The sequence below is a fragment of the Hypomesus nipponensis genome, chromosome 14 (assembly GCF_054491055.1).
Source record: "Hypomesus nipponensis isolate SF chromosome 14, ASM5449105v1, whole genome shotgun sequence".
Taxonomy (NCBI): Eukaryota; Metazoa; Chordata; class Actinopteri; order Osmeriformes; family Osmeridae; genus Hypomesus; species Hypomesus nipponensis.
In genome coordinates, this window is record NC_140374.1 from 13946442 (window position 1) to 14018530 (window position 72089).

Here is a 72089-nt window from a genome sequence, read left to right on the forward strand (position 1 = left end):
CTTGTCCCGGTCCCTTTGCAAGAAATGAAAACAATAAAATAAAACAATAATTAGGACCATGTGTAACTGATAAACTGAACACCAGAATGCTTAATAAACCAGCAGTCTACCAGTGTGAAAGTGGTAGGCCCTATATGTGTGAAAAAAACAGCACCCCTTAGGATGGCAAACCTAGCATTGAGACCAACTTTGAAATAATTACCAGTGTTTATTCTTCAGTCTGTGTGTGTTTCTCTCAGTGCTTTGCTGTCGGTGTGTTGTGCATGTGGTGACAAAGCAACTGAAAGGTTGTGTGGGGTTTGTCCATGCCGCGGAACGCTGGGCACCGCCATGCTCGTTGTGACTGAGTGCATTTCCGTCTCCACCGGCGACGCTCGCTCGCCATCTGGAAGGAGATGTGGCGTCCATTAATCACCTCCCTCTGGAGGGACTTCATTAAACCCTACACTAAGGTGCGCTTCACTAATCCAATGCTTCTTCTTTCCCTCTCTCCGTCTCTCTCTCTCTTTCGTCTGTGTTCGCTTTCGCTGCCTTTCTCTCGTCTGTCGTTCACTTTAGATTTTTCATTCTTTTCCCTTTTTCACTCCCATGGTTACTCCCAACCTCCCCCCCCCCCCCCCCTCATGTCTTTCTTTTACTCTGTCTCTCACTGCCTCTCCTTTCTGTCTCCCTTCTAAATAATCTCTCAAAATCATTCATTTTTACTTTCCTGTCTCACTCTTCTCTACTCAGGAGAGAGGGCCGTTTGAAAGAAAAAACCTCTCCTTGAACATCATATGAACACGTGCAGCATTCTCAAGATCCCATCAGCTGAATTTTAAAATGATCCCTGGAGTCCATCATTTTCGTAGGGTCAAAACAATGACCTGACTGCTTCATGTAAATGTCAATGTTGTTGCTTAAAGCGCCTGTCTAGAAAACTGTAAGTGAATAAACTGTCTGGTTTCTCTGGATGTTTCTGTCAATGTTCAGGCAGTGTGTCCACTCACCACAGTGTGGCAGTCTGACTACATGAACAAAGTGAGAGGCTGTCGCAGTTACTCTGGGAGAGAGGGTAAAATAAGATATGGATTTAGAGTGTGGGGTAGATCGAGGATGTGGGGTAGATTGATAGTGTGGGGTACATTGAGAAGATAGGGTAGATTAAGGGTGTGGGGTAGATTGATAGTGTAGGGTAGATTGAGAAGATAGGGTAGATTAAGGGTGAGGGGTAGATTGATAGTGTAGGGTAGATTGAGAAGATAGGGTAGATTAAGGGTGTGGGGTAGATTGATAGTGTAGGGTAGATTGAAAATATAAAGTAGATTAAGGGTGTGGGGTAGATTGATAGTGTAGGGTAGATTGAAAATATAAAGTAGATTAAGAGTGTGTGGTATATTTTAGGTGTGGGATAGATTAGGAATGGGGGTAGATTGAGAGTGTGAGATATGAGCATGAGACTGAGAGATACAAGGTGATCACGTCTAGTTAGTCCAGTTTTGGATGAATCCTCTGTTAAAGCATTCAAGCGTAATCTCGGTAGTGACACTACAGCCTCTACCAGTTCAACAAATACTGTTGTTCAGTTTCAGTTGACAGGGTAACAAGTTAACACCTTCGTTAGCAGTGGTGATTGGAGTACCCATATAGAATGTATAGAATATTTCCAACCATCTGCCCGGCACCCTGTTTAACTGGACTTTGTGTCCTTGTGACAGGTTTCCATGACAACACAGTGTATCTTTATTGATACAGCGATGCTCAGTCTGACAGTTACATCTAGGGTACAGAGCTCCTATCTATGATGTAGATGTATACATGGAAACACACACAGACACAAAACGCTCCTAATGTGATACTAATCTTCATGTTGTTGACACGTGCACATGCGTACAAGCATGATCTAATAGTTGAAAATGACATGTCCAATGATTACAGAAGCAGCCCTACAGCACACAGTGTTCTCACACAGCCTTGGAGGATGTGGGTGGCTAAGAGGTCTTATTTAAAACAGCACTTACATTGGAGACCACAAAGAAGCCATCAATCACTTTCGATATTTGAGGGAGGCTCCATCAGTCCCCACCCCCCCACCCCCCCACCCCCACACACACACACACACACTCTTGCACACACTCTTGCACACATTTTATCTGCCTTCCCAGGCCCTTTGGCTGTGGCCATTTAAAGTACCGGACTGCTGGGAAAGCACTTAAGACTGGCAAAAAAATAAATAAACACTGTATATCATATCAGATGAAGTGGGAATTATCCCTTGCTCCTCTTCTCTGCCTGCCTCCCTCTTTTCCTCACAGGCACACAGGTGGGAGTTTACAGTCTCAGGCCCCTGCTGTCCACTGTGGTCCTAAAGCCAGGCTGGGCAGTGTGGTCTGTTTACCGTGTGAATGGCTTTGGCTGTGTTTCCAACCTGGCCTGCTGTTTCCGGGGAGGACTGGAGAGCTCAAGAGCTTCTGGGAGGCGGCCTGTTATGCACGTGTGAGTTGCTCTGTTTCCACGAGTCGAATGGTTTAGTCACGAGGGGCCCTTGAATTTGGACAACTGTGTGTATCTTACTGTACATAAAGTCGACAGTGTGCACTGAACTGAATTGGGACATGCATGTATTGTACTGTGCAATTCCAAGATCCAATGTGTGCCCAAGAACAAGATATTTACCGAGTTCATTTAGCCACATTGTGACCCAGTGCGTGTTTGTGTTGGTGTGCGCGTGTGGGAGCGTGTGCACATTTTAACTTTCCTCTCTCTCCTCTGTGATAGATCTCCGGCCCCTTGCGCCACTTTAGAGACCCATATAGTGAACTGTCCTCAAACGTTCGCAAGATAAATGGACGGCAAACCCCCGCAGGTGTAATGTTCCTACAGTACGCCCCCTCACCTCCTCCCCCCTGCCCCCCCCCCCCCCCCAAATAGCTGAGCTAATGTGGGTGTACAGTCGGCCTGGCGGAGTGGCTGAATTTACGACCCAAGGGGGTGCGCCAAACCAGCCTCCGAGCACTCAGGTGATTACTGGAGTGCTAGGCAAGCAAGGCCTCCCACCTGGTTGGATATGAGCAGAGAAAGGAGGAGGGAGGTGAAGGAGGTGGGGTGGCGAGGGGAGGATTGGGGTGGCAAGGGGAGGGGTGAAAGGAGGGATTAAGGGAGGGAAGGAGGGAGGAAAAGTGATTCTGTTTGATTTATACTTCTCTCTTTGAGGTAGAAGTTGTAAATAAATAAAAAAAGAAAGTAAAAATAAGTTAGGCCATCTGCGTTGAAGGTTGTGTGGTTCTCTCTCTCTCCCCCCATCTTTCTCTCCCAGGAATAACCTGAATTCTGTGTGCCTACACAGACCCAATAGAAACCTGTCATTTGGCCTGTTTATTTTTGGCCATAACTGCCATAGCTGCAGGTGTACACTATCTCTGATATCCCGGGAAGTCTTGCGGACTTCGCTGCAACCGAGTACCCTCGCTAGCGTTGTACTATTAGTTGGGTGGGCTGTTTAGCTGGAGGTGACACATGTGTGACCCAGACGTCGTGGACAGTGAAAGTGGCTCTAAATGACAATGAGTGGCTTACTAATGACTGAATCTGAGTGTCTCCTCCACTTGGCTGCCAGATCTGTCTAAGCCATTAGGCAGCCGTCAACACAATACCCCATTGTCCAATTGTCCTCCATGAGTCACTACCAGCCTCCAGCCAGCCAGCCAGCCGACCGTCCTGCCCTCCCTCCTGAGCAACAGGCCCTCAACAGTCTCCATTAGACTCTGGAACGCTCTATCGTACCTCATCAAGGCCCCATCTGCCACTCACAATACACCACTGGAGTCCGCAGAGGCCCCGGAGATAATGATAACAGTTACTCCGTTACCCACAAAGCAGCAGCAGCCTCCTTTTCCTGGACCCCCTCCCTTACCCTCTCACTGGATGATGGAGATAACTGGACCACAGCCTTTGCTCTGTCGTACACCAGCCTCATCCATTCAGGGCGACAGATAGAGACAAAATGGCAGCCGGCTGGCAGTGTCCGGCGTTTCAAAACAGAGGCAGTTGGCACGTCGGCCATTATTGTCTTTCATAATTAGCGGGTGTTTTATAATTAGCCGTCGAGCTAATGAACCTGATGGGGCTGCTGCTTTTTGGGAGAGGGGCGGGACGGCGTGTGTATTGGGGGAGGAGTGGGGGTGGTCTCCTTGCATTCTGTTGTGGTAGGCAGCAGAGGCCTGATCCCTGTCTCCTGTGGGTTTGGACTAAATGGCAGGTTAGTCAGGTCACTTAAATGTGGCCGGCTAACGTCCCCCGGCACCAGCCAGACATGTGATTCGGAGCGCCATTTGGCCACGCTCCTAGAACATTTCAGTGACACTGCCACCAGGGTTGAACAGGGGGGGAGGAGGGGACAGCTGGCGCCGGTGACAGATCCTAGAGGGATGTGTGTGTGTTCCGTCGCCCCCCCCCCCCCCCCACACCCCCGTCCTCTCCCCTACCTTTTGGGAGATTCTCCACGGCATCTGGAGCTAATCCCAAAGTCTCCTAGCGTCGGTTTTGGCTGACACCGCTTGACCACCTCCGCCACGCTCCAACTGCTTTGCATACGGTGGCGAAACACTCTCGCTTCTTCTTAATCACCATTACCCTCCGTTTACGAGAGCGGACGCACCCTCCCCCCTTACTGCCTCTGCAGGAGACTTTTTCGGTTCCTGGATTATTTCTTTTTCGTTGAAGCCTCCCCGCGTTCGTCGAAATCACACTTGGGGCTGATTTATCTGAGTTGCCACAATTGCTCTGGCTTCCAAAAATACCTTTCAGATGTGTTTTTCTATTCTGGTACAATTGTTACAGAGCATAGTAGCGATACGAGCGAATCTGTAGAATGAGCAGCTTGTTGTCACGGGCGGCCTGTTTCATTTTCTCCATAGCGTTGACCAGTGTAACCAATGGAGGAACCATCTCACACAATCTCAGAAGAGGAAAACTGACTGACTACATTATAATACCTATCTCATCCCAGTTAGCTACAACCAGTATCCTACTCCACCAAACCACACTCAAGGTGCATCAAGACAACAAAGAATCCAGACCAGACATGTCCCCTAGGGTGGTTTGCAGCAACGCGCAGCTCAACATCCGGTATGACCTGAAATTGAATTTGTTCATCTAGCGTAATCCCAAAACCAATCTCGACGGTGGACATTCTGCAGGGACGGTGCACCGGGTCACGAATCCGCACAGATCTGTCTAAGCTGAGATCAGAAGCCCAGCTGGACGGCCTCGTGTTGGGAAGATGAAAGATGATCGGAGGGGAAAGGTGTCTGGACCGGAGGGGGTGGAGGAAGGTTCAACCTGCCTACCTGAGAGAGAGAGAGAGAGAGAGAGAGAGAGAGAGAGAGAGAGAGAGAGAGAGAGAGAGAGAGAGAGAGAGAGAGAGAGAGAGAGAGAGAGAGAGAGAGAGAGAGAGAGAGAGAGAGAGAGAGAGAGAGAGAGAGAGAGGTGGAGAGAGAGAGAGAGAGAGAGAGAGAGAGAGAGAGAGAGAGAGAGAGAGAGAGAGAGAGAGAGAGAGAGAGAGAGAGAGAGAGAGAGAGAGGTGGAGAGAGAGAGGTGGAGAGAGAGAGAGAGAGTTAAGGGTTAATAGCACGAGGTTGGGACAGTGCTTTAATATCCTTATGAAGAGGGGGGGAGATATGATGGAAGTTGGGCATGGAATAGAGTTTCTAAAGCAAACAGAAGAGGGAGAAGTAGCCTCTGACCGGCGACACACTGTATCAGGTATCATCTCACCAAAAAAACGACAGGGTGAGCAGGTCTCTGATTTAAGATGGAGATGACAACATGCTATTTTGGTAGCTTGCAGAATGCAGTCAAACAGAGGCAAAAAAGCTATTTAGCACTAGATTTGGAATCTTGACAAGGAATCTTGTTTGGGGTTTTCCCTCCCCTGCCAGTCCAGTGTGACAGGACACGAACTAAAAGTCCCTCTCGTCTCAGTCCTGATCTCATCTTGTGATGTCACACTAACTGAGCCTCCCACCACACAGAAAATCCACACTTGTGGTAATATTTACCCCCGCTCTTCTCAAGTAGTGAGGGAATAGTTTCTCCCCCAGGCTGAGGGCAAACAGAAAGCTGTTTGTATTCTCAGCTAGGCCTGCACCAGCAGGACCAAGTACATTACGCTGGCCATGTACAAACTAGCATTCATGCCCCAGGATGTAATTCAGGATTTGAATGGAAATGAGTTCCGGGGTCTTTAAAGTGTGTGTGCCCCAAATATAAATGTGTACATGTAGGAGAGATGAAATAGTATGTGTGTATGCATGTGATTGTGTCTGCATGTATTATCCCTGACCAATGCATTGATATTGGTGAGCACACACAGGCAAAGTGAGAAGCCCTCTGCTGAACTCCCTCGAGTTTCTCAGCATTCTGTGAGGCTTGCGAAAGACCTAAAGTGAAAATCTGTTCCATTGAGACACTATTCACAGGGGGCAGTCAACACCTTTCACGGCAGTCAGTGTCGACCTTGTCGTGTTCTCCCAGAGAGGCCAGGAGGGGCTCACACAATGCCCCAGTAGGAGCCCTCCTTTGTGGGCTTATCACAAGCGGTAATGGGGTTCTCTGTAGTGTCCAATGACTCTGTTCTCAAAGACACCATTGAATTCTGGTTTATTGCCCATGAGATGTCTGTGAGGGTCTTGCCGAACATCTTTTTGTTCACTTATTTCCATAATAACATTGGTGTTGAGTTTTAGAGGAAAACTGAATGTTGAATGCAGGGCGTTATATAGCACCTGTTGCGGTGTCCAGGCGCTATATAACGCCTTCTGTAGTCCGATAATCTTCGTTTTGTGTTGTGCTTCTTTATGCTAAGATATGGAAGCGTCTATGCTTCATCTTTCTGTCCAATGAACAACCAGTCTAAGATGGCCCATCCGAGTGCAGGTTATGCAGGCATTGTGTTTCCTCTTTTAAAACATTTTTATATATCTCGCTCACTCACTGGCTCTTTCCATTTACTGTCACCCTGCCATTTTTCTGGCCTATTGTCGAATGTCCTCCTTTGTAAGGCAGCTGCATTAATGCTAGATAAACACATTATTTTTGAAGTGGCCAAACTAACACCTACAGTTGAAATGTCAACACGTAGCCATAGTAAACAGATACATCTACATGTGGGGAGGAAGTGCCTGAGACCGTCCCTGGAGGGCCAGAGCTGAGATTGGCTGGTGAGTTGAGACCCAAACAGGAAGCGGCAAGTGACAAGGAATACATTACCGGCATGTTTGACATCCCGCAACACCTCGGGGTGAGATTCAGTTTCTATATTGGTTTTTGCATCCAGTGACGTGTAAATAGCAAATCCATCCCTACTGGAAATTAACTTTGACTTGGTTGATTGGATGCCGTTATGTAGTCCCACTTGAAGACCTCATAGATTTGAGGTTCTTGATGAGTTCCAACAAATTGGAAAATATGAAATATTTCTAGATCTACAGTATTGCCTTTATAAATAAACAAATAATTATTATGTTAAGATAGACATCCATGTTTGAGGTCATTTGAAAGAAGCTCTTAAACTTTAAGATTCTGGCCCAGCTCTCAGATTTCACCTGACTCTACTTAAAGCTGTATAACAATTACAGCAATAACAATTCAAATAAAAACGTGGCTATGGGCCTAACTGGTAGTTCCGACACTAGGACTATGTGGCAGTCATTTCTTCGGCGTAAATAAGCTTACCAGCTTGCCGTCGCACTTCAAAAGCAACAGGTGAACGTGGGTGGATACGTTTGGACACACGGTTCACCCGGGTTTTTACGGGTGTTTGTGTTACTCGATCTATGCTAAAGAGGTGTCCTCAAACACAGCTGTGCCCCTTGCGAGGCGCTGTGTGAGCCACGCTGAGTCACCGCGTGTTATTCCTTTAATCATGTGACATCTCAAAAGAGGGCAGTCGCAACGAGCAGGGAACACAGGAGGTTGAAGCCAGGAGATACCCTTACAGACTGTTAACTGAGTCAGCTCCCAGTGGACGATCTCCAGATAAATCTTGTATCCAGTCAATTAGGCCCACGGTGAGACATGGGTTCGCGATGGAGGAAGAGTACGTATGGTTAATGGCGTCATTTACAGGCAAATGTTGCCATCTGCATGGAACAATGAGTAGCAGTTTGTTGAACCCCGTGTGTCACCTCTCAACTGCATGCCTGCCGCAGTGTGTGTGTGTACACATAAGCATCCGTGTTAAATAAAAAGCATTAGAAAAGGATTATCATTTGAAGCATCATTAGCAACACAATATGAGCTGTCTTTCATCTGTGCAGCGTTTCATTCATGGTCTCCCCTGTTTTCAATAGAGAAGACAAACATCAACCTTCCATGATGGCTGACAGAGATCCTGAAAACGACAAAATGGATTTCCGTTTTTTTTACAAGGGTCTGGTACACTACATCCATATCGTGAGGAGAGGCGTCAGAGAGAGACACTGCAGTGATGCTCAAAAACATGTCAGGGTGGGCGATTGTATCACAGAAGATTGACCTTTCTTAGGGAGCAGTTGGCAAAGCAGGGGACCAAACAGCATTCTCATTCTGTGATAAATGTCTTCTGTGTGGTCTCGGCCTAGTGATATGAGCTGACGGTTGTGACGAGAGAAGGGTGATAACGTGATGAGGGATGGAGAGAGATAGAGGGGGGGGGGGGGGGTTGGATAGAGAATGTGAGAGGGGAGGGCATGAAAAAGAGGAGGGGATTGATGAAAAAAACTAAAAGTGAATGCAGGAAGAGACAATCTCAGATAAAAGAGAACAGGGATGGTGAGAAATATGCGATGCCATGGAGGGAGAGTGCGGCGGAGAGAGAAGGGGTGGGAGGAGGGAAAGGGATAAAGGAGGGTAGGCAGGGGGAGATGGAGGAGGTTCCTGACTGAGTTGAAAGGCACAAGTCTGGCATTTTCTCTGCTTCTCCCCCGTCAAGACTGGCAGGGAAGCCAATTGCTCCCATTTTATCTACCCAAACTGCATGTAGCACTAAACAGGGCCTGGCTGGCTATATCTCTGCTCTCTCACCAGGGGCTCTGTCTCCACTTAGCCTTTCAAGATGTCTACAACAAGATTCTTCATGATATCTCACTGTTCCCGTTTGCTCCAATCGTGTCTCTGTATTGTTATGAGATCCTTTTAATGTGGCCCAGCATGATGCTTCGTGAGAAATCCAGAGGTTTTGTGGGTCACTGTGTAAACAAATATTTTGCAGTTGGGGCTGAAATAAACTAGGACAAGGCACATTAACCCAAACTTGTTTACTTTCTTTGTATTGACGGGGTTCAATCTAACTGAGGTTCGGAGAAGACCACAACATCAACTCGAAGTGGCTACGGCCCACCTGATAACATCCACCAATGACATTGTCTCACCCACCAGATTCCATCTACCATCAGATTCAATTTCCATTACACCCAACACCTGTCAACACAGGTCAGTCGATAACCATGCATTTCAGCACGACCACGATCCTACCTATCAATTGTACTCTTGGCCCTGTGAGGTAGGGTACTCTTCTAGTCTGTGTGTGTATGTGTGTGTGTGTGTGTGTGTGTGTGTGGGGGGGGGGGGGTGTATGAAAAATATCAACAAAGATGTGTGAATAATAAGTATTCAGTCCAGGCTCAGTAGGAAAGAGAGAGAACACTGTTTGGTGTCAAGCCCCAGTCACACAATTAAACCTTTTCAGGAGTGTCACAAAAAAGCAGCAAGTCTTCCTGCTTTCTACAGAGGTGAACTGCAGTTTTTTGAGGTCAACTTGAAACAGGAAAAGGTGATGGACAACCATTTGGATCTGTGTGTAAAGTTTTTCAAGGGCTGCCTTGAGAGAGTTTATGGTGTCTAGACTGTTTGTTTCGTGATGCTCATGCCAACAGCTGACCATACACTTTTACTCTCTCTCTCTTTTACAGACACATGGACAATGCACTCCCTGTGTCTCAGTGTAGGTGGCAGTAGAACTATTTGAATAGCCAATCTGTAGATTTAATTTACCTGGTTACGAAACGGACTCATTTCTTTTTTGAAATATAAGTTCCCTATTATTCCCTATTCTCTTGTAGTTATTTAGACATGGCAATATCCATATGAAATGTAACTATTTTATGTATTTTTGCATCAAGGCTTTTTGTGGTTGTAATGACCTTGAGGAGTCAACTGTGTGTGCATGTTTGAAACCTTGATGTCACAGAGATATAACTTCCCGTACACTCAAATAAATAACTACAGAAGTATGCTGAGAAGAATGTTTGTGTGCTTGTGTGTGTCTGGGTTTGAGGGTGTGGGTTGTGTGTAAAGGTGGAAAAATGGACCTCACTTTGCAGATGCGACAGTGAGCAGGAGATGGGACCTAGCTTCATTGTCATGCTGGTCCAGATAGTGCAGTAATGTATGGCCAATATCATAACAGTGAGCAAAGACACTCGCTCGGGGAGAAGGGAAAGCAAGAGAGAGAGAGAGAGAGCGAGAGTGTGAGAGCCAGCAAAAGAGAGAGAGAACAAAAAATATCTCCCGATCACGCCAGAGGCAGGGACATAAAAGCGCTGGTGTAGCTTTATTTTTCTCCCCGCTGTCATTTTTATGTAATGAGGCTATTAAACTGGGTGGCATCTCGTTTGTCTGCACTCCCGCAAATGTGTGTTCGTCAACAAAATGGTTCACGCGCCGCCATTTTGTGTCATTGAAGGTCCTTTAAGATAGCTTTATGTCTGTGTATCTGTATTGATAATAGAGCCGTGAGCCTCAGAGACAGATAGGCCGCAAGCTTATCCACTATCAACTCTGTGCTCATATCAGGGTGGGTCCTTGTGTCCTGCCGTTTTATGGCGCTGCTGTTGCCAGCAGACTACACCCTGAGGGATAGCTTTCATGTGAAAATCCAGGTACATTTAATATAGCACAAGAAACAGATACTGAACAGATCACTGAGTGAAGGTACTGTAGATGGACATGGAAAACGACAGCATTGGTCAGCACATTGCTCGGAAGTTCTGTTCAGGCCTGTTCTTTCTTTCATTTTAAAGCTGTGGCAATACTTGCAACTGCCTGTCAAACAAGTACAAGAATATCTGGTCTGGATGTATCTTTTGTCAAAATCTGAAACAATGTGTCGTACAAAATGGCAGCAAATGACCCTGGTATACTTGTCCATGGTTTACTTTGACGACGCCATCTTCTTCAATTTAGTATACTGGGCATTTAGCACCAGCACAAGGAAGCAGGTACGTCCTTGACTCGCGTTAAACAGAGTTGGTATTTCACTGCATCCCGGTGTTGTGTACCAAAGCTCAATTTAATTTCCCAATCCCATGACGAGTCAGGTCCATGGACCTGGTCACCTCTAAGGCCTTGAGGTCCTGATCCCTCATGGTGAAATTCCCTTACATAGAAGGACTTCACAGACATGGATGAAGGGGCTACTTACTCTGTGAAGGCGACTCAATGGAAAAACAGCTCATTCTATTACCAGGAGGTTCATGTTCTGACCCCTGTGACTGCTCCCGCCCCCCGAGCCCTGAGCCCAACACTTTATTAGGTTTACCGGGGCAGCAATATTCTAATGTCTCACGTCCATTTTGTCTGAGTGAATGGGAGCAGATTGACCTTTTACGCTGACCTTGTCAGGTGGCTGAACGTCAGCGACGTCCTGTATCAATGACACGACGGCCAGTCTGTGTGGAGTTAAAAACATTATCTCCACTCACACAACTGCATTTCTTAGCAATTGGGGAATTTGTGAGCAGAGTAAGGCATTGCTGTATTATTTCCCAGCGAGGTTTGTGTGTGTGGCAGTAGATCTTTATAGTAGTGGCATTTGCATTTGCTGATGCTCTCGCTTCACAGCAAATTCAGCTTTTATTGAAAAGAGATTATATTGCGCGTTGTTGTGTAATGTGTGCGGGTCATTTAAGCCACACCATTATTCTGTGGTGTCGTTTGGGCTTTGACCAGAAAATACAGCCATTTGGGATGACCTGTGATTAGATGATTAATATCTTTCTCCAACCAAAAAGAGCTGAAATTAATGTTTGGTGAACAGACATTGTTTTCAAACCATTTATCTTTTGTATGGTCAATATTTAACCTAACAAGCTGAGACCTTGACTCAAAGCAAGGTCACACTTCATCAAACCACAAAGGGACAGCCTGATCAATAAGACTCCTTAACATTGGTTTTGTGGTTTTAAATCCTCTTTATTCATACCAAGACATTTCCACTTTCATACAGTATACTGACCTCTGTTTGGTCCATACATACGTTACATCTTGAAACCAGCAAGACTAGCAGTGTGTGGCAGGGGTCATTTGGGGTTGTTTGTTTTATATCGCTACATTGTTGATGGCAGAGACAACTTGAGATGTTAGTCCAAGACAAAGAGTTATGTGCTTCAGCTGAAACTATGCATGCAACGTGTGGGCGCCTGGTGGAGATTCTCTCCCTCTCCCTCTCTCTCTCTTACACACACACACACACACACATACACACATGGCCAGGAGAAGTAGATCTGTGGCACGCAGCACCAGGCCTCATTAAGCTTCTCTGCCATGCTGTGGCCGAGTTTCCACTTTGCTACTAGCAGCACAGCAATACACACACACACTCCTAGACTCCATGGGGGTGATGGCTTGGACCCCATGCCTCCTCCAGGAATAATGGCCCCTAACACACTTTTTCATCATGTCTTTTTCCCAAAACACACCACAGTAGTGTAGCTGCGCTACCATCAGCAACTATTGGTCTCTCACATACTTTAATGTGCAGGTTTTCATAACTAGAAGCCATCTACAGCTTCAGGAATTTACCCTGGGAGGTTGTGTGTATGAGGGAAAGAGAGAGGGGGGGGGGTGAAAATGACTACAGAGGTCCAAAGGTGAGGGGCATGAGACAGCATCAACAGATAAATTCGACGTAATTCTGCCTAGCTGAAGGATCTGGGGAATGTCTGGAGTGGCCATCTGCTTGATTACTGGCCGGTGGACAGCTCGTCCACACAGCCCATGCTCCGACGAGCTGGTCAATACGCCCCTCTGGCAAGGATTTTAGTGGGTCCTCAGTGGCCTTTTCTGTTTATCATTTGCCCAAGGCCATCCCTCTTCAAAACTGCATGGAAGCAGACCACAACTCTTCCTTCTCCTTACAATGTAAAGTGAATTCCCGCCTGATTTTGTGGAAATTGCTCAGCCAATTTTGCACGAGTGGGAAATGCTAACTTTAAAAAAGACTCATAGCAAACATGGCTGGTTCTGAAACAGTACACAATCCAGTATGTGACCCTTGCATTCTGTATATATATATATTTTTTACACATAAAACACCAAGGGATAGTAACCTTAACCCAGCCTAAAATCATAACCAATGTGAAATGAACAAGGACCTTTTTCCTATTCCGATTCTAATCACTTCCGCAAATGAATACGAAAGTGAAACATTTGACAGAAATTGAAACATTGTCATATTTTCTATGCTTGTTATAAATGGCTACAGAATCTTTTGGACCTTCATCCTCTGGTCCAAGTATCTGAAAGTAACTCAGACTGTCTGAACTGAAGTGTTGCAGTAAATCCTTCATTTTAACAGCTTGGATAACACCAGCAATATCCAGTCAAATATTTTGGATGTTTAGACAGAACAACCTAACAGAAAACAAAGACGGGTGTCCTCAGAGGAAATTGTCACAGATTGAAACAAAAGATTGAACTGACAATAGTGTTGTTTACTCCTAAACAACATGAGCAATCACAATTCATGTTTCTGAGCAAGGATGTCTCAAGTCCCCTGACAAATAATCCCTTGGGTTTTTGAAGGAAGGCTGGACTGCAGCATTTTCTTGGCATTTCACCTGATCGCTGTGTCAAAACCACAAATGTGATACTACACACCAAATCCCTCAGTAAAAGCCACAACTGAAGTTGTATTGAGAACCTGCTAAAATCTATTACAGTGATGGGGCAGGTCTACTGACAAAGCTTCTTGTTAGTCAGAAAAAAAACTACTGTTAACGCGAACATTGCTAATAATTTACTCAGTGGAGTAATTCTCAAAGAATAACAAATTATTGTAATCTTTGTACAGTATCAGTCTTATCCTGCTACATTAAGTTTGCTACAAATTGAGAATGTTCATGAATATATCAATTTCATCAGTAATATGTCTTCCTATTACATTAGTATTCCATTGACTCTTTGAAGACAGTGTTCAACTATCAGACCTCAGACTGTCACCTCAGATGCAAAAGTGTCGAAGCTGTGAGCCTGTGTTGCTAAACATTGTAGAATATAGGCCTAGACGAGAAGTAGATAATGACATTGAGAAGCAGTCACGCTAGCAGACAGTTGACAAACTGAAGACATGGAGGTTTTGGTAACTGGCTTTTTCTACATCCATACACATGGAAGCCTTTGAATTAGCTACTAATTATGTCCTAGCTAACATTAGCTTGCTAAAAGATTCCAAGTAAAACTTCCTGTTAGCAATCTAAAGTATAGCTTAAGCTAAAATTCAAACTATTATACAAAGGACACGGTTGACAGCAGATACTCAACGACTACAGTAGGCCTATATACCTCATTTTAGTATGCTTCTTAAAATAATTTCAGCTTTTAGCTACAGTATTTAGTTGCGGTTAAATAAATGACGAGGTCAACACAAAGACACACCACTACTCAGCAGAGCAGAGTAATATTTGGCCAGAGCTGTAGAACCTTGCACGGTTCACATTTCAGTTGCTACAGGATCCTCTACTTGTTATTCAACATCCATGACTTGTTCACATTTCCCTTCTCAACTGTAAAACTGGCTTAACAGCGGATAGGGGCAAGACAATTATAGGTTTGGATTGGAAACAGGTGCAAGCATCACCGGTGTCGTGCAACAGACAAATGCCTTCTTTTTTTTCTTCTTTTTTTTCTGAAAGCTGCTTCAGAGAAATATATTTTAACCTGGAATATTTTCAAATCTTAGCACAGCAAAGCTAGGCTGGCTGAGAGACCTACACTTTCATATAATGTCCATCACAAAACACAGATTTGTGCATAGGATATGTAAATGTCACACAATGAGGTTTAGGTGTCTGGTGTCTGGTATACTTTGTCTACTCTCATTTGATGGTCACTCAACCAAACAGGTCAATTCAAATTCATGGCAAAATGCTCGTTTAAACTGTCAAATCCTTTCAGAGACAGGGATATTTATTTTAACTCAACTTTTCTCAACGGTTATAATACTACTACTAATAAATAATATATATACATATTTTTAAGTGCAACATTTAATAATTTCATTGATACATTTTAATTTTAAGTAGCTATTCTTATAACAGTTACTGAATATTAGCACCACACTTGCAAGTAAAACATGTATTTTAAGGATATAGAAGAACGATAGGTTTGTTGCCGATTAGAAAAAAGGAAATTGATACATTTCAAAGCATTTGAATGTCAAATTAACCCCTACATTAGTCCCTCCCCAAATGACTACATTTTACTATGTGTGAATCATACTACTGGACAGTACTAGAAAGTAGTCCAAGTCGAATTTCCACAACATTTCTTAAATGAGCCAATTATTTGAAATGAAGGATGGTAAATATACTGAAGGGGTTAAGGTGGTATTTTAAAGAGGTTTACCAGACACCATATGACACACCTGTGAATGTGTGGAACATGATAGCCAAGTGCAAAGCACAACCAATAGAAACTAATGTCACCACTCTACATGTACTGTAGGCTGAAGAACAAGCCTCTCTGTGACTCAACCAGGAGAACTACTGTGCGCCCCTTTTCGTTTTCACCGTCCACAGAGAAAACAGGGTCTTTTCCTGGCCAGGCCACAGTGTGAGGAATAACACTTCAGATGCATAATAGCATCATGGGATATGGTGTACACGTAGCGGTGCACAGCCACTGCTGTGATCTTTGACCTTTTTGAAATGCAGTAGGATCGTTCCAGTGGGGTTGACGGGCCGGGGCGAGAGCGAGTCTATATTGCATTTGGGAGGGCGGAGTCTTCGAAAACGGGCGTCTTTTCGATCCCACGTGCAAACAGCTTGATCAACTGGCAGTGCACTCTACGGGAGGGAATGAGAGATGGATGTGGGGTCAGACACAGTGTGCCAAATATGGGAACGTGTAATCAAATTTGATGATTGTTTGACTTAATTTGTATTGTCAAAAAATAATACGAGTACAGAAGGTATTGCATAAGAAGTTAAAGACAATGCCATGTGAAATCCAGTGAGTGTCGTATTTGTAAAAACATTTTTACATTAACTGAAGCATTAGTACATGTCCACACACATGGTAGCCAGCCATACATTAACATTACGGGTGGGGGGGGGGGGTCGTACCCGACGTCTATGGCCGCGTGAGGCAGGATCTCGCCATCGCAGTTCCAGCTGCTGTGGGACGGCCGGCAGCTGCAGGACGGGTGGTCTCGGCAGATCTGGCTGAAGAGGCGCTTACCAGGTTCTCTCAGGTCCAGCTCCGAGTCGCTCTGGCAGTGACGCGGTGTGAAGCGGAAACGACGGACGCGGTGCACCTCCACGAAGCCCAGGTCGAACTGGGGGGAGGGACGGGAGAGTTAGATTAGTACTGGTGGGATTAGAGGATGGGGCACTTGTGAAAAGTACAATTCATTTCCCTTTATTATTCACAAAGGAAACTCACGTTTCCATTGGGTTCAAAATCTGTATTAGCAAAGACAAACTAGTGTGAATCCCAGATCATAGACTGCTTATCGGTTATAAAGGCGACGCACATACTATATTATCCAGGTGGGACGCTTCTGGAGTCACTGGACACCCCATACACAAACCCCCAAAAATATCTCCCCCCCCCAAACGAAAAGTTGTGCGTTGTACCTGGTCATCTTTGCTGGTGTGACGCAGCAAATGACGCAGGAAGTCGAAGCGGGAGCACTTGCGGACCAGGATGAGGTCGGTGGTGCCGTCGGACAGGTGGGCGGCTGGGGACAGGCCCTTCGGGCTGCGGGGGCAAGCGCAGCTCATGCTGGCTGCGTTGATGGCCAGGAACTTACCCCGGATGGTTTGCCACTCACCATTACACTCTGAAAGAAAAATATTAATATGTAAGAAAAACTTTAAGATTGCTCTCACTTGGCAGGCAACTTGATGAAAGGTTATGATGTAAAGGTTAAAATATTCTTATGGATTTTATTAATGAGTACCATCTTATAAATTGAGTTACTGTTGGCATATCAGATTTCAGTTTATATTAAAACCCAAAAGAAAAGTTTCCATACCAAATGATTAATGCGAAGGTTTCTGTGTAAAATAGTCAGCAGAACCATGATACAATCATTCATAGCAAAGACTATCCTTGAGTCACACAAACATATTTACTATCTTACTTTTCCATGATGACTGGTTTAAAACATAAATTTTGAGTGCCAGCCATCCAATAATAAAAAGGAGATAAGGATTATGGGATGTGGCTGGTATTTCTCTTTTACTGCTGAGGCTTTGGTTTGTTGCTATCTCTCCCCCAACTGAATAAGCAGTAATGATGTGCTACAACTCACTCTGGCAAAGCAAATCCTAGCCAAGATAGGCATCAACGCCATCTAAGGAAAAGATGCCACTTTGGCAGTCGCTTACTCCCTTTCTCACTTTTCAAATCTTCTCCCTCAATGCCGGACAGAATAAGAAACTGTCAAGGCGATCCTATGAATCAGTGGAACAGTATTTAGCTTACTTATTCTCCACACGATTACAGTTCCAGTTTCAACATGGGGTGACTGGGGCTGTTTTGCCAGGTTTCTGGTGGGACTTCAAATCCCATGATAGTCTTTATAGGGACTTCTGGGACATGCAGTACTTGTAGCCTTGTGTGATGCACTAAAGGGACTTGGGAGATGTGTATCGAAGGCCTTGTGGGCACATTGGATCCTATGGGACATTGTGAAGTTCAGCAGGAATTGAGATCTTAAGTTTTGATTTTTGAGTTCTAGTGGTAGTTGTAAGTGGCAACAAGCGATTCTCCTCGTTCAGCCTTTCATTTCATGTTAACTTCCCATAACTGTGTTTAGTTTACTTTGTACAGAAGCACTTACCGCTCTCTGAAACCTCTTGCCCCATCTTGCATTTCTCCAGCGTTTCATCTGAACACAACTGTCCGTTATGCTGGCATATGAAGCACCTGTAAAACAGGCACAGGTCAAGGTTGGAGTAATTGGTTAGCCTGCAAAGTCCTTCATTAAAAATCACAACGGAATAATACAAATGTCTTCATTAATCCAAATGTGTGAATCCAAAGGAACGTACAAAGGAAGGCAACCTTTTGATCTGCAATGTTCTAACCACTGAGCTTTATTTGGGAGAAAAAGTTCCTCTGGAATCAAAAGAGGGTCAGTAGAAGTCCCTGTGGAGTGGAGTAGTGTGGAGATGTTTGCAAGTCTGAGCCCTCACCCAGCTCTACACCTGGCCTGGTCCCTCGGCGTGCCCAGGATGTCGGTTGCCGGTAGGAACGACACCGTCCCTTCGTAGTTATGGTGGGTCAGGAACGTCTTAAAACCTACGGAAACAAGCGCAGAAGGCTGCTTCATTTAATTGCACTAGGATTTAACCTATACCTGTAATTTACGAAACGCAAAATACCTTTGGGGTGGTTTAAATAAATTCCAGCCCATCACATCGTAGCAATACGTGCTACAAACACGTGCCCCCCCCCCCAAAAAAAAGAAAATGCAAACGAGGTGATTTAATCAATTGACCTGAAATGTCGTATCTGGCTGGTCCCATCCAGCGCTTCCTCTCGCTGTCAGTCAGCACGTCGCCGTAGAAACCATATCCGAGCAGAGAGACGGAGTACCTCAGGAATGTGTTGTTATGGTGGACTGAGCACACGTCCATTGGCTGGGAGTCTCCTGTGAGAACACAACCCCAAGCATGAGTGACAATCCATGTGGGTCCGTATGTCCTGTGGGTTTGCAGGGCGTGATGCTACACCACTGAGATAACCTTCGTCACGGTCAAACATGCTCCTCTGTGTGTCCTTTGTTCATCTCACGTGTACAGTCTCACACTCTCATCTGGAGAACGTTGAATGAGTAGGTTGGACGTGTCACTTAAGGTCACTTGAGTGTGATAGCAGACCTCACTAATGTGACACACTTTTGTATTTACAAGAGCTTGGGGAATTACACAGCTATAGGTGGATGGCTTTCATTGCTTTTTGAATCGACATTTTACATCGACTTCCAGTATAAATGACTAAATGTTCGCAAAGGTTCTGTCAGAACCAAAACATGCACAGTTAAATGTGAATACAATGGGTTTTTTGTTCACCCTTATAATAACAATAAGACTTTATTTATATAGCACATTTCATACAAGAATTGCAGCTCAAGGTGCTTTACATAAAATCAATAAAAACAATAATACAAGTGAAAAAAGTAATAATAAAAATACAAGCCGCAGTCTTTGCAGGAATCCAAAACACACAAGCTGCATTCTTTGCGTCATCTCGAGCCACAGTCTTTGCGGTATCTCGAGCCACAGTCTTTGCGGTTTCCCAATATAAATACAAATTTAACTCAACAAAATACAAGCCGCAATCTTTGCGGGAATCCAATGTGCCGTGACACATTTATGCTTAAAAAGAAAATTGTTTTATAACTACACAAGGCCCAGTGAAAAAAACACAGTGATGGCTTTGAAAGTTAGTGAATATGGCGACTGGAGAAGACCCACCCACTATGATGTGCAGGGCGGAGGTCACAGGGTCGTTGGCTCCTACAGTTGCATAGCAGATGCAGTCGGTTGAACCTGGGTGACACAACACATTCAAACCAAACAAATCAGCCTTATAAGAAAGTGATGTTCACATTTCAGTAAATATTGTATTGTGGTCTGGGCATAGTTATTAGAGTGTCACAGGTCACTGTGCAGGTCATGTAATGCGTTTCACAGACTACAGTGCCGTGTGTCTGAACTGCGGTAGGCAGATATGTTTATTGATTTTATTCACTGTATGAGTGTGACTGTGAATGGAGTTTCACATGTACATAAGACAAACTATCATTTACACAGACACAATTGATAAGGGTTTTCTGAACAACAAGTACACTTATTGTTATTGCTCTACTCACAAAGGAAACAACATGTCCATTTTTGAGTGCTTATTCAAAGGACTACTGCTGGCATTTTGTCCAGAGGGCTCTTCTGAAAGCTTGTTCTACAATGTGCTTAGTCGGCAAAGTCCTGGTTCCCATCTCTTCCTGTTTCTACAATGGCTCTTAATTGATGAAGCCTCTGCACTGTAAGTATGTAGTTAAGAGCTAACAGCTCATTTTATTTCTATGCGATGAAATGCAAAACCACCCCACTGAGGTTTATCTTGACATAGCTGGAACAGTATATTCTAAGGGTTTCATCAATGCTGTGGACTTTACAAGGACCAGAAACCTAGGATACAACAACAATGGAGGCTCAATCACCTCCTAATCATGGACAGCTAGAAACCTGTTATGCATCAAGGGACATTTGCAAACATACAGCTAACATGACCTCAACAAATTTAAAACTAAACTCTTTAGAGACAAATGATACATTGAGGGACACCTGTCAGCCTTCATAAACCATGTGACCTCTTGAAAGTTTGATTGATTGACACAGCTCTTCCAACATAAGGCTCTGGATAAGACGGACTTGTTGGACTATGAATGCAGTGTACAACAGATTATTAAATGGGTCTCAGCCAGGTGAGGTAGTGAACTGATGATGCCATTTATGTTCATCCAATAACCAGGCATTTCTACATGAACTACCCATCCATGTACACTGTACAATAACATTTAGCTTTTTAATTTATTTTAGATCTGATTCATTTACTCTATTGTGTTACTGGCTGTACTACTCTACGTGCCACTGCAAATTGCCCCTCAGGGACAAATAAAGTGTTTAAAGTCAAAGTGTTTAGCGCCTGGGACGAGAAGGCAGTGCGTTGGTGTGAGGTCTGTGTCACCTGCAGGGATGATTCCAATGCGGAGAGCGCATGGTGTGAGGCTTTCCTCGGGGCAGTTCTCGTCCACGCCATTGTCCTTCTGCGTCCGCGAGATCAGCCCGTGAACCAACTCGCTGAACATCCCATCTCCACCCACGCACACCACCCTGTGGGGGAGGTCAAAGGTCACGTCGGGGAAAAAAAGCCCCCCTGCAACAATCTTTTATCTGATCAGTCTCAGAGGTCTTTTTCTTCCACAGATCATGGAGTTATATGTTACTTCACAGATAAGGGCCTGACCCCTATTCATGACATACCTCGACTGGAGACAAGTGTGGGCCTTCCAGCATGATCTGACAACGTATGAGTCGGCAACACCGATAACACATTTACTCTGTTTTGCTATCTGATTGACCCAATTATCTTTGTTTTGTTTGGTACTGGACCCCAGGTTCTAACCGTCTAATCAGAAAGACGGGCCAGAGAAGCCAGCCGTGATTGCAGTGACAGCCTGGTGTACCTGGCTGTATGTTGATAGAGGTATGGGATTTATTGAAAGATCTGACTTTAAGAACCCTCACCCATCATATTTCTTCAACTCTGCCTCTGTCCCCAGATGGTTCCTGGCGTGATTGGCATATTCTGTAACTACGACAACCAAAGACAACAAGTTAAACATCCAAGCATGCCAGAACGCTACAGATGCCAGCTGTTACCATTTCCCCAACACAAACTTTTGAATCTTTTCATGATCATACATATTTAAAGCACAAACCACTAGCAGATGGAACTCACCAATTATATGAGTGGAGATGGAGGCTCTGGCAAATAGGGGGGCTACTTCTTGTTCGTAGATGCGCTTGGCTTGCTGTTTACCTCCATAGGGATTGATGTACACCAGCAAATGCTTAGGCCTGTTTGCTGTTGAAAATAGTGGAACAGATGTATTTTTCCACACAACACACCATGCAACAAGTGTTTACCCCTATTTACACCGGACGCGTTAGCCAATCGCAACCACTCTAGTCAATGCTTGTGTTTACACCAGATACGCCGCGGCATGTTTCAGAACAAGCTTTTCTATTTTTGAGGGACACCGCGTCCAAGCCGCAAAGTTCACAGTGAAATAGCTATACAAAATAATTGAGGATGAATGTGTTTTTAACGACTATAGCTACAAATCTTGTATCCATGTCATTCATAACTGGACTTTTAAGTGTAGCCTATTAACTTTGTCAGTAGACTACAGCACAACAAAGTAGGACAAAACAACAATGAACACGATCACCACATTTAACTTGTGGACGTCGTACAGGCAAAGTAGTTAGTCGTTTGTTGATCTTGCGCACTCGCCAATTCTGGAATGCTGTGGAGGACAGAACAGAATCTGTAACGTGCCGCAGACGCGCACGGTGTAAATAGGGTGTTTGGCTAATTTGACTAAACAGGAAGAACATTTTATTTGAAAATATAATTTGCTTGTGTCATTTTCTTTGGACTATGAAAAATGTGTTTGTGTTTTCCTAGTACTCCTATTTTCATTATAAAACATCACCCCCACTCGGTGTATGCAAAGTGCACTTTGGTTAGAATGATAACACAAGGAAACACTGTCATATTACATAATGGCTACTGTTTGCCTGCTAATAATTTGTCTTCCATATCAACTCATGCTTACTCATGCTGACAGTCTAAAAGGTCATTGCTGAAATAATGTATAGCCCAACAAATGTTGACACAGTACTACGCTTCACACAAAAAACTAAATTACTCAACCTAAATATGATCACTCTATACTAAAAATATGTTAGAAGAAAATAAATAATTGTGGTGAGTTATGATTTGTGAAAAGACCCCAAATAAAATTAATTCCACATTGTTATTCTAGAATTGTGCCTATTGCACTTGGATTGAATTGGTTTGTAGATTGCTTTGTAGGGGGTCTTGGGTTTGCAGATTCTATTTAGAATTCACTTTGGATGAAAGCATCTGCTAAAATGAGTGAATGCTAACTGCATACTCAGTAGCGCTAGCTGTTCCCTGATGGTCTGGACCCACAGCTGACACAGCGCCCCCTCTGGACAGAAGAAGGTAACGTCTCGACACCGCCAGCGGTGTCTCCTTGTCCTCTCCACAAAGGACACTGGAGAAGGAAGGAATGTGAAACAACATTAAAAGAGGTTCACAAAGGGGTAACCATTTAAGACAATAATAGCCAACATGTCACACCGGTCATCTCGATACCTGTGAATGCATATGGGTAGGCTTCCAGTGGCTTCTGAGGCATTTTCTGCCACCTCCCGTCATTTTTAGTGGCACCGTTCTCTACGTCGAGCTCCCACACCGCTACAATCTCTGAAACTGCTACAGTGTGACAGGTACCTATGTAACACACAAGCACACACAAGCAGACACACACACACACACACGGCTTAAAGTAGGCTACTTCTAAAAGCTCCATTATTGTTCTAAACCCAAACCCATTTAGGTCACACAGACTGACTGACACACAGCGGTTGGTGGTGTTGGCTTACTCTTTATCCCAGAGCCGGGACAACAAGCTATTGTCGGGCCCTCCTCGCCGCCTACAGCCTAACAAGCTGGGCTCAAGGTATCAATTACCATTCAATAGCTTCACGCCAATGAAGTTTAATGTAATGAGATGGGAGCTTTAATTGAGTAATGAACAGTTTGATTTCAGCATTTGGGTGGGTCTAGTGTAGCGCCTGGCTGGAGAGATGGGAGAGGGCAGAGAAAAGAGGGAGGAGAAAACTAGGGATTAGACCAACTGTTTGTTTACGGCTACTGTTGTAATTTTAGGGCTTAAGGAGTGTCTACAAAGTCTTTAGACATAAGGAAGACAAGTCAGTTTAGCATTTAAAACCCAGATGGGAGAACTACTGTCAGTTATTACTTTCTGACACCCTCCGTCATAGTTTGTTAGCCTATTTAACAAACTGAATCATTCCAAATAATTTGTAAGCGATCTGAAATTGACTAACATCTGAATATATTTGGTCTCAGATCAAGCTCAAGATCAACACAGCTTCTGCAAGCAGCTGTTTCCTCCGGGAAAACCTCAGATCACAAACAACATTGGTTAAACCGGATACTGAACATTTCTCAGGAGGCTAGCGGCAGGTGTAAGGAGAGGGGTGTCACAGTCGGTAAACATGACCTCATTCAACAACAAAACATTTGTTCTTGATATGGCAAAAATTACGTGAAAGGCTTGAAATCAAAATAATTGAGAGATTTCATTCAAATTTAACCCTATTCCACAAACTGCTTTCCACAAAAGGTTAGCATTGGCTACCTGAGAAAATGAAACAAATGTGCACCATATCTAATTACTCCAACGCTCTGTGCCACCTCGTTGTGTTGTGAAGCACTGAACGAACATTGACAACAGCTTGGAGTTACTAGAGTCATTACTGCAACGCTAATGGGGAAACCAGGTTATATTGGAAATGTTTATCACATCCCTAAAAGGAGTTCAAAAATATGTTTTCATCCGATTATCAAACACAACATTTGATCTCCAATCAATGTTATAGATCTTAAACTCGGATACTCTCCTGTTGTTCATTTTAGTGTAAGACAGGATGTTATTAGACCAGGCCTCACATCTCCAGCTGTCTTGCCTGAAGGCAGGATGAATGACATTCAGTGCATCTCTCAACTCTACACTCCTAACTTGCAGAAAGGTTTATAATACTGTCATTTCATTGTGATACTACTTGTGTAATTATCCCCCAAAAAACATACATAATTAAATTGGAATGGATAAACTGATATCAGGGTGTAATGTGTTCTGTATCCAACTTGCGTCTGACACATTGTGTTTGTACAGGCAGGTGCATCTATCTAATAATGCCAGGAATCTGTGTGTGTACACATTGGAATGGGTTTAGTTTCCCACGTCATCTCAAAAACCTGGCACTCTATCACCATCTGTATTTGTGTGTTTCACTGGCATCTTAAGCACCAAATGCATCACGGGCACTGTGCACTAGTGAGTCACAATGAAGCATCAATCGATTACGTAACATACTCCCAAGGTCAACCACGGGGAAATCCATATGGCTTCATACAATGGCAGGAAAAACACACCACAAAAGCAGCAGGTCAGGGCTGTGCACCAGGGAGAAGAAAAGAGCAGGGGTCTGGAGGGGAAACCAATATGCCCAGAATAGGTAGATGGAGAAGGAGAGAGGTAGAAAGAAAGGCAAGAAGAAAGAGAAAGAAAGACACCGAGAGACAGAGAAAGACATAAATCCAAACCATACACGTACTTGGAATACACAGATGTGGATCAGTGAGAGGAACAAATTAAAATGATAATGAAGCTTTGAATTCTCCCACTGCATCTATTCTTGGATCCAGTCCATTTCATAAATACTGCAGAGACTCGGCAACCAGGTCGATGCAACAAAGCCACTGTGTGAGGAGGAATCTAAACCTGCTCTCTTGCAGTGGAGACCTCATTAACTATTAATGATGGAGCAAAGACACTCACAACAGCCCACCTGAGTGCCATTGCTCCAGCGTGAGGAGAACTATCAGCTCTGTTTGAGGACATGGCCGGGTTCAACCTCAACATGCACGGGTAGTCGGGTACGTGATGAGCTTTGTCAGTAATATCCCAGTGGTAAAGAGCCCATTTGAGGCCTTGACACAAGAACAGGCCAGCGAAACACCCATCCCACTGTACTCCTACTTGAAGTGCAAGAGACACAGGGTGAAAACGCAATAATAAAGATGTGTTCCTTCTGTTTAAGTGAGATGCAGACAAAGGGGAAAGGGACAGAGGACACCCTCAATAATATATCACCTTGCAGCTGACTAAACAGCCATCAGCCATTACGAAGGGCCGACACTGCTGGATGGCCGAGGTAATGATATCCCGGTTTAACTATCCAGGTCAGGTCAAGAGAAATAAAACATACAGGCCAGGAAAAAAAAAACAGTTTCACGCAGTCCTTTCATTTGTCAGATGGAAGTAAGCTTACAGCCACTGCAGGAGAGGACGGCGTTTAAGCAGTGCCACACTGTACCACTTGACTGTAAATATTGTGTGCCTTGAACGCAGTCAGACGTGACAGCAGATTTTGTACTTACCAAGGGCAGTTATATCAAACTGGAGGGGGAGGAGGGAGGGGGGGCTGGCTTTGGGCTCTACAAAGCAAAAGGAAACTAATGTTGAAACTATGAGCACTAGAAGCACAGCTACTAAAGAAGCTTAATGCTGGATTTGATGTTTAGATGGATTTAGTACAATATAACCAGTTACCATACCATGGTATGCTAATTTCACACAAAATTTCACCTAGACCACTGTGTGATTTATCCATGGTTGAATTAGCCCTGTTCAAAATGGCATATATTATTTATATGTTTCCTACAAAGACAGTATTCAATAGCAGTGATAATTGTGCTTTGGCAATGTTTTAATTTACTGCATGTTTTCTTTTGTTGATGTTGTTAAAAAAAAAAAAAAAAAATAGGAAGGACATTTACTTAATATTTCTTTATACCATGTAGGCCTCAAAGAGGAAGTCCAATTTTGAAGCATATAAGGTGTGACTTATTACCTTTGAATGTCCCTGCTGAAAGTTGTACTTTAACCATCCCACTGTGAGTCTACATAGCAACGAGGCCCCCTGACAGAGACAACTGATGAGTTGCACACTGTCTAGCAAACCTCATATTCTGTACGAGATTGGTACTTACATAGCAAGGCATGGCAAGTAGAAAAAATGTATTATTTCTGTGTTTTTATGTTTGAGAAATTGCTATTTGAACTGAGCCATAAGATAAAACCACAACCTCTGTTTCTTTAAGGGAACCCTATCAAATACAGCTGGCAGAAGCACTCGACACCGAGGGTTACAAGGGAGGAAAGGACGTGGCCGGACTCTTGGACCACGACATGAAAAGAGCAGCTCCTACCTGTCTCTCCTTTGCCTCTGTGACGAAACTTAGAAAGACAGAAACCTGGAGGGGAACAGTAGAGTTGGCTGTAAGTTTGTGTGAGGGAGTAAGTCAATTACATCATCCTGAGTGGTAACTGTGAAAGTTATAACTTACACACAATTTCCAAGACTCACATTTCCCATCTTTTGATATAATGGTTGCACATGAAGAAAATGACAGCTGTATTATGCATTCATTGGCCATCCATGACGGCGGATGCTTCCCATATCAATTACTTTAAATAATATTACTACTACAAAAGATTTGAAATAAAATGAGCACTATCCTGCTGAAAATTACACCACTGACTCTCTCAGGCTAATGTGGAACATATGATCTCATGATACCGTCTAAAAAAGGTATTCGAATTCATTTGAGCCAGGGTACTCCAAAGGTTACTTTTATATCTGAGAGACTCCTATTCCGCCTGTTCATTCACACGGATGATCTCAGTAAGGCTCCTTGGGATTGCTCATTTCTCAGGGCATTACACGGCTCACACCAACGTACTGAGCAATCCTTCCTAGACCAGAAATCAGCAGGCCCGACTCCCAAGCCCATTCATTCTGGAATAAAGGGAGAGAGAGCTATGACAGTTTCACATGGGAGATGGCAGATAGGTTGCCACTAACTGGAAGAACACGATACGTTGTCTAACGTTTGTTTATCTGTGGGCAAAACGATATGCAATATGTAATCCACATTTGAACCCATATGCGTTTCTTTCTTTCTTATTTTTATAAATGATGGCTCCAGTTGAATCCCTTTGTTGAGTGATAACAATCAAAGTCTTGTGAATGTACACTTTTAATCATTTGTTGTGGAGGACAACGCATTTTGTTTTCATTAAATGTGGGTCTACGAGGGGGAGTGAGATGGCTGAGCGGCTAGGGAATCGGGCTAGTAATCAGAAGGTTGCCGGTTTGATTCCCGGCAATGCCAATGACGTTGTGTCCTTGGGCAAGGCACTTCACCCTACTTGCCTCGGGGGGAATGTCCCTGTATTTACTATAAGTTGCTCTGGATAAGAGCGTCTGCTAAATGACCAGACTCCTAAAGACTGTAAACAACATACTGTAGCACATTTTTGTGCAATTCATAAGAGGGAATCCCAGAAATGAATCCTTTCATGGCATTTCTATTTTGCACTCCAATCAGGCTACTCAAAATATATTAAAAAGGAATAATGCTTGACCTAATGATTTAGCTTAGCCACGGAACCAACGTAATGAAAAGGCCATCTCCTTTCTGCCTGCTATCTTCCACTTGTCTGGTCACAGAACAGTGCTCAGTACAGGAAATGGGCCAAACATGAAATATTCATAACATTTGAAGGACACAGGCCAGCGATTTGAGGAGAGAACAGGGGAGGGCAGGGCCTGTTTTGGTAAGCTGAGTTCCAGAGTCAACAACTCTGCTGGCAATTAGGTTAGTAACTGACAGAAGTGGCACTCATTATAGTTGGCTATCTCATGTTTGTCATTCATTTCATTTTCCCCTGCTGAATGAAAAAGTCTATATGACTATCTGGAGATATCAGGTATTAATTGTGGTTATTAAATCGTAATCAATGCTAAACCCAAACAACACACTCTACTACTCTACTTTTAGGCAGCTAAATTGAACAGCCTAAATTATTTTTAGGACATCCATATCATTTTGACTTCTCTTCTAGAGATGTCCCTGTAGAGCTGACCTCAATAACGTAATCCAATGAAGAAGGCTTTGTGTCAAGCTTTAGCTGCTAACAAAAAAAAGAAACAACACCGACTCTGTATAGGTAAACAGCCATGGAGCAAGTCTGGTCTTGAACTGACACACTATTCTTCTCAGGCCGACCATGATGCTGGCTACTGGATTGACCTTTTTGGCTGCTTCTTGTGCAACACAGACATGGGCCGACAGAGAAGGAACGAGTATGAGAGTGGAGGGAAGACAGATGAGAAGGTCACGAGACTAGCGTTGGCAATTCAGTGAAATGTCAGACAGTGCGGGTAGTCAACAATCATCTGTTGACAAGTTGAGTTACGTTGTTCGTGTCAGATTGGTTCACTTAAAAATGTCATTACTCAAGAAAAAACCACCACACTAATGTACACATTTCTTTAATGGTAACTAAATGACTTACTTCAATAATTGGAAAAGATTATTGTTTGGTGTGGTTTGACATCCACATCGAACAGCTCCCATAGTCTACATGGTTGACTGCACTTGTATAACAGTGTGCTGCCTGCCAATGATATTTGCCTTGTTGACAAATTCCGACAACATTTCGTAAGAATGCGATTATAACATTTGTCATCACTTTCTAGGTAGACTCTCAAGCCTTACCATCTTACCAAGGAGACCAATGGAAATGCTTGTATTTATTTCCAAAGACATTAGTTGAGACAAACAGACAAGTTGGTCTCATTTGTTACACCTTGGGAATACTAAGAATTCCTATTGGTTTTGTGCTAGCTACTTTACAACGTAAATCTATTTTTATAAGATAATTAGCTATGCCTTCAGTGAAGGCCAGTGTCTGGATCTCATCATAATTTCAACAGTGAAAGTGAGCATGGAGAACATTTGCTTCAGGCAAGACATTTTATTGTTGAACTATATACAGGGTCTCAAAGGGCAAACAGACTACTTAAGAATAAGACCATTATGGACACAAGGAATCTGCTGAGTGGGACTATATCTGATAATGATCACCTGGATTGCAAAGGGTAAGCTATGGAGGTACTGGAGTCAATCATTTAGTCTTGTTAACCTTATTTGGGTTGTAGTATTGCACAGCTGGACTGCAGCAAGCACTATGGCCCAGTTCCCCAGACATGGATTAAGCCTAGTCCTAGACTAAAAACCTTTTCAATGGAGATCTTCATTACATTTTTCTCATACTTAAGAACTAGGTTTACTCTATATCTGGAAAACTGAGCCTGTCTTTTTGCCTTTCGTTTTCGAATATTAAAATAAGCAGAGTATTGTATTTGCATTGGTTGGCAAACTTCACATTAGAACTGAACCTACAATGAGGTCAAGGGGTGAACACATTCCATTCACTAGCACGTGGTAAACATTTATGAACGACCTACAGTGACCCCGGTACTTGTCAATACCCATAGGGTATGGCAACATTGTACAACACGTGACTTGGTAAGTGGTCATAGGCGATGACAAATTCTACGAACATCAAAAAACGAATATAACTTATGTGGGTAAAGAGCATGTGTGCGCCATGTTCAACAAAACCCCTAATTCCAACTCAATCGAATATTCGAGAAGTTTAGCCTAGAAGTTTAGCTTGAGCCTGAAAAAGAAGCTGCGAATAAACGATGCATTGAAGGTTAGTTCATTCGAAATTATTTAGACGATTATTTAGACGAAGTCATTTAGACGACTTTGGCACTGGCAGTTGACTACGCATCGACGTGTCTATCGACCCATAACATTAGGCTAAAGCAGTTGCTGACAAACTTGATAAGAGCTAACTTCTTTTAAGATAATGGTAAACGAAAAAATTGCAAATGATAAGGATGCAAGATCTGAAGCGAGAACGGATTAAGCATGCGCACGTCATGTGTTCACGCAAAAATGTAAAAAGCGGATATGCTAAGAGATAGAAGCGAGTCTAGCTAACGCTAACTCACCGAGGTGCCAGACACACTACACTTGCGACCCCCCAGTGTCCTTTACCGTGAATAAATGTACTACGACAGCACATCATATGCTTTTACTTATACGTGTGGATCACTTACCGACTTTGAATGGATGATGCAAGCCTCCGACGCGTTTTTTCTTGGTGGTGGGCTGCTCTTTCCATGTCATAAACACACGGTTTAACGACACTTCGAAGACGGTGTTTTTAAGTAAGAGCTGCGATGACAACAACCTCGGCTGTTTTTCCATCTCTTTACCTTGAAGCCAACGTACCGAAAGACTGAGAATAAGGTGTCAATGTTATCTTATTGTCAACATATTTGAGTAAAGTTATCGGGTTGAAGGCCCTTTGTCTACATAAGGAAATAATGTTGCTAAATTCGACAACACCGATGACACAATTGAATAGGATAGCGGATTCTTCATTCAGCAGAGGGGACGGGCTGAGCATTACGCGTGTCGTCACTACGTATTTAAATTAAGAAGGCCAAAATAACATTGACTTCATAAAATATACTTAAATGCAATGTAAAACTGTGCATGATGTCATAAAAACAATTGTCTGAATAGATACATACGTTTTGGGAAAATGTTATTCGAAAAACGTGGCTTGGATATATTGCTCATCAGGTTGCAGTTCCTAGTTCAAGAAATAATCAAGCAGAAATAATAATTGTGAAAGCTGATTTCATGGTTTGGATATATGATTTAATGTTGCTGATAGGCATTCATGTTGCAGTAGGCTGTAAAGAGAAATTGTATCTGCCCTGACTTTCGAAAGGCCCATGACTTACATACAAGTAAAACTCAACCTGCGTGGTTACAACTCAAGTAATCATTAAATCAGATTCCATGCAGCGCCGACACAGCAAGCAAGTTTTTAATATAACTCATATTAAGTTGTTTTGCTACATTCTGAGGAAATACAATACATAACACTGTTGATTAAATAATGAAACCAAACATTTAGTCTTGCTCAAACACCAACACAGCCATGAGAAACATGGAAAGATATAACTCATGCTGATCAGAACAAAACTGAACTGACCTATGGCACACACACTAACACTGAAGCTCTCCAATTATATTAGTGCATAATTTGAGAATGATTCTGTTCAGACAGTCAGTTTTATTTTATTTTTGTCAATTTTAAAAGGCTGTTTATTGATTTTCATTTTCAATTAACAATGCCTAATTGTGACACTAGAGGGAAACTTCTAGGACACCACACCACAATAAGCACAGTGTCTGCTTTTGTTCATCAATAGGTTTCTAATAGACTGACAGTCTGGAGTAGCTGGAGTAACACAGGCACCATTGAGAATTGCCTTGTTGCAACATCATAATGGCTGGCACTGAGAAGTTTGAAGGAGGATGATAATGATTTGTAATTGATTAACACCAAGCTCAGTGTTTAGGCCTACCTTCTAATCGTTTTGTGCAAATTGAAAAAAGCAGCACTTTTATTATTTTGTCAGTGATAATCTGTGTCCACTGTACTCCGTACTGTTTTTGAAAGAAAGTGGGGGTTTTTCATTGTTTATCTGAAGCATACAGTTATTAATGTGATTCTCAAGCAATATTATTTAGCCATTTGATTAATCAAATGACAATGAGGATTTTGTTTAAAGGTAAGAATTGCTTACGTAGAAACACACTCACAAGCAAGCGCACACACACACAGGTGTGCAGTGAAAAAAGGATGTGTAACTGTCAATGATTGCTGTAGTCCATTCTACACTGAATGTACAGTATGACATTTTTATATGATTATGCCCCTTGTCCCACCAACAAGGCTTAAGAGCCTCCATGCACATGTAAGAAAGAGTAGATTAATCTAAACTTTCACGTTTTACACGTTCATGTTTATATTTAGTTGTTCTTTGTTGTTTCATAGAACAGTATACCAGCATTCCATGCTCACATGTAACATTTTGATTTGGTTGCTACAGTATCTTGATCAAATAAGATCAAAGTAAATCTCTGTTGATGAATCTTCCAGACATCTCCATGTTCTGTTTGTACAGTTGGACACATACCAACCAATGCTCATTTTCTTCCTCCTCTCCAACCTCCCAGAGCTGACTACAACATGTGCCCATCTTCACCATCAATAAAGAAAAGGGAGAGGGGGAGAGGAAAGAAAGGCAGGCCCAGAAGGGTAAGGAAAAGGATAACAAAACAAAAAAAAGAAAGAAATGGAGGAAAAGAGATAGCGACAGAATGTTGCTGAAGAAGAGCTCAGGAAGTGGACTGCCAAGGCCTCAGAAGAAGACCCTCTCTGAGAGGAGGGGTTTCATAAAACAAACCACAGAAGAAGCCTAAGCCGACTAGCTTCAAACAATATAAAGGTAGGAGTAGCGGTATGAGATGGGTTAGGGGTAAGGATAGGAGTAGGATAGGAGAAAGGTTAAGGGTGAGAACTTGAAGCAGGAGACTCTCCGCCTCAGCTCCATTGATGTGAATGGTGGCTTGACCCCCCCCCCCCCCCCCCCCCCCCCCCCGTCGATTCCTGAAATCCACAATAATCCCCTTAGTCTTGCAGTCGCTAAGAAAGAGGTTGCTGTCCTGGCACCATGTTGCCAAGACATTGACCTCCTCTCTGTTGGTGGTCCCATCTTGGTTGGAGGTAAGGTCCAGTTCATCTGCAAACAGATGATTCTGGAACAGTGTGCATGCATGAACATGCATGGACAAGGCCTACATGAGGTGACCAAGTGTGCAGCCCTTATTGGCTCCGGTGCCCCTGCGGTCTGCTAGTCAGGAAGTCCAGGATTCAGTTACAAAGGGAGAGATCAGGACCCAAGATGCTGAGCATGAGAATGAGCTTAGCGGGCACAATTGTGTTGGATGCTGCGCTGTAATCTCTTAAGAGCATCCTCTCCCACTCCCTTATCCAGGAGGGAGGGGGCAGTGTGCACTGCCAGGGAGACGGCGTTGTCCTTAGATCTATTGGGGCGGTGTGTTAATTGCGGGAGGTCCAAGGCGTCAGGGAGGGATATCATATGTTGGGTCTGGCTAACCGCTCAAACAACTTCAGGGCTGTCAGTATTCCAGGGTCATCATTCAGGTAGGCAATGGAAGGTTTTTTTGTCATGGGAACAATGGTTATCGGTTTGAAGCACATGGGGACTGTAGATTGGTTCTACAGTCTACAGTCATACCTCTGCTAGATGATCGGCGCATTCTCTGAGGACATGGCTTGGAATGCCATCTAGCTCTGGTGACTTTTGAGGATTGACTCTTTTTTGAGTTCTCCTCACTTCAGCCGTACATAGGGACAGGGTGCTGCTATTCTGGTCCTCAGTTTATCTTATGGGATGGTGTTGCTCGCCTCAAACCATGCGTTGAAGCCGTTAGGAGCTAGTCTGAAGGAGCGATTAACTCTCCGGACGACATCATCAATGCACTTGGAGATTTAGGCTTACATGGGGTTAGGGTTACATTGATGTGTATTCATCAATGTGTCCATCAGCTGTCACACAGAATACCTTCCAGTTTGTGCTTTTCAAAACAGTCCTGGAAAGGGGCAGTGGATTCCTCACTCCAGCATTGAACTGCCTGAAATGTTTTTATTTATTTGACTTAACTGCACCAGCCATGAAGACCCAGGTCTGACAGAGAAGCCAGCAGGCACATTGCAAAAGTGTGATGGACAGAGGGAGGAAAGAAGGGAGGGAGGGAAGAAGGTATGTAAGGGAAGGGGTTGGAAAGAAAAGTTGGGTTGGTGGTTGGAGGCAGAGATAAATGAGTGGCTAAATGGAAGAAGTTGGAATTGTGCTGGATCCGTGGATGGAGGGAAAAATTATTCAGATTGATGGAATGATAAAGTACAGTCCACTTGATATTTACCACACTCTTTCTGTTGTCGAGTCAGATGCCTCCAGACTTCCTGAACATACTGTACTGAACTGACTCTGGACATTGGCAGCTTTTACTCGAGGTTTGTGATGGCTGTGCATCAAAGTGCCATCACCCTAATTGTGATTTCTGCTTCTTTGTGTTCAGCCCGCTAGATTTCCCTGTTCTCGCTGCAAAGCCATCCCTCGAAATGCAAAGGTAAGCAAGACTGGCACTAGAGGGAGACTTTAAGGCCAATTAAGGATCATTATGCTGAAGTTACAGAATACGTTCAGTGCTCCTTATGATGGATGTGGTGCTTGCTTAGTACTGAAACACAGCAAGGGCTGTAACTTAATCGTATTTGGTCCGTTAAAATACAGTAACACAATGCAATGTCTTTTTTTGTCCTTTAGTCAGACTTTTCAATTTTTACTGCAAAGCCATTGAGTAAATAAACTGAAAAGGCTCCTAATGGTTAAGGTCAAAAGGACAAAAGTAGAAAGGTAAATAATGCTTTACCATATGTTAAAAACACCTCTCCTGTGATTGCCAATGACATCTAAAGTGATAAATGACAACTCTTTCTGCTCTCTTTCTTTTTCTGCCTCTCTTTGTTCTCTGTTCTCTCCTTTTCTTCTTTCTTGGTATTTTTTTCCTCTGAATTTGTGCTTCTTTCTTGGTATATTTTTCTTCTGAATTTGTGTCTGTTTTGCTCTCTCTGGTTTTCTCTCTCTCTCTCTCTCTCTCTCTCTCTCTCTCTCTCTCTCTCTCTCTCTCATTCTATCCATCATTCTCTCTGCTTACTATTTATTTTACTCAAATGTGCACATCAATCATGGAATGGATTGCCAGAGGAACATTTCACCCCCTGTTTACTCAAACATTGAGTAGTGGAGGCTCCCAGTGGTCATTCAACCAAGCAAGCATTGACAGAGATACAGGCAGTGAATGTTTGTCATTGGCTTTTACAACAAGTTAACATCACTGCAGGACTCATTCCTTTCACACATCTTTTATTCACATACGCCAGCTGAACTGAGAGTCTATACCAGACAACAGGCCCTAATTGGTTATGACAGGATCCAGAGTTTAGTACTCACAGTCCTCTCTCTTTTAGATGGTCACAGATGGTACTGGCCATATGCTCTTAGGAACAAAGTTGCTTGCTAAACACTTTCAACACTCTCTACAGTGACTGTCTGAAAATTGTTACCATTAGGCGTTGTCTGCTTCCAAGCCTTCTTTGATCAAATGCAAATGCCTGGTCTTTTTTCCCCTGACAACCTTTGACCTCCCCAAGTCCTACTTTGATCAGGACTGGACTAATGGGTGAGAGACACTTGTTTGACTTGAGGTTTCTGTGTGAGTGTGTGTGTGTGTGTGCATGTGAGGGGGGGATGTTCATCTGATGTACTCTCATTAAAAGGCGCCTGGTTGAACAAGGACACTTCTGAAGAGAGCGACTAAAACGTTGAGCACTGTGCTTGCACGCAGGTGCAAATGTGTCGCATGCACATAAGCACACACTCCGTATTTCAGAACGTAAATACACTTTCAAGTTATCGGAACTGCTGTCTGTTTAAAGAAAGATCTGTGTGTGTGTGTGTCTGTGTGTGTGTGTGTGTGTGTGTGTGTGTGTGTGTGTGTGTGTGTGTGTGTGAATGAATGAATGTGAAGATGTATGCATATGTGTATGTGTGTGTAAAAGGGTGTGTGTGTGTGTGTGTGTGTGTGTGTGTGTGTGTGTGTGTGTGTGTGTGTGTGTGTGTGTGTGTGTGTGTGCGTGTGTGTGTGTGTGTGTGTGAAAAAATAATATATTGCTGCCAATTTATTTTTTAATTGATGCTCTGTTGTGCCTTGGACTAATCATGGTGATCTGATGCACTTGTATGAATAAGTACTTGGTTTTAATTCTAAGATGGTAAAGCTCAAGGTAGTCGGAGCACTGTATAATAAAAATGGGAATATAATTGTCAATGTGGGATGAAAGAATGACGGTGTAGATTGAGCATATTTATTTGGTCTTCAGCTAAGCAGATGTTGTGGAGTCCTAATGAAACACATTAAAAGTCATGACAGTTATGAAGGTAATTTAAACCAACTAATGTTTTGTTGGCAGGAATACAACAAAGATAGTCATTGGACACACAAACTGGCACCACACCAGACAGTGGGCCTTTTAGTTCCACAGAGAATGCATGATTTCACAACCTCTTCCTGTTTTTTGTCCAATAAAAAGGAGGTAGAGTAGCGGAGGCCCCATCTGCCAGAATCTCATTGGATAATGGGCAGGCTGCTAGGCATTGACTACAGAGGACCAGTAAATGAGCAGACGTTAATGGGCAGTGCCGAAAATTAGAGTGTGCTAGCCAACCACTACCACAGGAGGGGAGGAGGGATTAGAACCCAGCAGCTAATGACACCTGTTTAATGGTATATAATAGAGTTTGGTGCTTGATTACATGATGGGCTGGAAGCAAGTGCTTGTGTTAGTGTGTGTGAATGTGTGTGTGGATGCCAGAAGAAGATAGAAAGTAAGAGACAGAGAGAAAAAGTAAGAGCAGAGATAGAGTAAGAAAGAGCGAGAGACAGGACAGAGGAAGAGAGGATGCAGAGAGGAGAGATAATTAAGTAATGGGTTCTTAAGAAAGAAAAAGTCAGTCAGACTTAGTCAGATTGATGAATATCAACGAATACGAGCCAGCTTCACCCTGCTAATGCCTTTATTTTTCCTTTTTCTCTCTCTCTCTCTCTTTCTCTCTCTCTCTCTCTCTCTCTTTCTCTCTTACTCTCTCTCTTTCTGATCCACCTCTCTTAACAAAGCCAATAACAGGACATATTTTTAATATCTCTCATGTAAATGACAAAAGACAAGTGATATGCATGCCCTTTTGTTTTTTACCTAACATTTACCCAGCATTTGCATTTTTATCAGCAGTTCAGTGTGTCTGCTTGTGTGTGTGAATGTGTGTGTGTGTGAGAGCTTTTGTGTGTGATATAGTGCCCCCTAGTGTAAGTCTGCGTGAATAATACATTTAATTGGTGAGACAGTCCTCATTGTGACTGTGCCTCTGACTGTGCCCTCTGTCATTACTGGAATATCAATGAATGTACTTGATGAAGAGGGAGGTTGTGTTTTAAAGAAAGACATTAAAAAGTGGAGGTTCATTTTGAGGGATTTGAGGCAGAAGATACAGTCAGAGACTTTTTTGAGAGGAATATACCTTTAATGTATTTTTCGGAGGATACCTGGGATATATTACAAATCCTTTGGACAGGAAGTAAAGGAGACAGAAAGGAAGCCTTCTCGGATTTCTGGGACGCATCACAAGGGGATACAGGCTTGACGTCAAAACATACTTAGACAGCTTCATACACTGGGAGTGGAGGGAGTTTACATGAAAGCTCAGCTGAAACGAATGTACTTGGGTGCATGGTTGCCAGACTCAGTTTCACGTGCAGTTGCCAGGTTGGGTCACCTCTGGAGCCTTGCATGGCACATTCAATTGCAAAAGAAGATCCTTTCACCTTAGCTTTCACCTTTCACTTTCTGCATCCTATTCTCTCTTTATCCCTCTCTCTGTTTCTCTCTCTCCGTCTCTTTCTCTCTCCTCTCACACACACACACTCTCTCTGTCCCTCTCTCTCTCATTCTCTCTCTCTCACCCTCTCCCCTGCTCCTTCTCTCTGCTTCAATCTCCTGCTCTCTCAATCTTGTCTGACTTGCTCCTGCTCCACATCAAAACTCTCGAGTCATGTGCTACATGTCCTCATATTCATTACATGGGGAGTTAGAGTGTATCAGAACTAGTGCATTTGTTGCTAAAGGAAAGACCTGTCATAATATATGTGTTCATTGCCATTGTCAGTTAAGATGATTGCTCTGACACAGACTTGAGGTGCAAAACAAATAGTAAAAGTAGAGCATAGTCTACTTGTAATCAAAAAACAAATTACGTACCAAATCCATCAAGCAATAATGAATGATGTTGAGAACCAAATGATCGGAGCAGTTTCTTGGTTGTAATAATCGAAATAAACGAAAATGGTAGCCCCATGCAATCAGGCCTAAGATGGGTAAGTTCATTGTCAACAGGAATAGCCACGTCGTGTTTTTGTAAAAAATAAATAATTGTTACATAGATTAACATTTGCAATAGAGAGAGCTTAAACATGTAGGCATTTATAGACAGTATTTGTCAATTATGTGCTAGAACATTCTTCATGGAAAGTAAATATGTGTTCAAATATATTATTGGAAAGCTATAATTGTTTTGTACTAATTTTACTTTTTGCAATGGTTGCCATGGTGATACCCACTCCTGTCAGACGGAAACTCTTTCTCTCCCATTCTCTCTCCCTCTCCTTCATCCCCATTTGTCTCCCTCTCTCATCCCTCACTCTCCCTCTCACCCACCTTTCTCAATCTCCTAATCTCTCTCTCTTTCTCTCTCCCTCTTTCTCACACCCCGTCTCTCTCCAAATCTCTCTCACCCACCCTCTCTCTACCAATATTTCTCAACCCCACACTCTCTTTTTCCCTCCCTCCCTCCCTCCCTCCCTCCCTCCCTCCCTCCCTCCCTCCCTCCCTCCCTCCCTCCCTCCCTCCCTCCCTCCCTCCCTCCCTCCCTCCCTCCCTCCCTCCCTCCCTCCCTCCCTCCCTCCCTCCCTCCCTCCCTCCCTCCCTCCCTCCCTCCCTCCCTCCCTCCCTCCCTCCCTCCCTCCCTCCCTCCCTCCCTCCCTCTCTTATCTGCCTCACTGTTACAGTTGGGGGAGCTGCCGGTCTGCACAAAGCTATTATTCTGTCCTGTTCTGCACACACTATCACAAACACACGCACACTGACAGAAACATGCACACGCATGGACATCGTTGTCTTCATGTACAGCCCATGCTGCTCTCGTTCCTGTTACACAGCATGATCTGTCAATAATACAAAAGTAAAAAATCTTAGTACTGGCTTGACATGTAGACAAACTGACATCAAAACCGAATACAGCAGAGCATCTGCAGCACATCGTGTTCATCCAAAAACATCATGTCCCCCCCCCCCCCATAAAACAACCTAATATGAACAGGTCAGGAGAGCATTTAAATTCTGTGGCAGAAATATCGACACTTTGAGCTGGACTGTTTGTGTGTGACACCTGGGATAAAGCACTAAAATGGCCATTTTATACTTAGTGAGAAAATGTGCCACTCTTTGGCCCCTTCTTTGATGCTTAATAAAGCAATGGCTAAGAATACGTCGATGAAAAATTGGGGTTATTTTGTTCAGTTAACACATGAAATGGAGGGAAATTGTAGCAGTCAGATACTAAGTGTGTGTCCTTGTCTGAAGAGGCATAGTCCTGGACATTCTTTCCTTGCCCTGTGTTATCTGAAACGACAACAGAATCATCTTAAGTGAGATTAGGCCCGACTGTGCTCGCACGAAAACGACGCAAAGCCGTTAACATCTTTTGTTGGGTTTCGCAATGTCGTCTGCTGATTGTGATCTCTGCTCGCCGTCCACATAGACACACCAGGGTGGGAGTCGAGTCCAAAAGATAAGCCAGCCAAGTCCAGCTGCATGGGGTTGTAATATCTGCTTGCTAATCACTTCCAGTTTGCATCCCTGAAGCAGAGGGTAAGCCATGGCCTCCTGCTCCTGCGATCTGAGCCGTGCTGCGATCTGCACGTTGGGCTTCATCTCCCTGGCAATCTCACTGTCTCGATGGAAGAAGAAAAAAAACACAGAACTCTGAAAGGGTGGACTGCTGCCTCGCCTCTGAAAACAGGAAACAAAACCAACAGCACTGTACCCTGCAAATGAGAAACACAGAACGGGAGAAGAGGTGGGAAGAGAGGAACAGAGGAGAGTTGAAAGGGGAAGGATAGAATGGGGATGCTGGAGGTTATTGAGACCCAGCCTGTGTGTGACAGTGATGGATTTGACGTTGTCGTGTGTGACTGCGTGACAGGCTGCACTGGAGTCACGATCACTCTGTTCTCTCCAGCTGGGTGTGCAAAGACTCATACTGGTTCACCGTGAGGAGACCCAGGTTTTTTTGACTGTACTGTTCTGTACACTCACACACATGCACAGACACACACGTATGAATACACACAAAGTCACCATCTTTCCAGGGTTTCTTCTTCATCTTCACTCTTTTTATGTTTTTTATGTTTTAGGCTTATCTCTTTTTTTCACCCACTTTGTTTTCTCTCTTGGCTCTCGCTGGCTCTCACTCACTCACTCTCTCTCTCTCTCTCTCTCTCTCTCTCTCTCTCTCTCTCTCTCTCTCTCTCTCTCTCTCTCTCTCTCTCACACACACACACACACAGACACACACACACACAGACTGTGAATTATACATGCACAGTAAACCACACACAAACCAAAATACACATACGGTACAAGTTCGACCTTACTGAATTATGCATACGTAGTACACAACTCTGTTGTTCCTAACAACCATGCACAAACACACAGATACATACACATACATACACCCACAACTGCACGTACACACTTAAATGTCTGGAAATGCACAACTACATGCAGAGCCTTTCACCAGTAATGGGACTGTGAAGCAACTATTGTTGTTCCAGAACAGTATTCCATTTTGTATTTGAAACATTACTACACGTTCCCGTATTATGACAGAGACATAGATTTTCTTTCGAGGTTGTTAATCCTCATCACCCTCAGGTTCATCCACCCTCTCCCGTTTTATTGGTGGCGAAAATATGTGACCAATTTCCCATTGGTGCTATTAAGCAAGTAGTATTGCTAAGTGCCCTGATGTCCTTTGTATCCATTGACTGAACAAATCAACATCAATTCCTGAAGACTGTGACCAATCATCATCACTAGACTCTTGCAACACCAGGCATTCTTCCAAGCAGACAGAACAAAACATTTCACCGTGTCTCTGTGAGAATCCAGCTGTGAACTAGACTCTGCTCTTACTCTGGTACAGTATGGACTGCAGATTGATTAACTTACTGCAAGCCACTGAAGACCTGGGGCATCAAATAGCAGCAGACCTTTTGCAGTTCTGCCACCAAGGTAAGCAGCAGGACGTGATTACATATTTTCTATTCTGACTGACTCTCAGTTAGTTTACAGGAACTTCAAATCCAGTGGCCTGGACCATAGAGATGGAACAGAAAGTGTTTTATTGTCTCAATAACAACCATGGAGTATGGCACACACACACACACACTCACATTCAACCACACGCGCCGACAGGCACACTGTTGTTTGAGCAAGCATTTGAAGACAGTCCTCAACGGACTCCTGACTAGTCTGGAGCGAGACGTCGACATGCTGTCCTCACATGCTCTTTTGGAGTCTGCTTTGCGCAAACAATGAACTGTGTGTGTGCGTGTGTGCGTGTGTGTCCCTTTATGATTGATGGGATGAAACCCCGGAGAGCCTTGCTGGTGCTCTTCAACTCGTGACGGACGTTTCTTATGCTGAGTGACAGAGGAAGTGTCTGACTGAGAGTCTACCGTCTCTCTTTTGGCCCAAAACAAACATTCCAAGGACGTTGGCAGAAGAGTTCAGCACAGTTTTTATGCCTCCACGGTTGTGAGACGACACATGAATGCAAAACGACTGACTACTCCATATCCTTTTTTAATGTGTTGGTGATTTTTACTGCTCGTTACAGGGACAGTATTTCACCTGTGTGCTCAGGCAATAAGAGAAGTATATTTTTACAGGACCATCTATTAGTTGATTAGCAACGTCTTATGGAATATCCGTGAACGATGTCTTTCACATGACCTGCCACCTGCCGCCTTAACATTTTGCAATGACAAGGCTCATCTCATAAAGGCTTCGACAGACGTTTATATCATCGAAGAAGGACATTGCCGCAATCTATTTTGAACTCCCTTTAAATGAGATGTGTGGACAGTGAACATGTTATTGTTCTACAGCAGACACTACACTTTACAAGCAGGGCCTGAGATCAAACAACGAAAGCTCGGGAGGAGAGATTCACAGAGGAATCTCCTACGCCAGAGCCGGTAGGCTGAGGCAAAAGGTGCGGAGCATCGTCAGAGACGACTATTCGTCAAGGATAGAGGACGATAGGAAAGATCATAGTGGTGCTTTTGAGACTGAGCCGTTCAGCTGTCGAAAAAACACGGACTTCCACATGACGTTACTTTCTCTGCCCAGCACACCAGCTTGAACCCAGTGCTTGTGGTCAGTGCATCATGGCATCTGGAGTGATTGAATGGAGGTGGGATTTCATATCATCAACCCCCTGCCCTTTCCCTGCACAGGTAAGTGCTTCTGTCCAAGTTTTCCGTGGGCCAGAACAAGACACGCACAATCACGCGCACACAGGTCCGTGTGCAATGGACACAGGCACACGCACATTCTCACGCACGCAGGCCTGCTCACACACACGCGCGCATCCCCATTCTCGCACCAGCACGTGCACATGCACAGACCATTTCCCTCTCTCTCAAACGCACAAAAACATATCCCAGCAGTCCTCTATGAGTCATCTTCAATCCTGCTGGTACTCGCAGTGGAACCACATGTTAAATACAGTAGGTGGAGTGTTGGATGTAAAACGAACATCATCCTTCACTGCACTGAATCGCAACAAGCTGCTCTTCTCCTATATTGACTTGCGAATCCATTCGAATCAACTGTGGGCTGAACGCCTGAATGAACCACCTCTCAGACAGGCAACAACCGCCGTTGTCTCGCCTGCCCACGGCGAACGCGCGCGGCGGAGAGAGGCGAACAGAAGGTGAGCACAGGTGTTGTGACACGCGTGGGGTGAGGTGCGCTTGTCACCGCCGTCTCCCCGGTGCGTAGGTGTGACCAGGTGGAGGACCGGTGCCATGGTACCCAGCGCCGCCGCCATATGGCCGGGGACGGCCGTCACCTATGGGCAGAGTTTCACACGTATGCTTCAAAACACCCGTCCTGTCGATTCAGCGGCGCCGGTGAGGTGTACAGGGCTTAACTGTCACCACCCACGCAGGTTTCCTTGCTCTCTGGCACCACAGGAAGAGAGCGAGTCCTGTGGATGTGGTAATAGTAATTCTGAGTAATAGGAAGCCTTGTGTTGACAAAGGAGCCGGATTGTTATTTTGTGGGAGATACAGGCCAGTGAGTTTCTGACAGTACTGTATGGGAGGCTGCAGAGAGAAGCAATGGAAACATCAGTCTCTGCTGTACTGGTGGTTGTTACCGGGCTATCATAAAACAGACATGTCATGTAACTGGTCTATCATGTCATTGGCCTATAATCCACAGACAGATCACGTAACTGGTCTATCATAAAACAGGCCTATCATGAAACCGGCCTATCATGTCTCATGGCTGTAATGTAACTGGACTATCAAGTCCAACACCAACGCTCACATTTTGCTTTAGTTTGATAATTGTTTTTGATGTCACTTCCCTTTGTATTTCAATGTTTGTCACACAGCGAAATGTGAAGGTTTGAAATTGTGGGGCTTCGTCAACAAACTGCAGGTTTTAACTTTAAATTGATACCTAAGGGTACATGTGGTTTTCATGAGGTATTATAATTCATGGACTGTCTTTTTCAAATCAGTCTGCAATTTTCAAAGAAGGATTCACTTCTGTCTCTCTCTCTCTAAGGTTTTCCTTCTCTCTTGTGTGAGGTTGAGCAGTCCAGCCTGCTAAAATTGTATCCGTATTATATGCTACAGAAGAATAATTTACGCACAGGGCAAATCTCTAGGGAGACTCCTTCACTTGTGACCTCGCCACATTATTTATTCTGCATTGTTAAAGAATGAATATTCTGGGAAATACAATTTGTGCTCAGCAATGAGATGGGCCGTGTTCACAAATAGATGCTTGACATTCAGCTGGGTTGTTTGCCAGAAGGTTTTCGGGTTTCCTTCTATAAAGGCTGTAAATTGAATTTCTTGTTAAATTATATTCTGCGGGTGAAGTATGATGGTTTTTTTTTTTGCTGGGTGGAAACATGTGAATTCATATGTCTGGTAACAAGGGCAAATCATCTTTTGATTGTGAGCAAGATCTCTGACGATCCAGTTTGATCAACATCCAACCTGTCATGTGGATTTTTATATCTACTGTAATCACCATAACCTGTAAATACGTGTTCATGAAGACCACACACAAGTGGATATAGGTTTTTATTATATCCAGTTGAATGGATATATATTAACGTTGGATATATATTACACAGTTCCCTGTTCGACCAAACTCCCTCTCTGCCCCTCCATGTTCTCAGTCAGAGACAAACAGAAGAACCTTGACTGTCCCCCTGGATACCTCGCTGGGTACACAAAGTACAAACTTCCTGTTTCTCCTCTTCTTTTATTCTCTCACTCCTCATTGCCGGCTCTTGGCCCAGAGATGAGGGATGACAAAGTGCTTGATGTTAGAGCCGTCTTAACTTCCTTACACTGCGCACTGTATGTACAGCGGAGCAGTTCTCCATCGCGGCTCAAAGGACCCACAGTCGCTGCCTCTTTCATTCGGATTCAATAGGCTGGCATGCCGCCACGTCAAACAGGTATCAACTGCCAAGCTCCTGGCGCAGGAACAAGCGAGGCATTCCTTTGTTTCCTCTCATGCGTGATCTCGTTTACCGCCATATAAATAAACCTGCCAAAGACTTGCTCTGCAGCCGGCATCAAGGAGCTCTACCTTCCTCTGTGGCACACACACGTACACGCACACACACACAAAGACACACACTCCTTCTCTCAAGTCTTCAAACCATTTCCCCATCTTCCCATCACGGACGTTCACAAGCTCTTCCTCCATGGTTTTGATTGGCTCTTCTGCTTCTCTAGCAACTGATGCGGGGGATGTGTCAATACAGGCGCACTCTCCCAAAAGACGCAAAGCAATACCTGCATAGACAGCCTGCAAATTTCAGTCTGTGGGTTCGAAAAGGTGTGTGTGTGTGTGTGTGTGTGTGAGATGTGTGAATTGTTAGCCGTCGTTATTCCTTTTTGAAAGTGTGTAGACGCAAAATCCAAAACAAGAGAGAGGAAAGCCAAGTTAGTCCTGCTCAGAGTACATCAAGTGCAAGGCCTGCTGAGAGCACAGCTTCCAGTACATCCACACAGTCAGAATGTTCCCACAGTTAGACTGGCAGAAACTGAGTGTGAGTCTGACACTAGTCGGACAGATTTTCCTGTCTGATGATCCAATCAATAATTTGGACGGTTTTCTCTCGTTTTTTCTTTGTTTAAAACGTTTGACAATCTGTACTGGTCAGCTAGACAGGGGGAGAGGAGTGTAAGCAATGCTCCTGCGACAAACTGCCAACTGAGGGGCATAAATGAATGCAAATGTATGGAAAGGATAGCACCTTGAGACTGACACTGGATTATGACAAATAAATCAAGGTTCATTTGTCAAGCAGTAATAACGTTTGAACATCTGGCTCTTACAATTGTATATACTGTAGGTGATAGAAGGAGAGATATGATTTGGAACAACGTTTAGACTTGGGTGTATGGGGCCTAACCACTCCAACACTCGGTTGGTCCTTTGGGTGGCAGATTGAGGCCTTGGAAAGTGAGCACGTAGACTAAATGTCTATCCATGCTGCTCCGTCGATAATTAGAAAGCTCTGGAAGAACAGTAAACCCTCCAGATGTCTGCAGCCCCTCTCACTGGCCAGGCTGGGATTCTTCAAAGATTACCCTGGACACAGCAAGGAGACTCTTACTCCTCCCCCAGGAGATGGAAAGATGAGACGGATGAGTCCAACAAGAAAGCCCTCTTCCCCACACCATCTTTCCCTCTACCCATGATAAACGACCAATCCCTGTCCGGCAGGTACCACAGTGAGACGAGGGTGGGGGGAGATTGGTCATTCTCCAGACAGGTCAGGGTTATATATAGAAAACAGATGATGCGGCCTTTGTTCCTCACCCCCCCCCCCCCCCCCCTCCACGTGTTCCGTGATGCATTATCTGAGGGGCTCCCCAGCTGTGTCCACTCAGGTGATGTCATCTTAAATGGACGACTATCGTGCAACGGAGCAGATGTCCCTTTGCAGCAGCATGGGGCTTTGAGCCCCGTTCGACACCCTGCTTTTAACAACTGATCCAGGTCCAAGTCTTGCGTATGCCAACCTTCACATTCGAACCACAAAGCTGACCCCTGAACAGCACTGGAGGTTGAATTTCGAATTACCACGTGACCAATGCTGCCTTGAGGTCACAGGTGCATTTCCCAGGGGGAAGTAATGTGCATTTCTGTCTGACTATGAGAGAGATGCGGTGGTACAGAATTACAATAGATAGTTTCATTAAGGGGGGGACTGACAAGATTCATTGTCTAATTTCTGTGCGGGGCTGCACAGCTGAGAACTCAAAGGGATGCATGGAAAGAATGGTCACGCACAAATGTTTTTTAATGAATGGAGTGCTTCCCACTATAAAGTTTCATTGCTTTCTCCATTATAGGCTAAGCTTCTACAGTTCATATCGAGCCATAGTTCATACCGTCTGTCTAATGTTTGCCTTCTTCTATTTTGCCTTTCTCGACTCTCTACCTTTCTGTTACATTTTTCCACCTCCATTTCCTGTGACAGGTCCCTCTGTAGTGTAGCTTAACACATCCTTTACCCTTATCCATCAGTCTCCCTTTTATTTGGCTTGACCTTGCGTTTCACCTGATCTTACCTTTTCGCTTGGTACCGTCTTAACTTCCCATCTATCTAAACTCCATCTCGTGTCTTCTCCCCCCCTCCAGGGTCTTCTTACTCTCTGACACGGCCTGTCTCTAATAGACGGCTGTCTTTTCCTCGACTTCGTTCGAGTACCTTACCCTGCTTCTTTTGGAGAAGTGAGACTGTGTTCTTTTGTTCTTGGAGATGAAGATGGAAGTAGAGCCAAATTCCCCGTGAGGAATGCAAGGCAGAAGCTTGAGGAAACAAACATTTCTGTATATAGGCGTCTTATGGAAAGCCGCGTGCCTTTACTGAAACGCCTGCCAGGCGAGGAATCAATTTGTACATGTGTGACACTGGCACGCGTGCGATCAAAGCACAACCCCACAAACACATGCGCACATGCACACAGACACGCACACACATGCACACACAAACACATACACACACCTCAACCCACTGTCTCGAAGCCAGCGAAGGGGATCATAATTAATTACATTCTCCTCTGCATTTTAATTGTCTCTGTGATATCCGGGGGAGGGCGAGTAGCACACTTTAAATAAAGTGTGCCCTTATGTTCTGACAAGCGCACACTTCTTCCTTGTATACCTGCTGGGACCCTTGGAGGTTTTTAATTATGGGTCTGAGAGTCCCACGCCCTCATCACTCCCCAATCCACTAGAAAGAACCATCATCTGCTCTGGCCCATAAAGCTCCCAGTCTAATGATCATACTTACTGTGCCGTCAGCTCGATGGAGGAAAGCCTGTTGAGAGACAGAGCCGAGGCGAAGCTGCTATTGTCCTCTAGTCTGCACGACGCTTTGGAGAAAACTTGTAGAGTGTACGTTCGTTTTTTTTTTTAAGGCTTTGGTTTTCAGTTGAAGTTATACAATGCTGTTTTGTATGCAGGTGGGATATATATACAAAAATGTGCTTAATGTCTGTCAAGTAATAGTTGTGTTTGTAAGGAACGTTTTTTTTGGGGGGGGGGGAGGGCACTCAAGCACACATTAAAATGATTTTAAAATGACGTTGAAAGGGCAAATTTCCTTCGCTAAATAGCCTGCATCCCTGCTCAAGCTTGTAGATACTAGCAACTTCATTCAGTGACTACTGGACAACTTTGCAGCCGATGGGATGTACATTAAGTAAATCAATTCAAGATTAGGTAATACATCTTCTTTTTCTGATAAAAGCCGATCGGTTAAACTGCTTGTTCAGTTCACTGGCAATATGGTATCCATATTTTAAAACGTGTATGAAAAATGTGGCCTGTTTCAAAAGATCCTTTGTTGGTGTTTTTTGTGAGGTATCTTCTATCTATTCTCCCCTGGCGCAGCCATGGTATTTAGCTGAGGCTTGGTATTGATGGTAAAACTTTAGAAACAGAGAATAGTTCCATGAAAAGATAAAAAAGGAGTTACGACATTAATAATGATAGGGTTCGAATATCACAAGACCATGCTTCAAAGCTAGCACTGAACTTGACAATCTTGTTTGAGAAATAGCTTCTCAAGGGCAGATTGCTGTTTTGAATTAAACATGTGTTTCTTATGGCCAAGGTTAATGCATCGGAACTCTTCCAGGAGATGAGAATGATTATTGCTTGCCAATTATTTGCATTTGTGTTGTACATCACAGCAAACTTCAAAAGGAAAGGTTTATTCCCCATACATTTGTCCAACAGATTTGACTTTGGTGTAATAAGTAATGTCTTCATTTTCTTTGCACGCAAAGAAAAAGTGAAACCTAGCTTGCCTTAATTGAGAGGGGATGATTGGGATGAAATTTGATCTGGGTGAGCTCTGGTAAGTAATCGTGATCACTCTGAGGTTTGTCCGTTTACTGTCAAATCAGGAGGCTCTGCTCTCAACTCACATACCTGGGAACATGAGAAGCTCATCAACACAGGCAATTGTAGTTGAGACCTGAGTGCAGCAGAGCTTAATCAGCAGGATGTGAAAGCAGAAGTTAGGAGACAGCTGTCTGCGTAAGCTCCCCTCAAAGCCTACGCCTGATCATGAGTGTGTCCATATTGTGTGAATTAGAACACTGAAACGGTTCTACATCCAAGACACGTTGAATATCATTTCAAACAATGAATAGGGGGGAACACATTTCCAAGGCAAGGGAGATTCACTGGTATTCGTCAAACAATCTGAAAAAAAAAAAAAAAAAAAAAAACTTGGCCAACTTGAATCCTCTGCAACTCCTTGCACCCCGTCTTAACAGAAAGGGCAAACATCGGATGGTAAGGAAGGTTCTGGATTCCAGAAGTATTTTTAGCAAGGGCACGAGAGGCTCGGAGGCACTCCAAACTGGGCCTCCCTTCACAGGAGGATTAGCGGTGCTCTGTTCGGGCAAAATATGGATAAGGCAGGGGTATAATTGAGACTTCGAAAATACCAAATCCCAGACGGTCCGGGGGCGAGCTTTTTTGTTCGGGTTGCTATTTTCTGCGCTGGAGCTGCGACGGCAGGGCCAGGGGGCTGTGGTTTCACTGCAAGAGAAGATGAACTAGAAGACAGGTGTGTAGTGGGAGAGGGGGAGAGAGAGATATAGAGAGAGAGTGAGAAAATGAGAGAAAGACTGAGCAAGGGGCGCGAGAGAAAAAGAGAGAGAGAAGCTCTGGGAAATGAAAAGTGGACTGCTCCTCCTTTACCATCACTAATGAAGTTCTCCGGCACTGAAAGTCATTGTCTGGAAATCCCATGGACTTTCTACCTCAGGGACATCGTACTACTTCTTTTTTTTCCCCCTCCTTTTGTCGAAGGTGATCTGTGCTTCTCTGCATCTCTTTCCAGACCTCGTCCTTTTATTCCAAAGCCAGAGTGAACACCAAACTAGTTTCGAGTTTTTTGGCAGGCTCCACCAATCACAGACAAGTCGCACTCTGTGAGTGACCCGCCCTTCTCGGACCTTTCCCATCAGTCTTTTTTAATGAACCTTGTGCTGCAACACTGTCCTTTTCCTCCTTTCAAGGGATTTGCGAGAAGGCATAACTTGCTCTCCCGTTTCATTCTCCCAACATGAAATATTTATACAGCTGCTAAAACACTTGGTTATTTATTCAAGAGAATGTTTTGTTTACCCATAAAGGGCCTTCCATTCACCAACTTGCTGACTGGACACATATGAGGGCAGCTACTTTTGAAATGTCCTGTTGTTACTGTGTAATAAAGACACTCTCCTTATTACACAGAGTTTTAACACCTAAATATTGGACTTTTCTCTTTGATTTCATCCAGGTCTTGACAGCTCACATGCAGGATGAAGTTGGATGAGGAAAGAAAATCAGTGAAAATCAATACCCTGCAAGGTTTCTGTCGCTTACCGTGGTGGGTTTTGATTTTGATGTGTGTAATTATGGAGTGTCTGTAGAGGAAGTAGTCGACTTTCGTTTGATGCGGTTAAGACCTCGTCACTGGGGTCATCTTTTTTTAGTATGTTTGTTCACAATTAACCACATTTGTTAAACAAATAATGCTTTTTATGTGCTTGAATGTTTTGATGAGGAATGGGGAAGAGACCACTTGCAGTAGATCCAGTATCGGAATTTCCCTTTATCTCTATCACCCTCACACACACACACACTCACACACGCAGAGAGAGAAAGAAAGAGACAATATACAATATGTTACCAGAGAGACCCAATCAAACTCACCTCTAAGCAGTAATCGTTTATGTTTGTCAGTTCCCAAGCTGAAAACAAAACTGGGATAGGCTGGGATAGCAAATGTAATTTACTAACCAGAAGAAAATATTTTCAAATCCCCCTTTTGTTATCTAGATAATCAGGGGAAATGTATTTTGGTGTACAGAGATTTAGAGTATATTAGATAATAACTTAGGAAAATGTCTCAGGTCAATGTGAAAATTTAAACTTTGAATATATATGGGTCTGAGCTCAAAACTTGCCCATCGTAGTACTGTTTTCAAACTTGTTTGTCTAGAAGGAAGGAGATGTAGTAGTAGTAGCAAGTTTTTATTTGTCGTTCAACCATATAACGTTATTACAGTACAATGTTCCTCCAGGACCATGGTGCTACATAAAAGCAACGTAGGACAAACACAGACGAACTAAGACCTACACATTCCCACATTCCTGTGGTACATAAATTCCTATATAAAGTATATGTTATGGGATAAAAGTAGACACTTGATAGAAATTGTACAGGTATTAGTCAGCATTTTACCATAAGGTCAACCTTGTCAGACCTGGAATCTCCAATGTTTTTCTGTTACAACAGAAAGTAACTAGACAGGCCAAAAAACACCTGAAAGTACAGAGTTTGTCTCCACAAGCCTTGTAGAAGAATGCCTTTGTTTACCTTTGATGAAGAATGGGGTTATGGAAAAGGATCCCCTCACCATTTTGTTTTGTACACCACGGGTTCTGCTTTATACTGGTGCCGCCGTGGGTCTCTCCTGGATCTGGTTCTGCAATCCTGCCGCTCGACAACGCCAATTGATGAAGAAAGTATTTATCAATCTGCAGATTGGGAGAGAAAACCAGACCTCTGACAATAAAATGACAACACCACACCATGCTTAGGTCTCAATCATGTCTCTCTCGGCTCTGAAGGCCGGAGGACCATCTTTTATTGGGCACAGGAATGTAAACATAGATAGTGACAGTCAGGCAGTAAAGACGTTACAACAGTCTCAGAGAAAGAGATTCACAGCTCACACATGACCACTCAGACTAGAGAGATCATAGTTGGCACTCTACTTGTAGTCATGACAAAGGACGTTTACCCGTACTTTCTCCTGATCCCGAACATCTATTAACCCTGACACATAGACACAATCTACTCTTATTAATAGCAAACTTACATGAGAAGATACTAACTAGTATCCAATGACTAGGTCTATTGATTAGTGAATAATGTAAGCACACAGGAAATCGCAATATCTTCCACACCTTGACTGAATACAACTTCAGACATGAAATGTCATTATGCAAAGGGGTGTAAATGTTTCATAAAATGAAGGTATTGCAGAGCTGTGAGAAACTTCAAATCAGTTTAATTACGTACTTATCTGTAAGAAGATGTTAATTGTCTCACCAGCCAGTTTGACATGTTTAGAGATTTTTTGGACTTATTGTGTGTATTTTTTTTCTTTTAAGAATTATGTTGGACTTATTCCTTTATAAATGACTATGGTGACAATGAGGGATTATGAGGCACTTTAGAGTCACTGAGAAAACTTCTATATTACCTTTTTAAAGAAGCATGTTTTTCAAGCTACCTTTGCATCAGCATTGCTGATGACTTAAAAGTATTCTCAATGGTTCATACCATTTTATATGAAACTAGAGTGTTGTACTTCTTTTCTATATCTGTCTTTACCCCAGAGACTGTCTTCTGTTCTCTGTAACAAAGGACACAGTTACTCAACTACGGACCACATTTCATTAGTCTGAAGGACAAATAGGTCTGGGCGATTAAACAAGGTTTCCTGTGTAGTTAATATTGATGGTGGGACTATTTGACAAATGGCCTTATTCCTCCACAACAGCTGGGAGAGGGAATTGATGAAGAGCTGATACTTGTTCAGGATTTTAAACACTGCTTAAACCAGAGAGTGGCACCTCATTTTTATTCACTTTCAGCTGAGAAGCCCTGTGGACCAACTTAGGCAGAGTTGAAAATGGGATGAATACATTTCTATGGGGTCAGTCGTGGTTGAATAGTTTGACACATTGCGCTATTTACAATTGCTGTAAAAATTCCAAGTAGATGTGAAACAATGTTGTTTATTCAGTAACATTCATCAACATATCCCAGAAAAGACAATGTGAATGAATTTTCAATTTGTGAACGAAAATCCATCCATAGGCCAAGCAATCTTTTTATGAACTTGCCAAGCAGTTTGTAGAGTGGCTGAAAATGTGCTCTTAGTTTTGGTGGGAGGAGGGAACTACTTCTGTAACAAATCTATCACTTTGTACTTTGTACTGTATCAAAGTTGAGATATACTTTATATGCAACCATGAGGAATTCTCTATACTATAATTTCCCCTACGGGTAGAAGTGTATTGATTCCTATTTAACCTCCATGTAGCCCATGTCTGTAGCTGAAAAGGGTTGGATGGGAAGGTAACCTTACTGGGGTAATGAGGAGCATGTCCTCCACTCTCTGCATGATGCTGCAGTTCCACACCAACAATAAGGTTCTGCAGCATTCTTATGTCAGACGTTAATGGCAGGTCTTTTTTTTTTTTTTTACTTTAACGCTAGCTCACAAGCAAGGTTTGCTAACCTATTTGTGCTCTGGAGCTATCAAATCAGTGCTTTCGCCCCCCCTCTCTTGCCTTTTTGTTGCTTTGGTAAAGTGTAATTTACTTTAAATGTATTCTCTTTCTTGTGCCATCCCCCCCTCCACTGTCCACCCACTTAAATCTCACACAGGGCAGAATAAATTGGATGTAATTACTGTGGTGCCTTCTAATCACCCTCACTTTGTCTGTAATGTGCACTGGATAGCGCACATTTATCTTGTCACAGAAGCTGTTGGGTGGGAAAAGTTAAGAATGATACTTATGGTGAAGGGTATTCTATGACAAATGGTTTTCCCAAGTCGATGAGTTCTACTGCACTTATGATTTCACATCTCTCTGAGCTTTTTGTTGTGGTCACCCATGTTGTCTTTTAGAGCTGAACTACTGTAATGGTGTGCATCCTATTGTAGGATTTGCTCAACACCTTGCTCAACACCTTTCTTTGTTGAAGGTTGACTATGTAGCACACTATGGACCGCATATTGGAATTTGAATGTGAGGAAGCAGATTCAATATTATTAGAAAATAGATTTTAGTGCATATTTGACAGGATAGGTTGGCATTTGCGCTTGCTCTTAACAAAATACTACATTGCCCTGTCCCTGATTGGTTTGATAAACACGCAATTCACACCGGAAACTGTTCACCCCTTTTCTTGCAGTATTCGCTCAGATAAAAAAAATGCTGAATGGCAAACCAAACGCAATACAAGGTGGTTCCAATCACTAATTGTGTCCTTCAGCTGAGTCCTTTAATTCCAGAAGCCTCTAGATGAAATACAGCAGGAGCCACATAAACCTTTCACAGCACAAATAAAATTTATACTGGAATAATCACTGTGTGCACTGGATTGGGGGCATCTGTTAGGCAAATGAGTGATGATAATACTCTGCGGTGGCCATTTGTTGCATCTTCCTCCTCCAGTGTACTCCAACTGGTCATTGATTTCCATTACCTGGTTTAGTATCTCATTTCTTGCATTTGACAGGTTGGTGGAGTGGAATGTTGTGGTCATGAATCCCAAAAGGGAGGGGGAGGACGTGTGGTGGGGGAGGGAAGGGGGGGGCGGGTCAAGTTAATTGAAAGCATCGGAAACAGCCCTGAACCTGTCGGCGATAGCGATTGGTTAAGTTGAGCTTCAAAATGAAGAGAAAGATAAGTCGTTAACGTTGAAACATTACGGATCTTATTGAGAGGTTAATATGTTTTTTTTTACATCCCAGGGTGTTTGAGTTCATTTCAAAGTGGATAATATAAGGTTGACAGATCTCCCTTTCCCAACACTGCTGCTACACACCAAATACTGAACAGCTTACTGTACAGCTTCACTCTAACACTTACCGGGTATAGGCTTCACTTTCTGATCTGACTTTGCTGCTTGTGAAACTGGGGCTTGTTAGGGCACATCAATCATTTCCGAACTACAAGGGGACTCATTTACGATCCATGAGGGACGCCAAGCTAATATGTTTTTACAAAGGCACAATGTTCTCCTGAACTTTATATCTCTCTCACCACCCCCTCAGCTAAACTCCAGTGAAACTGTGAGATATTTGACAGCCTGCAACATTTGTTGCAGACGATGACTTTGAATGCTGGCCTTTAATGATGGTTTATTTGAGTGGAACGGCTGCAGTTTACAATTTTAATTGCCTCTTCCCCCGAGCCAGCGGACGCACAAACAAACACAAAACACACCAGTGCTCGGGAGGCTGGCACATATACTTATACCATCCACAGCTCAATGGCCAGTGACAATAATGGCTCTAGGGATTACCTCTGGGGATGAGCGGGGTTTCAAATGTACGCTAGTGCTGTTGACACACCCCAATGTATGGCAAACACACGTTTTCTGGATTTTATGCTACGCTAGCTTTTTTAGCATATGAACCTTGGTTGTCGTAACACACCTAACGTTCGTGCAGAGATCACTCTTTGCCCCTTCTTGTTTCTATTTCTACGGGTCGGTCGGTAGGCCTAAGTCAAATAATAAAATAAGGAACCATTTCCAGGCTAATTGCACTGCCTCCATGATGGGGTAGCAAAACATTCAGCACTAACAGTGTGAACAAAACGTGAGCAAATGCATGCAGATTGTCTTTTCTGATGGAGATACTGACAAGCCATCAGAAACAGCTGAAAGCCTGTAAGTTGTATAACTTGTAATATAAAACCACAAGAGAGCACCACAATTACCTAGGAATTGGCGCAATGCAGTAGGCCTACCTATTGGCATGAAGTATCTGCTCTTTTACAAGGCAATTAGCCATGTTGGTGACAGGTTCTAAACACTTTGCCATATAGTTCACAAACACACACATACACTTAACTATACCCTTCACAAACACACACACATACAAACTACACACACCAGTAGGCAACACACACCCCTGCCCCCTTCCTCTAGGCATGCGCACAGACGCACACACACTTTCACCACTGCAGAGCTCTTACCCAAGGGAGGCCGAGAGAGGGGCAGCAGTGCATGGGATTTCTCATTAGACGAGTGCTAGCCATGCAGTGAGCCACTCACACTGCCCAATTACGGAGGTGTAAATGAGACTTTGACTGACAACCCAGAGAGGGAAGCCCAGGAAATGGGTTGGAATTATCTCTGTGATGAACTGATGAGGTATTTTGTCCGAGATGGCTATCGGATCAACACGGATGTGTCTGAATCGTTCAGAGAAAGCTCTTATTTTTCTTTCCTTTACCCCTAGAGTGGCATTATTTGTGAGCGTCTGTACACAATGACGCATGCAACACCACGGAGGTGCAAATTAGGGCGAGTGAAAAGTTCTCAAAAAGAGTTCTCAAGAACTTGTGAGGATTCGATTAGCGTTAGATCAGGTCTCTTTCAACAAGTTCATGGTCCTTCTCATACACTTTTTCTTTTAATAAATAATTTTGATGAAAGATTAAAGTTCCTTTTGCTATATTTGTGAACGTTTGAATAGGCAAAGCCACATGGGTTAATGGAGGCAATGAAGGATTCAATATTTCCAGGAGATTGATGAGTTAAACCTGCCACATTTGCTGCTTAGCTCTAGAAGGTTAAGTAAAGCTCATTAATTTCTGAGCCCTCACTTTCAAATAATAATTAACAGCAACATAAATATTATAACCTCAGTCTTTCACAGAACAGAAAATGCAAACTTAAAGTATTTAATCGCTTGTTTTTTCATCACAAGTCATATTTAAATATTTACATAATAATTGATTTAATTGTCTTAATAGTTTTTTATGCTTTGGAAATAACTCTTGGAGAAGAATAGATGTGATGCAAAAGGCTTTGGACCAATTCCACTCCAATTATGTTCGATAAAGTATCCAAATGAATTTGCATGACTGTGTGAAGGAATAAGATTACGTTGTGTGAAATGCTGTAAAGAGTTTAGAGGAGGATTCAAAATGGGAATGGCACATTGGCAGCATTAGCCATACACGAGTGGATTTCAAATTCTAAACACAAAAGCCTCAACTGTTGACAGGTGATCAATTGTAATTTAGTAAACAATTTGATTCAACCAAGATTATGAAAATATATATTACACAACATTATTCAAGTTCATCTCATGAACCTATGCAGTTTTACAGAGGAACTACAGTAAAAGTATTTTTTCACGTTCACTTAAACACTCTGGAGTGTAACCATTTTCTCAATTACATCAAATAAACCCTTTAATTAAAGTGGAAGCGTTAAATGGTGTGGTATTAGTTACTTTTTCTCCATGTGGCTTGTTATCGATTGTGTGAGGATCTATAATGTAATTTGTATTGTCTCAGACCATAGATTTTCACAGCCAAATTTTCGTTGTAGTTCAGTGAACACAGTACCCATGGCACTCTGACTTTCCCAGGAAAATCAGCAAGACGCTTTTAGGTTTATAAAAACACAGAAGGTTACAGTTAATGTCTGGTCTGGCAAAATACCACTCGAAGGAGGTAGAGTTTAAATACCAAGATTGTCACCTTGTTCTCATGCAGTAAATGGTGTAGACTGAACATTCTGTACTTGAGAAAACAACTGAAAACACCTCAGGCAATCCCTTACAATACCCCTGTGCTCTTTGTTGGAGGAATTGAAATGGGTTTTCATCCTTCAAAACAGCAGTATTTAGGAGCAAAGTAGCATAATTTTGTGGTGGAATTGCAGTTCATTCTTTACGGTCAATTACCCCTTATTGTCGACAAGCACCTTCACCTTTCCTCACATGCACACTCCAGATTTTGTCACAGCCAACTGTCACAGCCCCAGTTCAGACACTAAACGCAATGCACGTGTAGCAATGACGAGAAAAAGCCCAATACAATGTTCAACAATAATTTATAGTCCACAACGCAAAACCTTATGAACTTTTACAGCAAAATGGTGATCACACTGAACTGGCCAACAACAGTCAGGCTTTGTTGAATCCCCAAAATACATAGCTCACACAAGCCTTAATTTCCATAACTTGTCAAATTTGCATGAATCATGCTGGGGCATTCAATGAAGACAGGGCATGGATTTATTTTCCCCACCAGGCAACATTTCAGGTTTTCCCTCTGTTAAGGGACCTGTCCTTGATGCTGATTGGCCCAAGGGATACTTCCTGCTCCCACTGCACACCTTTAGAGAAAGCAAGATCCATATAATTTTACTGCCACAGTTTGCACGTTAGTTATTGATGTTACTAGGCTACAGTACATACCTGGTGCATGAAGCAGATGCTGCACTTCTGGGCCACATTTAGTCTCTGTGCTACAGCAGCCACAAGCCTTGTTTATTCCACTGGACTCCGACCACCTAGGCATAGTTGGCAAAGACCCCTTCTTCTTACCACTTGGCATCCACAAACTTCAGAAAACAAGAGTTTTGAAGATCTCTACCAGTAATTTCAAATCTCCATTGCATAAGGGCACTTTACAGTAAACATACCCTGGAAAGTCTGTATTATAGTAGCCTACTTACCCATCAAAGTAGGAGCAAGCCTTATTCAAAGCATCAATAGGAGCAGAAGCTTTGGTGGCTTTCAGCTTGCAGGTGACGTAGATCTGTAGAGGAGATAATTCCTGATGTTTAGCGTGTGGCGGAACAAAACCTGATGCAGAAGATTTACACACTCACCAAGTTGAATTCCTTTGAAGAGGTTAAAGCTTCCACCTGGAACTGGAGGATGTCATCTTGGGATCGAGGCATGAACCGGGAGTTTAAGCCTGCCACTTTGACATTCAAACACCTGAAGGGCATTTATAAATAGAATCAGAGGAGGAAAGTTTGGCACCTCGAGTTGAGAAAAAGTCTTAACAGGTTACTTACCCATGGAAGTCAATGAAGGCTTTGCTTGTGTAAGAAGTGGTGTCTGGAAAAACGGTTGCAGAACAGCGGTCCACAAACACACGGAGGGGAACGTGGTAGAACTGACTGACCGAAGCTTCTAGTTTGATTATGTCACCCAAGAAGTACTCAGCGGTTGGTCTCTCTGTTTTCCAATCATCTGTGTTGACAAAATCAGAGGGACTAAAGGTGTGACTACTTTCCTCAATTTCTTTTCTGGATCAGTTAACCTTCCAAGCCCAAATAACAGTGGGGGGGGGGGGGGTTCTTCCCCTCTGACTGAGGCAGACGTACATACTAGGGAATGTTTTTGTTACCGGCCTTTCATGTTACCTACCAAGCATGGTTTTTAGGGAGAACTGCAATGGCTCCCTTACAACCTTGGTGGTGGTAAAGGGCGCTATATTGGGATTCAAAGCTTCCCTGTGAAACAAAAAAATTATTTCAAGGCAAGCTTCGCTGAAGGAGAGTACATTGAGGTGGCATCGGTATTTACCATCGGTAGTGGCACCCCACGGAAGTTGATACTTCCCACGTCCGTGCAATTGGAGTGTTGCCAAGAGCAGTTGGTTTGTAGTGGAGGACGAAGACATAGACAAGTGTATCCTCAGCAATCTAGAAACAGTGCCATTAAACCATTTTCCCCCCCTTGTCTCTCAATAAATTAAGCCTAGCCATGGTAAAAAAAAGGACATGATCAAATTACCGTTACAACGCTGCCACATCTGTCTAGCTCCGACTCAAAAATTACAACCTGAGAGTTAGCATCTTCGCCTGTTGCCATGCACCCCCCAAGGTTGAGATCTTCTGTTTTGATGGGTTGACCGATACCAAATAAATCCTGCTTGACTTCCACACGAATGGAATTCAGCCCACACTGAACCATCACATTGTTGTAAGAGTGAGAAGTTGGTCTAGTCTCAAAACGCTGTGGCCTTACTTCTTCGGCAGGATCCTCTGGAAACTCCCAGGTAAAAGATTCCTCAGAAGTCTCTTTAGATTTCAAATATTCATGTTGTCTTGCAAGCACTTGGACAGGTTCTTCAGTTGGTTTTTGTGGGGGAAGTTGCACAGGTCCATTTTGTGGCCATGGGAATTTACTTTCTGCAGGTGCTGCTGGAAACTGTGGTTGTCTTTCCCATTGAAATGATTGAACCATAGCTAAACAGCCAACTGTAGGTATTAGTATTTTAACAGACAACATTATTCAGCTTTTATGTTTATATATTGAGCAAAAGTACTGTGATCCAAGGAAGCCATTTTGTATTTTTTTTTACTGCAAACTCCTCCCCATTTTTGATTTGCTTAATGGATTTCCAGACCTGTTCCATTACACAAATGCAATTGAATAATGGATGAGTCACAGTAAATGAAAACCTTACTTTCTGCAGGTGAGATATTTTCTCCCTTCCTGACTAAATAAAATAGAATCAGTCACAAATAAGGGTACATAAGTTGTCCATCTGCACTTTGATCACATCAGCTTCCTCACTAAAGAGGGTTAAGAGTTGGACACTTACTTCCAAAGCCTGGTCATATGTGCATGGTTACATATCTTTAATTTGTATAAGTGTCAGCTCAATTTAGTTTTGTTCCAAATGTGTGTAGATAACAGTAGTGTGCTATGTTGGCTGCAAACATATAGCATGACATAGCATGCACTATGGACATCCCTTCATAATGCAGTTTTTTAAACAATTACACAGTATGTACCCCTCTATCTCCAGGCATCTAAACAATGTTCATCAAGCAGATGCCGGGTGCTGTCAAATTGCTGGATAATGATCAGTAAAAGATATTCAAAGTAAATAACAACATTTAAAGTGAAACTTGTCATAGCAAATATTTGAGAGAATAAAGTAGTATTTTGAGTACATACTTTCAAGTACTTTGTAAATGTTCCATTATGCCAGAAAATGGTTCTACTTTAGCAGATGACTACACATTAGTTTTTATATTAGATCATTCTCTCTTCAATTCTCTATTGCTGCAGATCCAACCCCTTTTTCCATCTGAAGCTCATTTTAAATGACTTTTTTCTCCCTCCCCTGTGGCTTTTAAAGTAATTTTCGAACTTCCCGAAGCACAGTGAATTTCAGAGATCTTGGCATGTGGCAGCATATGATTGCATATTGTACATGGTTACATTATAGAGATTGTGGCTGTGAAGTACCTTAATCTGTGTGCAGGCCTGATGTCTGATTGAATGAAATCCTTCAACTAGTAAAGTATATGTAATCAGTTTAATAGTTTTGCTGAGCTGTGTACAGCCATCTTATAGCTCTTAGAGAAGAATTTTGACTTTTTACCACATCCCTGTAATTTAAGCAATACTTGTTTTGAACCTACTCAAACCTCTTCCAAACCATAAAAACAAGAACATTATTTAGCAGTATTTTATTTATTTATTTTTTAAACCTTGTAATCAGAGTACGCAAAAAGAAGCATGAGGCTGCATTTGCAGGATGAGAAGACATAAATAAAAAGATATGCGTTGTTTTGCATCTATAGAGGTTCCCAGAGACCACACAAATTATTACGTCAAGAAATGTTCTCAGGTCACGAGGCCTTGGCACAAGAAATTATTTTTGGACAGGACACTCAGAACATATGGTGCACAGTATACCATGTATGCTTTTACCACAGTAAAAACTAATGTTCAGTATAGATCGCAGACTACATGCATGGGTTCCATAGGGTACAGAGCTATGACGTGAGAGCAAACACACTCACCAACTGGCCTGCATAGAGCAAGTCAGCCTGCCCATGGATTAAATCTCTATTCCTCTCAGCAACTTGCTTTCGCAGTAGCAATAAGTGTGAATATAGCGGTCCCCCATCCCCAGTTCATATTAAGCAAAGGATAAAGGCCCACAGACAGGTGTAATTCATCGGCTCAGATCCTCTGTGTATTTACTTTATCCTGCGTCAAATAAAGCTCCTGTAGTAATGGGATTTCACAGTCATTATCTGGCCCAGACATGCTGAGGAGCACTGTCGAGACTTCCTGATTCATTGTTTTCTTTTTCTGTCCGCTAGCTGATTCAGCACAGAGGTAAAGCCTTGATTTCCAAAGGGAATGGCAACCTACAGAAGATGAATATGTCATACAGAGGGAGGCTTTAGGGCTAATAAAAACAAGTAGGAAAAAACATGCCCGATAATCCGATGGTGACTGGTGGTGGATTCAATAGGCAGATTGAATTATTGGCTTAGACTACAGTTATAAAACATTCATGACACTCTAAAGGCACCTCATAATTGGAACGCTATGAGTCCACCCCTCACAAGTAAGCACTGCATGTCATAGTAAAAAATGCATAACCAGGTCAAGATACAAACTACTGTAGTGAATCTGTGAACCTTGACTAAGAGGATGTAGATAAAGCCAATGTTCTAGCTTGAGATCTCAAACTGCCAACTGGCTCTAAATACAATTCAGACAAAAACCACATGAATCTGATCCTTTATATCGGGCCGCTTTTGGCTGGGAAGAGCTTACATTTCTTAACCCAATCATTAGGGAAGGGCAGCTAACATAGTCCGGGTTTGGCCCTGGGGCAGATGGTTTGGCTCTACCTCCCTGGCAGATCATGCAACTCAGCCTTTCATGCCGTCCAACAGGAAATGCTCCCTGGGTGGACAGGAAATTGTCTGTTGGCAGATGGGAGGATCAATACTGTGGCACCAGTGTTAAGTCTTGGTTTACCGTTTTGGCGACTTGACTCTTCTCGTGTTTTACCCAGCAGCCTCAGTGGTGCGGTCCTCTCGGGACCATTTTCATCACGGCGGAGTTTGCGTTTTAATTATCTTCCTCTCCTCCACACTGCTGCTGTTGTAATCGCTCTCGTGGTGCTGTCCTCACTTCCTCAGTTTTCATCAAGACACTCAAGGATGGAGCGACAGCACAAAACAATCACATCTGCTGGGAAAAGAAGAGCAAAGTGAACAGAGAAATAGAAGAGGCAGAAAGAAAATTATGCTCGTGTTCCTTGCTGGCGCCGTGTGTGAAAGGAGCAACGAGGTTGTTTGTAGCTGTCGAGTAGAGCGCGGCATTGTTATTTACTTCCCGGTAATTAAGCTCCTGACTCCTCAAGTGGCATGTGTGTCACAAAACACCACACTACTGCACATTGGTGGTGCTAATTAGCATATTGAGGTGTTCAAACCCAAAGTCATGTATGCTAGCATTACCCCGCGACTGTACAGCGTGCTTTAAATTACAACCCAAGCAAGACTAATCCAACCTAGCCCAGGTTAACCCAGTACATTACATTTAGTCATGCAGTTACATTTATACATTTAGTCAGTACACTGACCCAACCAAGACAAACATTTGCATGCTAGCCTGGCTTAGCACTTTTGTCGTTTTGTGCAAGCCCAATATGTTTGCTTGCCAGTCTAATGAACTCTTACACTGCAAAAGAGAGTTTAGCCTCACAGTATGCTAGCCAATAATGTAGAGCTTAACACTAACCATCAATACTAAGTACATCCATGGGTAATCTATTTTAGAGTAGCTCAGAACGTTCCTGAATTTGGATTGGGTTGCATGAAAAATGATGCATGTGTAACAGATGTGGCCACGCTCCGTCACAAGGTCTACGGCCCGATGTTCGCCACTCGCTGGGCTCGAACACGCCATCTCTAACTTGCCAAGCATGACCGCTACCAGCTATGCCAACGAAAAGCTAGCTCTTCGTTGACGCAGGTGGCCTGTTATATACTTGAGGAGTGAGTTTCACAGTTTTACAACTGTTACACATGCATGAGCTACTGTCTGTGATAAGCTTAGCTGCAATAAGGACTTCAAGGAAAGTTTAATGACTTCACTTGCTCATTCAATTTTCATCCCATCCACTAATCCCGACTTCTTTTCTCACTGCACATGTCTTGGTGGGACACTGGGACCTTTACCTTGCCATTAGCAGTAGTGCAACATGGGAACTGGAGTTCATAATGGACAGATAATCAGTGCGTACAAAGTGTTCCTTAACCGTGACAAGGTCTGCCCTCTTGCCACGTCCTCCTGAGCATGTAAGTCGTGATGGACTAATAAGTCACTGACTCGTCCCTCATTTGAAGGTTGGCCTACTTCCTGGAATGAGCTTACAGTTACCAAAGGCCCTCTGTAAGTCATGTCAGTTTGGATACAGTGAGAGCTCTGGTGTCGTCTCCATGGTAATGAGAGATGGAGTGATGAGAAGAGGACATGAACCCTAAGGAGGGATTTCAGACGACAGAGCAATTCTGGTGTGATCTCTGGTGTAGTGTTGCATCACTTGTGGGCCTGACGAACTGTGTGTGTGTGTGTGTGTGTGTGTGTGTTGTTGGCCTGATAGACCAGCAGATTGTGTAAGAGAGAGGGAGTATCCAAAATGTTTAAGGATTACTTATCCTTTGACTCCTGGATGTTAGCCCAAACTGACTCCCTGTTTCTTAGGTTGGAAGCCATTCAATATATAGGGAGTCAGATCATGGCTGAGCGGTTTGGGAATCAGGCTATTCATCAGAAGATTGCCGGTTTGATTCCCGGCTATGCCAAATTACGTTGTGCCCTTGGGCAAGGCACTTCACCCTACTTCCCTCGGGGAATGCAATATTACAATACAAATTCATATTCTTATTATGGATTGGTTGATTTTCCACAAATACATTTATGCAAAATGCTGTGGCAAATACAAATATGCTACTGAGATAAGTGATGTTTCAATGTTCCCTCCAGTTGCACTGTCCTCAAAACCCACCCAGTAAAACAAAGAGTCAAACTCAGAAGTCAAACTCAGAAGTGACTGGCTCAAAGGTCTCTGAGGAATCACCTTTCTCACTTGACTAGCTCTGAGCAACCAGTCCCCTCTGACATGACTTTACTGGAACTAGCACCTGTGCAGAGGGTGTGCTGGGTTTTCCCCCTTTCCAAACATACTGTGTACTGCATATCTTTGTTTTGTGCCTGTCAATGTGGCTGTAACAGGGCAATGTCCCCTGGGATCAATAACGTCATGCTCTACTCTAATCACAGTCTCTGTTTGTACATGCAGATCATTGTCAATCTCCATTTCTTGTGTCCGTTGTAAAGGATGGAAAGAAAGAATGAAAGCATAAGGTAGACACTCAAAAGGAGAACACTTTGCACCTACTTTTTGATTGCCACAGCACTTTGGGATTGGGTTGGGTAATGTTAATGCCGTGGGAAGCAGACAACTTCCGTCTCAGCTTGCGGCGCACAGTATTTCTTTAATGTCTTATATGTCATCTCGGTGTATGAAAGGAAGTTGCTCTAGTATTTTCAACAAGCACTGTGTTCAAAGCTTTTGAAATGTCACTGTACCGCTCCCTCACAAAGGCAAAAAATAGCATAAAGAAAGGTTAGCATAAGAATAAATTGTTGGCTTTCTGAAGTGTGCTTTAATTTGGTGTCATGTGTGGAGTATTTATGTGGTCAACTTGGCATGCATCCCTCTGCACAGAGTTTAGCTGGGGGATTTAGTTGGTTCATTCGTTTGGACCAAATAACATATTGTTGGTGGTAGATGCATTTGTTCTCATAAAGGGCAACCCATTTTTTTGATTGATAGAACAATAGCAATGGATCAAAGTTAACGTAATACAGGACTGTCCACCATAATTTCGCCTCGTATGCATCTTCTCTTTCTCTTCTTGTTCTCATCTGCCTCGTTCATCTCCCTGCATCCTCCTCTCCCTTCCTCTCTCCTCTCCTTGTCTTCAGCGTCCTCTCCAAGGGAAGAGGTGGAACAGTCTGATGCTTCCCTCGTTGCAGGGGACGCGCTGCGGAACACAGGGCCTGACAGACACCAGTGGGGGCGTGAGGGAGTGAGAGGACGAGAGTGGTCGGCAGGAAGGGAAATTGATTCCCCCTCTGTCCGCCACCAGCACGCAGTCTGATTAATGCCATAGCTGTGTGGAGCGCCCCTGGGAGAGAGAAAGAAAGAGAGGGCTTTGTGTGTGTGTGTGTTTAACAGTATGTGTGTTTGGGTGAGAATATGTGAGCGTGATCATTTGGGACTGTGTGTGTGTGTGTGTGTTTGCACTCGTGTGTCTCAGAGTGTGTGTGTGTGAGCAGAAATAGATGAGGAGAACAAAGGACAGGAAAGGAAAGCAGTGTTTAAAGTCCCCAGCGTAGAGGTGTGCCATCCCACTTTACCCCCCCCCCCCACCTCCCCCTCCTCTCACCCCCCTCACTGATGAATATGCTTCTGCTCTCCTCGCCTCGTTCCAAAGTCAGGAGCCTTCTCCTTTTACCCAGGAGGCCGTGCGACAAACACCCGCCCGGGGAGTGAGACACCCACTTGTGCTCTCTCTCCTTTTCTCCCCTCTGTCCCTCTCCCCCTCCCTCCCCTCTCTTTCCCTCCCCCCTCTCCCTGTCTCCTAATTGATTGAAGCCTACAAAGGCTCCCGTAGTGTTGTGGCCTGCCTTGATGCAGCAGACCCAGGAGACTGCAGGGTAGACGAGGCAGCCAGGTAGGTGGGTGGCTGGGGGTAAAGCGATATGCCATTATATTTAAAGTGCACGGAGCTAGGTGGCAGCACAATTCCCATGTGGTGTACGTGCTGGATACTCCATAGAGCCATGGCTGCTGTTGTTTCAGATCCATGAAAGGAGATGGAGGGTGGTGGGGAAGTGTGTGTGTGTGTGTGTGTGGAAAGGGGGGGGGGGGGGCTGTGACTGGTTGTTTGAAGCACAAGCAGTAGACGACTCCCAGCAATGTGTGGCTGTGTCTTTGTGCGTGTGTGTGTGTGTGTGTGTGCGTGCATGTCGTTGACTCCCCATCAAAAAACCCAGGCATCCCGCTGTGATTGTCCACATGTGTTTGCATACACCGCTACATGACAGGCAGACGCGGCCACGTTCACGCATACAAAGAACGCATTTTGAATATAACCCCGACCACTCATGCGTCACCACTCCACCTCACATCTCCGGAACGGACAAGGTGGGAGCGAAAAAATCGTCAGACGCATCCGCTTTCACACACAAGCGCACGGTAAGCACACATACCTATTGTGCACAGCACACATGGGGCACACATCATCATGCATACACACAGGAACCTTCGCCACGCTGTCAGGTGGGCTGTAAGTTGTATGTGCTGCACACATGTAACACTGAATAACGTGGAGAGGTTATACTGCGTATTATCATGCAGTGATCCATTCCCTCTTGGCGGCCCACTGAATATGTGATAGGATGCTGGGATTGGAGTGCACTAAGGTGTCTAACTGATCCATAGATAAGGTGTCTAACTGATCCATAGATCTGTGCGTTCGTCTTGTGCGGGCAGCTTCTTTTCCGTCACGCCTTGAACATCATCCAAATGTGGTGGGTTTGTTAACATTTGAGGAGTGTATCGGAGAAATGTGTCAGTCAGACAGTCACACTGAGGCTAGCGAAATGAGGATGCACCGCTAGGAAGCAAACTGGGGGTCGTTAGAAGGAGAGAGAGTCCCCACAGGTCTTTCTAGCTTCCCTCTTCCTGACTCCTAATCAAGCAGGAAGGCTCCTTGTCATGCCCAATGTCATTAGGGTGAGATGCAGACAGACATTCAACAGTCATGCACTGCATGTCATACCTGTAAGTACCTTTAAGACTGGCACAGGAAGCTCTCTATAAGGGACTTAGTTTAGACTGTGAGGATACAGTTGGGAGAAACGGGAGGAGGAGCAGGACCAATAAGTCACATGAACTTCCAAATGGCACATTTGAACTTGAAACTATACCTCCAGCCTTAAACAGTCTAGTTGAAATATCGCCCCCTACTGGGTGTTCTGGACATTCTGCATTTTACCCTAATTCCCAAGACGGTGTCCCATCCCAGGCCCTGGTCAGGCCACACCTTGCTTGGCTAGACAGACGTAAGCCAGGGTGATGCATGGTAGTATAGCTTCTGGCCATTACTTAGACTATCAAGGGCCCGAGGTGGCATTGCAGGTGTGCATGGGAGAAGAGGTCTGCTTGCATGCTGAGAAAGATTAACAACCCTTACACAGTAGCTCACATTGCCCTACCCCCCCACCCCCCACCTAGCTTTGGGACCATAGAGGCATGTGTGTGTGTGTATGTAAGGGATTGTGGAAGGAGGTGTGTGTGTGGGGGGGGGGGGCTTGTTGGGCTGAAGGATCACAAACTAATTAAGGTCATAATGGAGTTCAAGCCTGTTAAAATTGTTTATGAATCATTAGAGGTTGGGAAACGCGCTTTTCCCCCAAGTGTCCTCCATATAATTAGCCCCAACCAAGGTCACAAAACACAGACACACACACAAAGGCGCACACACACGCTCAGTCTCTCTCTCTCACACACACACACACAAACACACACACACACAAACACACACACACTTCCTTGTGGTCTAGCTGGGGCAACCGTGGAAAAAAAAAAGGTGCTGCTGTGGACAGATTGCAGCATTTGCAACGGTCGGAGAAACAGGGCCGATCTGCCTTCTGTATTAATTTCCTAAATAAATAGAAAGGGGGCCCTGTGGGGCTCTTAGGTAGCGGACTGCACCTTCAGTGATATTAATGAGGTTTTGTGGCTTATTTAGCCTATTTATTATCCGCTAACCGATAGAAAAGGGAGAAAAAAAATGGGGGCTCAACCATTTAGTTCAATGTCACTGGAGGTTTTCTGAACGTCATTGGGTGTGTTTGTTTTTTGAAGCAGAGCAAAATTGGTGATAACAGCACATTTAAGCCAACTTTATTTCTATGAAGAGCACACAGAAGCACTATTGCATGTCAGCTGACCACGGCTCTGTGATTGGCTATTTGGTTCTTGTTCGTTGGAAATTATGTCACTGCTCAGTAAGGCTCAGTCCTCTGTGAAACTGTATGGTTGTGAGTGTAACTTCATGTTTACCGTCATTACCCAACAGATTAAATTGGATGTTTCAAACATTTAACTGTGAGTGCTTTTATATTTGTAAGCTGCCCCTTGCTACGGTTTAACCACGTAAGTAAGCGTGTCAATGTCTCTGAATAAACATAAAGCAGTCAGTCACTTATTAAGAACAAATCCTAAAACGGCCATAAAACACACCCACATACACACACAAACCCATGTCAAATGGCAGACAACAATCCCAGTTTGATCCACACCAGTCATTAAACATCAATTAGGTTTCCCCTTCAACGTTCGCTCGATGAAAGATTAACATGTGTTCATTGAGAAATGAAATTAACTGATAAAATGGCCACAGCTGAGAGTATCCTCCCATTCGATTTGGCGGACGATCCCTAAGGGCAGACAGACTGGTTTATTGACACAGCTGACAGCGCCAACATAGTAATGACTTATGGCCATCTATCAGATTTCCTCTCAGACACTTTAGCTAGAAGCCTGTCCATTCGTCTGTTATATGATTAGCAATGATTGGCATCTTACCCTGGCCTATTGTGGAGAAGAGTGCGGGTGGGGGCATTGAACTCTGTGTAACCTTTTAGGTTACTGTATTGGCCATGGTTTAGGTAAGTAAACAGCAGCCAGTTAGAGTGGCTGTGTGTGTTTGATCCTGTATTCATTCAGAGTTCACCCACACACAAACTCAAATTGATGCAGAAAGGCAAATACTTCAAAACACACACATACACAGACAAAAAAACATTCCTATAATCATAAGACACACACATTTATGACATTTCCAAAACAACGACAGCCAACAGCCTGATTTCACACACAAACATAGCAAACCTCTGCTACAGCACATGTGATTTACACCTGTGCTCCACACTCTATTCATCTCTGAGGTGACTGACCAGTAAATGGGTTATTTGGCCAGGAGATGGCCCTTACCTGCCATCATGGCCGTGGGAGGCTCATTGTTAGGTGGAGAAGGCTTATTACAGACCTGATGAGAGAGGGAGTGTGTGTGTTTGTATGTGAGGGGACAAGGGTGTGAGAGAGACTGAGACAGAGGGTGTTTGTGTGCGTCCGCATGGGTCTGAGTGTGTGTCTGTGCCTGTGTGTCAGTGTGTGTAGGAAGCAGGCTTGGCAAGCCACTGGCTGCCTGGCCTGAGAAATTCTGTCGGACTATGCCAATCTTGACAATGTGAGTTTTTGCTGCGGCTTTTCATCTTGTCAGATGTGCACTCCTGCCAGCGATGAGTACAATCTGAGCGACCAGAGGAGACGAGAAGGAGCAGCCAGAGAACACTTGATGTGCTTTCTGTGTTAGTTTATCTCCAGTGAACATGGACGGAGGCGTGTGCTCTGCACGTCTCAGGAATCTGAGCACAGAGCTGGTTAACCTTGGACTGCCCTGAAAAGGCCGGGAACATGAACATGTAGGGTGACGGGGTTGGGGAGTTATTGTATAATATGAGCTGGAGAAAAAAAGATTGCCTGTGCGGGAGGGAAAGAACAGGAGAGATTGTGCGCCGTTGTGGCCATGCAGGTCACATAACGGTTCATTTGTTTGTGCAGTGTCCTGGGAGCGTGGCTGTCGTATGTGGCAAAGTGGGCGTATGCACGGTATGTCCCACAGTATATACCCGCTGTGTCCCTCGGAGCCACATTTCTCCCCGTTCCAACAAGTTCGAATTCACTGTGTACGCGCATGTGTGTGAGTGAGCGCACACGAGACCATGTCGGTTTTTGCATGCACATGGGTATTCGAGGTGTGTGCGTCTCTACGTCTTACCTCCAGAGCCGTACTGGTTTCAAGTCTCCATCTTCCTCTGGTTCCTTCATTAAAAGCTCTCAGGCCTGAGGTCCTCCAATAAGGCTGTAGTAATTACACCAGCTTAATGTGTGCTTAAGACTAACCCTGCTGAGGGATCTCGCTGGAAAATCTCCATGCATACAGATACAGGGAGGTAGGGCCACGGACTACGGAGCGGCTGGATTCCATAATGAGCATTGTGAAAAGGCCACAGCACCACGTTTGTCTCCACCTCAGGGGCCTTGACACTTGGTCTTGTACAGCGTTCTCTAATGAAAAAAGTCCAAGTTCCAGTATCCCAAACAAGCGGGAGCCAAGTAACGAGATGAGGTAACCACGCTGGCTCGACGACCAATTTTCAGAGAGAGCTCAGCGGACTCATATCTCGACCCCCTTCTTCTCTGTGTGTGTGTGTTCGATCGTCTTCCTATGCCACCCCTATAGGAGTCTATAGGAGCAGCCCGTTCAATCAAGGAATAGAATGTTAAGGTCCACTCTTTCACTTTCACCGTGTCCATACTAATTACTGTGACAAATGAGTTAGCATTAACACGCTATCGCTTATCCATCGAAGTATTGGCTGTTGGAGCTCAGTGCGGCCACGTTGTGATCCATCATGGTTATGTTTCCTTCGGCCCTGACTGTTGTTTCATGTTCTGCCCGTTGCATTCTTCTATATCCATCACGAACGTGACGTTTCTCAGTGAAATATTTTAGAAGGAAAACCAGTGCATGCAGCAGAACATTGGATGGTGTGTACACTGACGTGAAGGCCTGCTCCATCTACAGTGTATCACTCATCACAATTCAAAACGCAATCTGGTCAATTCATCAAACAATCGATTTTACCTTCAGGTTCTGTACACTGTATGGATATTGTAAACACCATGTGCACCACATCAAACCCCAGGATGTCAAAATCCCAGTGCTTTTTTATTTACAGTTCATTTGACTGAAGCGGTGACTGAAATTCCATCTCACAATAGCGCTGCCTTTTTGGCCCATGATAATCGCGTGAGGGTGAGCCATCTCTTTAAGGCCGGGCCATAATAAGACTTTGCACTTCCAATCGCTCTCCTCTCTCCTTCTTGTCCAATTTCTCAAGGTTTTGTTCCCCCGCTGCCTTGGGATTCAAATGCGAGGCCACAGCCTTGGAGCAAGCTGGTTAGCTCCATCGATCGCTTGCATTAACTGCCAAGGGGGGACGAGGCCGAGAGGGGTCCCAGTATTTAGCACACTCTCTCCTACCCATGTCTCCTCAGCCAATCAGAATGCGAGGCGTCAACCGTGACCAAAGTGTCTCTGCCCAGGTGTCTCTCCCTATCAGATGTCCCGGTGCTTGGTGCTTGTGTCTCAGGACTGGTCCACGTGTCGCTGGACGCACAGCCATCAGAGCATAAACCTCTGCTCATTACTTTCCATTATGCCCTGAAACCAGAACTCGATTGCAATTTCACTGAGGCAAAGACCTGGCACTGTGGATCTGCAGAGAGAGTTTAACCTTTGTTAAACTCAACAAATGTTTGAAGTTCTGGAGACAGACGGAGAGAAAAAGGGAAAGGAGCCTCAAGAAGAGAGGGAGAGAGTTCACGAGTTGAATGTTCTTCTGTTGTCCATGTACAGTATTTTTCTGTGTTTCTGTCATGGAGGAAGCCGCTTTTGGGAAGTCACATAATGCATCGACATATTGGTGTGAGATTGTATTGA

At 43.8% G+C, this 72089-nt stretch overlaps 2 protein-coding genes and 1 long non-coding RNA gene across 6 annotated transcripts; 1 reads left to right on the forward strand and 2 right to left on the reverse strand.

The window, feature by feature from the left end:
• Window positions 1-12189: 12189 nt before the first annotated feature.
• Window positions 12190-31006, reverse strand: cerk (ceramide kinase). 3 transcript variants are annotated; one of them, XM_084671811.1, is made up of 15 exons: window positions 30699-31006; window positions 26929-26973; window positions 26098-26154; window positions 23221-23358; window positions 22997-23119; window positions 21772-21897; window positions 21558-21624; window positions 20998-21143; window positions 19725-19799; window positions 18746-18898; window positions 18441-18546; window positions 18086-18171; window positions 16875-17080; window positions 16362-16573; window positions 12190-16082 (listed from the first exon to the last, which is right to left on the reverse strand). In XM_084671811.1, the coding sequence occupies exons 1-15, from the start codon at window positions 30847-30849 to the stop codon at window positions 15995-15997; spliced, it is 1779 nt and encodes a 592-aa protein (XP_084527937.1). In that variant the 5' UTR covers window positions 30850-31006; the 3' UTR covers window positions 12190-15994. The 3 variants fall into 3 exon arrangements, with proteins under 3 accessions (XP_084527937.1, XP_084527938.1, XP_084527939.1); XM_084671812.1 differs by lacking the exon at window positions 26098-26154 and having other exon boundaries at window positions 30699-31005; XM_084671813.1 differs by lacking the exons at window positions 26098-26154; window positions 26929-26973 and having other exon boundaries at window positions 30699-31005.
• On the forward strand, window positions 29381-50467 carry LOC146258730 (uncharacterized). The gene is made up of 4 exons (XR_014729696.1): window positions 29381-29666; window positions 32680-32761; window positions 34609-34659; window positions 50346-50467. It is a non-coding gene; the product is annotated as an uncharacterized LOC146258730 (long non-coding RNA).
• Window positions 50468-57693: 7226 nt separating this feature from the next.
• On the reverse strand, window positions 57694-59936 carry LOC146258731 (zona pellucida sperm-binding protein 3-like). Of its 2 annotated transcripts, none has more exons than XM_084672148.1 (8): window positions 59410-59936; window positions 59200-59318; window positions 59041-59126; window positions 58686-58863; window positions 58494-58605; window positions 58338-58420; window positions 58078-58172; window positions 57694-57995 (listed from the first exon to the last, which is right to left on the reverse strand). In XM_084672148.1, the coding sequence occupies exons 1-8, from the start codon at window positions 59905-59907 to the stop codon at window positions 57919-57921; spliced, it is 1248 nt and encodes a 415-aa protein (XP_084528274.1). In that variant the 5' UTR covers window positions 59908-59936; the 3' UTR covers window positions 57694-57918. The 2 variants fall into 2 exon arrangements, with proteins under 2 accessions (XP_084528274.1, XP_084528273.1); XM_084672147.1 differs by having other exon boundaries at window positions 57829-57995; window positions 59644-59922.
• Window positions 59937-72089: the final 12153 nt, after the last annotated feature.

Coding starts and splice junctions, on each gene's coding strand:
- cerk (XM_084671811.1), bottom strand. CDS start 30,849: ATGGAAAAACAGCCGAGGTTGTTGTCATCGCAGCTCTTACTTAAAAAC. Junction 19,800..20,997: donor CATTGGAATCATCCCTGCAG/GTGACACAGACC, acceptor TGTGTCACCCAG/GTTCAACCGACTGCATCTGC. Junction 18,547..18,745: donor AGCCAGATACGACATTTCAG/GTCAATTGATTA, acceptor TTGTTTCCGTAG/GTTTTAAGACGTTCCTGACC.
- LOC146258731 (XM_084672148.1), bottom strand. CDS start 59,907: ATGTTGTCTGTTAAAATACTAATACCTACAGTTGGCTGTTTAGCTATG. Junction 58,864..59,040: donor CTCCCTAAAAACCATGCTTG/GTAGGTAACATG, acceptor TTGTCAACACAG/ATGATTGGAAAACAGAGAGA. Junction 58,421..58,493: donor CTTCAAAGGAATTCAACTTG/GTGAGTGTGTAA, acceptor TCTCCTCTACAG/ATCTACGTCACCTGCAAGCT.